This window comes from Rhincodon typus, chromosome 17 (genome assembly GCF_021869965.1).
Source record: "Rhincodon typus isolate 14 chromosome 17, sRhiTyp1.1, whole genome shotgun sequence".
Taxonomy (NCBI): domain Eukaryota; kingdom Metazoa; phylum Chordata; class Chondrichthyes; order Orectolobiformes; family Rhincodontidae; genus Rhincodon; species Rhincodon typus.
The window spans coordinates 20,483,287-20,535,794 of NC_063348.1; the positions used below are offsets into that span (position 1 = coordinate 20,483,287).

The 52,508-nt window shown below is 40.1% G+C and overlaps 1 long non-coding RNA gene across 1 annotated transcript; it reads left to right on the top strand.

Annotated features, from left to right (window-relative positions):
• Nucleotides 1-3,354: 3,354 nt before the first annotated feature.
• Nucleotides 3,355-45,423, top strand: LOC125485240. Its single transcript, XR_007263978.1, has 5 exons — nucleotides 3,355-3,449; nucleotides 20,058-20,175; nucleotides 24,119-25,467; nucleotides 42,981-43,092; nucleotides 45,262-45,423. It is a non-coding gene; the product is annotated as an uncharacterized LOC125485240 (long non-coding RNA).
• The last annotated feature ends 7,085 nt before the right edge of the window (nucleotides 45,424-52,508 follow it).

Genomic DNA, 52,508 nt, shown 5'->3' on the forward strand with positions numbered 1-52,508 from the left:
GCAGGCCAGGCAGCATCAGAGGAGCAGGAAAGCAGACGTTTCAGGTCGGGTTTTGAAGTAGGGTCCCGACGTGAAACATCAGCTTTCCTGCTCCTCGGATGCTGCCTGGCCTGCTGTGTTCCTCCAGCTCCACACTGAGTAATCTCGTAGCCTTTATTGCAAATCCCAGTTAAGAGTCAGCCACATTGCTGGATGGTCTGGAGTTACATGTAGGTCAGAGAGGGTAAAGAGAGCAGATTTCTTTCCCTAAAGGCCATTGAACCAGATCTCTGTCTGACAATTGACAGTGGTTACATGTGTTAAACTAACTTTTTAATTCTAGATTTTTATTTAATTCAAATTTCACTATTTGATATATTGGGATTCACACCCATGTCCCTAGAACATTAACCTGGGGTTCTGGATTACTAGTCCAGTGACATTATCACGACACCAGCACCTTCCATATGTCGTTTTTTTAATGCCAGCTTTTTGTTTTTAAAACTCCATTGTTTAAAGGCACCATTTAACACATTTGGGACACTTTTGAACGAGAGACTTCCTCTTGAAATATAAGAGCAATACTATAGGCTTTGCTTCCTGTTTTTCCTGTACAACAGCCCTTCGCCCACCATTGGGTTAGTAACAGTGGCTGGTCGAATCCCTGAAGTGGACATTAATTGACCACTCAAAATCCTCAATTGACAGCAGGGCAGGAATGCTGCCCCTCCTCCTGCCTACCTCTCCTCCACACACGCACAAATATCTGATTAAAATCTCCCTTGACTTGATGCGGGCTAGATCCAAAATTCTACCCATCATGTTTTAGGGTATACAGTATGACATGCAGGTTACTAGTGAACAACTCACTTTCTGCCATGTCTTACTTAAATAAGCTAAACCTACCATGTCAACATTTTCCCAAAGCCTGAATGAATTGCAAGATCCAAAACATGGGCTGAATCTTAACAGAAAACAGCCGAGTGTCATTTTGGTCAAGTTTCATGGAAGGTTTCTGTCCGTGAGACAGTGACATTTCTTGCATTGTTATCCCAAACACACCTCAGTAACGAGGGATCATGCCTCTATGTTGTCCCTCCTGCCTGATGCTAGCCAATTCTCCCACTCGCTGTAAGCAGAGGTACTTGCTATTGTTGAGACATTCTGGATGTCTGATGCCAGTAGCTTTTGTAAAATGTGGTGCTGGGATGCTGAAGCTGCTCTGAAATGGTTCTTGATACCTGGACGTGGTAGATAAGGGGAATTGGGCATACTGCTTTGTGGACAGGGACTTTGAGTTTCTGGTGAATGGGCTGGTGCAGAAGGTAGTCACCCTCTTTCTCCAGGACCAGCAGACAACATCTCCCAGACTAGACCAAGGTTGCTGTCAGTGGCCAGTGCAGTCTCCGCAGGAATATTCTACAATAGTGCAGGAAGGTTAATGAGCTTCTACACTCTGCTAGGGTAAGAGGTACCTCACACTCATTCAATCTCTGCTGCTGCACTCACCTCCCACTAAGGCCCATGGTCTATGACTGGTGTATTGCATGCAACATCCTCCCTCACACTCTCACCCACCCAATCCCCCCAGACTAATTATTCTGCATAGCATCTGCACCTCCTACTCTCTCACCTGGGAGACCTCACCACCTTTCCTCCACCTATACAAGCACTAACAGCCAACCACTTTCAGCTCACTCAATCGCTCTCTATCTCATTCCAGGAGAAAGCTGCCTACAGTACTCCTGAAAGAGCCAAGATGGGTGCTGGGTACCTGACAGTAGGTTTCAGCTAAGAGGCGAGGTTCCTGTTCATGACCCACAGCCTTGAGCTAATACTGGAGGCTACCTTGACTAATGGTACAGGAACTTCCTGATTGATGGCAGCACACCCCCCTCCCCACGAGTGCTGACTACTCCCCTCTGGCTTTGTGACAATAGCTGTTTTGTTTGTGCACATGCAGTGTCCGCCAAATGGGCTGATGGTGCATGTTATCAGTATGACATTTAGATTGGATGGTGCTATGTTGCAAGCTGACCACTCCATTGACTGAGGACAGCTGACAACCATGATAAACTGCTAGGCTTTCTGTCTGTGCTGAACAGCAAGACAAGTTAGAAATATTGCACTCCTTTAACTTCCGGCTGAAGGGATAAAGCTCAAAAAGCAAGACAAGGCAGGGCATGAATGCTGTCCACCTCCTGGTAGATGCAGTGAGTGGGCACTAATAGAGTGAATGTACAGTCCTGAGATGCTCCCTGGTCTATGGGAGAGCTGGGTTCCTGCTCTTGCACAGTGTCCTTGCAAAAGCATTGCAATGAACAGTATAGGTCAATGTTCCCTCTAAGCTGCGCAGCTAACTGTGAGCCACCCCTCCACTGCGCACAGCAATTGGCATTGGCATGCCAGTCATGGAAGTGACTTCAGGAAGACTCTAGTGTGCACAGACCTCAAAGACCTGGGCAGCCAGAAAGAAAATTCCAGCGACTGCTGGTGCCACTGTGTTCCAAAATGCAGCATATTAAGTGAGGGAGCATACTTAAGTGGATTAGACATGTGCCAAGATGATGTGGTAAGGCTGGTACATATTGGACAGAAACATCTGTGCCTGCTGCCCATGGAGTATGCCCTGAGATGTTGGTGCCAGGGGTCTGAGATGGATATCTGGAGGAGAAAGTGGCAAACTGGAGTTACCAAGTACCCCTTCTGATTTTGATGTTAGGAATTCTCAGCATCTTTCTGGCAGGAGAGAGAATAGGAAACCTACAATATTGATAAGGTGAGATCAGGTAGTATTGAAGCTGATAGAGAGCAATAAACACCGTTAATACAGCTCTCACTGTTCACTAGTAAGAATCTTGTCTTGGAACCTTGGCGCTGATAGGAATCAACAGGTAATACTGATTTCATATCAGGCCCTGCCACCTCTGCAAGCTCCTGATCATTAGATATGCGTACCGGAAGCTCTTTGCCAGGCTAATGTTGGAAATATGTGCACGCACCTCACACCCCATTTCAAACAATAAGTATCTACTTGGACTGAATAAAGGACTGCTCCATGGATCAAATTAGCTTCTTTTCATGTCTGCAGTATATTTGGTAATCCTGTTAGATAATCAAAGAGGTTCTGAATAAACAAATTCTATCAAATTACTTAAAATAGCAGCTACTGAGTTTCTGCTATCTCTGACTAATCTTTTCAATTCTCATCTATTACATTACCCCAAGTTATTATACATCAACTTAAAACATTGCACTTGTGACACACATACAGAGTATTGGACAGCTGAGAGTAGTTTGAAAGCAATTACGTGGACTGGTTCAGGTAATACCGTGAACTGAACAATAGTGCAATTTAAGTAGCTCATTATTGCCAGCCACTCTTCAAATGAGATCTTTGCCTTAAAATCACAGGTGAATGCCTATTGCATAAATGGGGAGATTTCATTCTGGTTTGTTGTGTCTTTGAGGTGAGTGTGACTGAACGGTGGGAGGTGGTCTGTCATAGTGAACTTGCATGTCATCCACCCAATTGTGATCAAAGCACATGATGTTAATTCTGTTTTTCAGCATCCACTTGCTGAGTGCTTCCCAGTGGATTTCATTTCAGATTTTCAGCAACTGCAGTATATGCTTTCGGCCCTATGTGGACCGTGATGAATGTTAACCCCAATATTAACTCGAGGGGTAGGAGAAAGTAGAGTGCTTTTTTTGTGATCAGGAAACCCAGAAGAACAGTTATTTTTGGAGATGTGGCAAATTTAACCACAGGATCTGATGAATATTTTACACCTTTATTTTCCAGTGACGGCCAGCCAGATTGAGAAACTAGTTGGCTGGCTTGCAGAAAGTCCTTTAGCATCACATCACAGCCAGGGAGCAAAGAGGATAAAAATAGGATTTATACTGGCAACTGTGGATTGTTCAGAATTGTACACACTGGTAGAGTCTCCAATGCAAATCAGGGGCCTAGAAAAACATTAGGGAATGGAGATATTGGAGAATCAGAAACACTGGGGAGGTTAAGGGGGCACATTAGCAGTTCGGAAACATTGAGGGGGTGGGTTGAAGATACCAGGAGCTTTGGATCGATGAGAAAGTTTGAGACATCATTGTCAAATGGATGGGGTGTGATGGCTGTTCATTGGTAGGGCAGTGACATGTTTGAGATTGGAAACTCAAATTGTGGGGTGGAGGGTGAATAGAGTTGAGGCCCTCATTTAGTGGTTAGAAAAATTAAATGTCAGAATCAAACTCTTCTGGGGAAGGCCGGAGAGGTCAGAAGGCTGGAAGACAAGTGCATGAGATGTACTGGGGATCAGAAGGTGGAGAGAAATTGAAGGGATGGTCTAGGGGGGTGGGATTGTAGAAATGTGTCAATTAGAATCTGGCAGAGGTCGATTATATAGAATTATTGAGAGGGGAGGATGTAGCTTCACTGGATCCAGTGAATAAAATGAAAGAACACTTAACTCTTGGATCCAGATGACTTTGCCTCTTTAAGCTGCTGTGTTTCCCAGGTCCCAGCGAACCTGGCCAGCCAAGGTGGAAGTTCAAACAGATTAAATCTTAGACATGCAGCCTCATTGTAATATCTAATTAAGCAACCCACCTGCCTGGGCATAAAGCTTCCCACTCTGTCTCACCTCCAATGACATTGGGGTGGGCTGGGGTGGAGTCTGCCTTTGGGATTGGAGATTTTTCACAGCTGTATACCCATCCCAACCAAACCAAGTCCATCTCTTTTAGCGCAGGGGGGACAATTAAATTTTCCACAAGCTTGTTCAGTGAACAATTAAACAATGTGACAAAACCAGAAATACTATAAATGCAAAAAGAGGCCTGTCAGCACATTTTGTAGGGTAAGCCAGTTCTAAGCAAACAAATTTATAACTGCATAGCCAAACAGGGCTGCCACAGAGTGGGTAAAGGAGATGGCAGCTCACTACTTTTAGTGCAGGCAGGACAGCCTGTAAATGGGCAACTAGATTTAACATTGGGTAGAATTACTAAGTGTTGATCACTGGGGTGTGGAGGTGAGATGCAGGCTTCCAATCTGCTGTGACTCAAGAAGCTGTTGATTTCCTCTTGAACAATGCAAACAGGAGTTGTGAACTCATTCACTAAGCCAGCCTAATTGTTTTAATTAGAAAAGCAAATGCAATGCAGCACTTGTGTAGTGGAATGGTTCTGAAGCTGTGAGATTGAGGTCATTACAGTTAGGTGATTAACTGTTTGCATTGCCATGCTGTTGAGATAAATAATAGTTGTTCTCTCTCCTCTTGATAACATAATTTGGGGATTAGAACAATCTAGAGATAAAATGTACCAGATGTTTCAGTTTCAACACAGGAGTCTATTTTGTGTGCACAAGTGTTTTCTCTGCTTAGGAAAGGCAAGGATTATAAAATGTTGGTTAAAGTAGTTTACAAACACACCTACAGTAGTTGTAGATCTTTTTAAATCAACCTGTTCAGATATGTTATGATACAACTCTGGACTTGGCTCAGAGGTAGAAACATGACCACTGCAGCACCAGAGTCCATGTGTTATTTTTAAACAACTTGCTTTGATAGGCTAGATAGGGGAATTGGGGTTTGAACTTGCAGCTTCTGGCCCAGATGTAGGCATACTACCACTAGCTTGTAAGACCACCCTTCCCATGGTTAAATGGGTTTGGGGGAGGAGAGGACAATTGATGGGGCATGGTGGTTATTAGTGTTCAGGTCTGAGGAAGTCAGGCCAGGAAGGAGAGGATGCCTGATCTGGCACAGTCAGATTAGGCCTTGGTTGTGGAATCAGGACGGGTTGGCAGGACAGGGGAAGTTTCTGGTGAAGGGTGCAGCTGTCTGCAATCTGGGGGTGTAAGATATGGTGGATGTATAGTTGAGAGGGTGGGTGTCAGTGTTGAATGGAGGCAGTGGGGAGGTGGGTTAGTTGGATAATAATGTTTTAAAATCCTCTAGCATATTTGGGTTATTAAAAGAATTCAAAGGGTTCAAATTCACTTGAGCTTAATAGACACTTGGAGGATTTCGGAAACAGGGAAAATGCCCCTTTTGAAAGAAAAGTTCTGATCGGTTACCACAGTCAGTTACATCAGGAATTCCTCTTGGTCCCAGTACCCAACTCCAATTTACTCTACTCCAAGGGCACTGGCCATTGGAATATCTCAGCCATCATCTTTTATCAGACACAAGAAAAAATTTTAGATCCTGTGCATATGACTGAGGCCAGGAGAAGCAGATGCCTTGCTTACCATACTTTTCAGAGGAACTCACATCACAAAATAAAATAGAGTAATTAAAAAGAAGTTCAGTCAATGTTTAGCATGTGTTGAAACATACATTTACTAGTCAAGCAACAACTTCACATTCAGTGGCATTATCATCACTGAATTCCCCACTATCAAATACCCAAGGATTACCATTGACCAGAAATTGAACTGTTATAAAGCAGAGGTCAACTCCCCTCTGAATAACTAAAACTGAAACACCTAGAGAAGCTTGCCTCACCTCCTAATCTGTTAAAGGAAGTGTGGAAAGTGGTATAACCTGCCTTTCACAACCCCCACTCTGTTATAAAGGGGAGGTAAAATGAAAAGAACTCCTCACAGTCACTCTATAATCAACAAGTAACAATTTATTTGTGTAACTAACAGTGAACAAATTAGCACAACTACTAACAAACAAAACAATTCCCTCTTAACCACTAACTATTCCCAAATAAAACAAAATTCTAATGGTCCGCTAACAAGATCCATTTATAGAATCAAATTAATAAAAAAAACATGAAACAGTCTCTCAAAATTACAGCCAGGATACATCTTCCAGAACGTTCAGAGCCTTCTTTAATGGTAAAAAGTTGCAGCATGCTGCTATGCAGAGGGACCTGGATGTCCTTGTGCATGAATCACAGAAGGTAGGTCTGCAGGTACAACAAGTAATTAGGAAGGCAAATGGAATTTTGTCCTTCATTGCTGAAGGGATTGAAATAAAAAGCAGAGAGGTTATGTTGCAGCTGTAAAAGCTGCTGGTGAAGCCACACCTGGAGTACTGTGTGCAGTTTTGGTCTCCTTACTTGAGGAAAGGATGTACTGGCACTGGAGGGGGTGTAAAGGAGGTTCACTAGGTTGATTCCGGAGTTGAGGGGGTTGGCTTATGAGGAGAGACTGAGTAGATTGTGATTATATTCATTGGAATTCAGAAGATTGAGGGGGGATCTTATAGAAACATATAAAATTATGAAGGGAATAGATAAGATAGAAGTAGAGAGGATGTTTCCACTGGCAGGTGAAGCTAGGACAAGAGGGCATAGCCTCAAGATTAGAGGGAGCAGATTTAGGACTGAACTGAGAAGGAATTTCTTCACCCAGAGCGTTGTTAATCTGTGGAATTCCTTGCCCAGTGAAGTAGTTGACACTACTTCAGTAAACGCTTTTATAAAAAAGGCAGATTTTTTTTGAACAATAAAGGAATTAAGGGATATGGTGAGAACGCGGGTAAGTGGATCTGAGTCCACGAAAGGATCAGCCATAATCTTATTGAATGGCGGAGCAGGATCAAAGGGCCAGACGGCCTACTCCTGCTCCTAGTTCTTGTGTTCTTGTGTTCTCTGCTGTTCTTCAGTCAGGAACACCTTTCTCCATCAAATTTTTGTTCGTGAATATTAGCTAAGAATGCCTTTTTACTGTTAGTCAGATAATGGTTTCCTTGAGAGCTTAGAGAATTCTGTGAGAGCCAACTTCAATAACATCTTCACAACGATTAGACTAGCCATATAAATACAATGGTTACAAGAGCAGATCAGAGGCTAGGAATACTGCAGTAAGAAACTCACTTCCTGACTCCTCAAAGACTGTTCACCATCTACAAAGCACATGTCAGGAGTTCAATGGAATACTCGCCACTTGCCTGAATGAATGCCTATCCAAAAACAGATAAACTCAGTTGAACACCCCACAAAGCCCTTCGAATAACAAATATGGTCAAGACAGATTCCAAAGATTTCTCAGCTATCCTGGACAACAGTTACACTGTGGACCACCAAATACTATTTAACATTTATCTCCCTTACAAGGATTTCCAATTATTCATTTTTGAAACCTAGTTTTGGATCTCCCTCAAAAGCCATTCCATCACTGGCTGCCTCAATGATTGCTCATATTTTGGTAGTTCTCTTTGTTTTCCTGGGAATGTTGTCCCCTGAATTCTTGAGACTGCACTCTAGCACCAAGCCATGGGTACAATTACAGATTTTCCACAGACTTCACTAAACTTCCACTGTCCTTGAGTTTCACTAACCTCCAATCTTTCTTTTCTGCACCAAGGAATTGTTGCTTGTGTGTTTCCTTCACCTCCACTCTCTTCTTCAGCCACAATTAATTATCAATGACTCCCAGGCTTATATCAAAGCTATCCACTGCTCTGGGTAGTTCCCAGGGATTTTCCTTGATATTTTTCTAATCAGCCTGTTGAGACATGTTATGACACACCTCTGGCACAGGAGGGAGTTGAATCCATGTCTCCCAGCTCAGAAGCAGGGACACCATCTCCAAGCCACAAGAGCCTTTCCCAGGGCTTTTCCTGAGCCGTAATCCTAACAACTTGAGCCCCTAACTTATCATGTGACTGACCTTTTACAGCTGTCTCATGGTCTGGCTGCCATGCCAGTTCTGGGCTGTAGTTTCCATAATCCTGCAGGTGTGATCTTGATGACCCAGATGGCTGGAAAATGGCAGACAGCGCACATGACCTATCATGCTGCTGCTCTTACCATGCACCAAAACTTATGGTCTACCAGGAAAAGGAGTCTGAAACAAGGTAAGTTCAAGTTTTGTAACATACTTTGCAGGCACTGCATCCTCTTCCATCCAACTCTATTAACTGGTTTATAACATATTTACAATATTCATCATATTTTGGATGGATAAAGCAGACAGTTTAGTACTGTTTTACAATACTTTACCACTGTTTTATGTACCTGTTGCATGTTTATATCTGATTCAAATTTAACATGATCCTAAATCCAGAAGTTCTGAAATCCAGAAATGGCTTGATCTAGATTTCTGGGTTTGAGAGGTTATAATATACAACTGAATTCTATATTAAGTGTGAAAGCAACTTGTCCCCAACAAGTACTTGGCCCTTAAAGATTATATCAGTATGATGGAAAAGCTGGCCAAAGTTGATTGAGTAAAAGGTATGATGATAAATGAAGCGGGAAACATTTAAGATCAATAAAAATATTTTCCATCAAACAGTAAAATCTCAGCAAGAAGGATCACTCTATGGCTTAGTGTGCAAGTTAAGGATGGTATTAGATTAAATAAAGAAGCTGATAATGTGGCAATGAATATCAGTAAGTCTGGGAATTGGAAGTGTTTTAGAAATCTGTAAAGAACCATCATAAAGTTGAAAAAAGAGTGGAAAAATTGAATATGAGTGCAAATTGGCCAGGAACATTAAAACAGATTGCAAGGGTTTAGCGAGTACAATTAATGACAGAAAGTAGTTGAAGTAACTGTTTGTTCCTTAGATGCAGAGACAAAATAAATTATCATCAGGAATGAGAAAATGGCACAGAGACTAAACAAATATTTTGCATTGTCTTCACAGTTGAAGACATTAATTACCAGAAGTAAAGAACAATCCAGAAATGAGAAAAGAGTAAGGAACATAAGGTAGTTAATATCAGCAGAGAAAAAGTATTAAATAAATCTAACAATGCCAGGCCCGAATGGTTTACCTCCACAGTTTCCAAAGAGGTAACCGCAGAAGTAGCAGATGTGCTGTTTATGATTTTCCAAAATTACCTAGAATGGTCTTAGTAGCTGGAAAATAACTAAATGTGACTCTGCTAACACTAAACCTATTGCAGGAAACAAGGAACTACAGGCCAATGAGTCAGATATCAGTGTTCATAGTATATCTGAACCCTGTATTAAGGAATGATTAAAAACATATTTATAAAACAAAGAATGATTAGAAAAAGTTAAGTTGACTTTATTAAAAGGAAATCATGTTTGAAAAAAATATTAAAACATTTTGAAGATAAAGGGTACATTAAAGAGATCTAGTAGATGTAGTATACTGAATCATCATTATCTCTGGGAGATAGGGGCATGAACTTACTGTGGATATCAAAACAACCTGGATAACCCACCTATGTAATTCTTCTATGCACTGTGAAGGACCTTGTGGTCAAAGTGGATGATTATTTGAGAAAAAAAAAGTTTGAGGGCCAACCTCGCAAATACATAGATCCACAGTTAGTGAATCAGCAGATTACAAGGAATGAATGTATACTTCGATTAGTAAAAAGTGTTCAATAAGGTGGCAATAAAAATACAAAATGCAAGATAAGCATTAACGGAGTTGGGGTTAATGCATAAGTATGGACTGTGTATTAGACAGAAGGAAAGAGTAGGAGTAAAGAGAGCATTTTGCGGTTGGCAGGGTGTAAGGATCAGTGCTAGAATCTCAACTAGTTACAATCTATAACAATGACTTAGATGAAAATTCCACAAGTAATCCACTTATGTTTGCTGACAATACTAAGCTGGGTGGGAACAAAATTTATGAAGAGGATACAAAGAGGCTACAAAGAGAGAAACTGAGTTAAGACAGTGGGCAACAAGATGGCAGATCATTTGTAATGTGGACAAGTGTGAAGATACTCACTTTGGAACTAAGAATAACAAAGTAGAAAATGTATAAAGACATGAAACTTCTAAGTGTTTATGCATTTGTGGAAGGAACATGGAACGTTCATATGTAGGTACAGAAAGCATTAGGAAGGCAAATGACATGTTGAACTTTATTGCACAGGGAGTAGAGTTCAAGAATTTTCTTGGTGGGCCAAGAGGCCTGTTCCTGTGCTGTACTGCTCTTTGTTTTTTTTTGTTCTTTGTTCCTTGTTCCTTGTTCCTTGTTCTAATATAGAAGCCTTAGTGCAGTTGTATAGGACATTGGTGAGACTTTACCAGGGGTATTCTGCACAGTTTTGAGTCTGTATATTTGAAAATGACACAATTTCAGTTGAGGCAGTACAGTGAAATTTCACTAAATTGGGATGAGACTGTTGTCCTATGATGAGTAATTTGGGACTATACTCATTGAAAGCTGGAAAAATCTGAAGAGACTTGATAGGCACTGAGGGATTCAGAAGGATTTTTGCCTCTAAGGTAGAAAATGCCCCACATCAATGTACCCACCTTGAGAAACAGTGTACTGAATAGTACAATTTTCATTTTGAGAGATGAGGAGCTGATACAAGATGGGGTTAGGCCAGTCACCAGATAAGAGGTGGCCATGGGGATCACCAAATGTCAAAACAGGTTGTTTAAAATACTTTCCTCAGTTCTTTCAAACTTTGTCCAACCTATTTTGTGAAATGTTAGGCCTCTGGACCTCATATCTCATACCATCTCACTCATCCATCTACTCCCCATGTCCCCTCATATCCTCTATGCACACTCAAGCACCCCACTCACCCTTATGGTGTCTTTCCAGTCATCCAGACAAAATTTTCTTAAGAACAAAATTGCTTTCAACAAGATGAAAGCTTTTATGAAAGTCTGGATTGTTAGCCAAGCCTCATAATGCATGCTATGTTGACAATCCATGCTCCTAAAAAGTTTTTCTTTGTTCAAACAGGTACAAAGAAGAGAAAACATTGTATCAATGACAATTTTCGAAATTTAATCTCTTCCTTTAGATCTATTTTGTTATTGGCTGTATGTTTATTTATACAGGTGCATCCAGTCCTTACAGTCTCTGTGCCTAATACTTTAAAGGTCTAGTTGATTGACATGTTTATATGGTTGTAACAACAGTAGTTCTTTATTAAAAACAAAATTTTGATTTTTTAAAAGGAATTTCACAAATTGTATTGTTACTATATGGTCCATTCCATATATACACAGACTATACTAGATCAATATCATGAATATACCATGAGTGAGCAGGGTGGGGGGGTGCATTTGCTGTAAGTGGACATGGGGATGGGTAGGGGAATGATTGAATATTAATTGTCAAGTTTCCTATAGAGGGTAATGGGGGGCTGGTGGTTGGTGGAAAGAATGACTGGACATAGATGGGTGCTGCATTACAAGAGTAAGACACACTCAAATTAATTTTCACCAAGCTTTCAGAATCCAGAAACTGGATCATGACTCCACCAAGGGACCATGAACCATATTGATAAACTAAACTGACTCCATGAAAATTGGAGGGGTGTTGGAGCTAGGAGGTTTCTATCCCAATAATGGAGCTGTCTAAGTCGAGGGTACAGAATGTGGCCCCACCACCCATATCTTTTTCCCACTCCAGTGAAAATTCACTGGGAATGGGGCAGAAAACTTACATTCACTCCTATTCACCATTTTTAAAGGTCTATATATTATTGCATTGTTAGGTTGACATCGTTTCAATATTTCTTGAAACCTGCTAGCTACAAAATACCCTAATCTTATGCTAATTTTTTTCTTTACTCATTCATGGGATGAGGGCATCGCTGGCTAGGCAGCATTTATTGCCCATTCCTAATTGCCTAGAGGGCAGTTAAAAGTCAACCACATTGCTGTGGGTCTGGAGTCACATGTAGGCCAGACCAGGTAAGGATGGCAGTTTCCTTCCTTAAAGGGCATTAGTGAACCAGATGGGTTTTCCCGACAATTGACAATGGATTCGTGGTCATCATTAGATTCTTAATTCCAGATATTTATTGAATTCAAATTCCACCATCTGTCATGGCGGGATTCGAACTCTTGTCCCCAGAACTTTATCTGCGTCTCTGGATTAACAGACCAGCGATAATACCACAAGGCCATTGCCTTCCCAAATTTATTTATGACTGTCAGACTCACTTTTGCATGAGCTTCTGTCCAGGAGTATTCTCATTGATTCTCAGGGACACGAATGTACATGACTTCCTTCCATGACATTACAAACTGTTACAGTTCAGCCTTGGTGGATTTGGTCTCACACACTCCTTAATGCTATAACCTATAGAGTTTCCATGACTTAACTAAATTCTGGGTCATCGTACCACCTAGCTAAGTCATCTAAACATGGGGTATTGTCTCAGGATAAGGTGCCAATAATTTTGGATTGAGATGAAGGGAAATTTCTTCATTTTAAATGGTTGTAAATCAATGGAATTCTCTACCCCAGAGGGTTGTCAATGTTCCATCATCAATCTGGTTAAGGCTGAGCTAGACAGATTGTTAATCAGTAGGGAGTCAAAGGATATGCAGACTTTGTAGGAAAGTTGAGTTTACTAATGATCAGTCATGACCTTATTCTGAGAACTGTTCTTTATCTGCTGTTTTGGACATAATGACGCAATGTCCTCTGGTGATTAGGAGGTCTGATTGCTGTTAATAAATTAAAACAAGACTCTCAAAAACATGTTTTTCAGCTGAGAAAACTATCACATTTCAGAGAGGAAAAGAAAATCATGATTACTTACTGGATATTTTGTGATTTTCTTTCAGCATCTTGGTGCCATTAATGGTAAAAATGTAACTGAAATATGCTCACTCCTTGCTACTTTTCTATATCAGTAAATGAGTTCACTCCATGCGACTGGCTTAATCTGGCTGGTGTCAGTGCTGCTGTGACATCATGTGACAGAAATTGAGCCTTTGCAGAGGTAAAAATGCAGTGCTACTCTAGCCTTACTTCATACCATAGTTGTAATGACTCCTGCAACCTTTGAAATATAAGGCCAAAGAAGATAGGTTGATCAAAATTGAATAATAATGGTAGTCATAATGAATTCTAAGGATCATAGACTGAAGGAAACATGAAATAAGCAGCAGTTATTTACTATATAAAGTCCAAACCTTCTGCAGACATCTTTTCTTTCAGTAACTCGATCCAATCCATTTTGAATATCCTGGAGAAAGGTACCTAACAGTATGACTTTCCCCCTCATCAAAAAGGATTAATTTTCACTGTTCATTATTCTGTCCCATTCTACATCTTCATATGAACATGTGAACAAGGAGCAGGAGTAGGCCATTCTCTCCCTTGTACCTGCTCTGCCATTTAATAAGAGTACTGCTTATCAGATTATAACCTCAAAACCACATTCCTGTCTAACTCTGAGAACATCTAAAATCCTTTCCCACCATGAATCTATCTACCTTTCCCCTAGAATTATTCAAGGACTCTGCTTCCACCATCTTTTCTTGGAAAAGGGTTTCAAAGATTCATGACCCTCTGAGAGTAAGTATTTTGCCTCATTTGAGTTTTAATTAGGTATCCCCTTATTTTTAAACAATGACCAATCATTTTAGATTCTCCCTTAACAGGAAACTTCCTCTTCAAAGCTACCCTATCAAAACCTCGCAAGATGTTTTGTTAAAATCAGGACATCTCTTACACTACTGAACTCCAGCAAATACAAGCCTAGCCTGTCCAGTCTCTCCTCAGAACAACCTATTCAAGGTATTAGCATGGTAAACCTTCTGTGAGCTGCAATGCATTCATAACCTATCTTAACTAAGGTGACCAGCACTATACGCAACATGGCAGATGTATTCGCCCTGTATAACCAAAGCTTAACCTCCCCACTTTTCTAATCAATTCCTCTCACAAACAGTAGAATACAATTAGCTTTCCTAATTATTTGCTTTACCTGCTATTCTAACCTTTTGTGATTCACTCACAAAGACACACAGGTGCTTTTGCGCTTCAAAACTCTACAGTATCTTATTTTTCATTCTTCCTGTCAAATTGGACAAATTTGCATTTTTCCACATTCAAATCCACTTACCACATCTTTGTCCACTAACTTAATCTATCTACATCTTTATATGGTCTATTTAAATTCTCTTCAGAACCTACTTTTCTATCTATCTCTGAGCAAACTTGTAACCATCCTCTATGCTGAGCTATTAAATTCCTGGCACTGATCCTGGTGGAGCAACATTTGTTACATCTTAGAAATAGAAAGAACTGCGAATGCTGGAGTCAGAGACAATACAGTTTGGAGCTGGAGGAACATTGGAGGAACAGACCTGCTGTGTTCCTCTAGCTCCACACTGTATTTATTACATCTTGCCAACCTTGAGGAAGAAAAGTGTTTCTTTGATGTATGAGGAGAGATTGATTAGGTTAGGATTGTTTTTGCTAGAGTTCAGACGATTGAGGGGGATCTCTAGAGACTTATAAAATTCTAACAGGACTAGACATGGTAGATGCAGGAAGGATGTTCCTGATGGTGGGTGTGTCCAGAACCAGGGGTCACAGTCTAAAGATTCGTGTAGACCATTTAGGACGGAGATGAGGAGACATTTCTCCACCCAAAGAGTGGGGAGCCTGTGGAATTCATTATCACAGAAAGTAGTTGATGCCAAAACATTGAATGTATTCAAGAGGTAGCTCGATATAGTACTTGGGGCCAATGGGATCAAAGGTTAAGGGGAGAAAGCAGGATTAGGCTACGGAATTGGATGATCAGCCATGATCATGAAGAAGGGCTGAATGGCCTATCTTGTGCTCCTATCTTCTATGTTTCTATGTTTCTCAGTTTCCTATAAGCCAACTAATCTACACCTTTTATAATGCAAATTGATGCAAATTATCAGTTAATTCATCTGCTATCTCTTTATTTTCTATTACCAGGATTTGGGCAAAAAGTGGTATAGTAGTAATGTCACTAGCTTAGTATGCTAGACCCCCAAGGGCAAAGTTATGTGGACACAGGTCCAAATCTCATCATGGCACATGGTAAGTTTTAAATTCAGTGAAAAGCTGGACTAATGGTGACCATATAACTACAGCCAACTGTCATAAAAAATTTAGTTGACTAATGTATTTTAGGGATGGAAATTTGCTATCTTTCCCTGATCTGGCCTACATGTGACTCCAGACCGACAGCAATGAGGTTGACTTTTAATTCTCTTCAATGATGAATGCATAAAAATGCTACTCCCTATAGAGGCTTTTATTTTTCTGCAATCATCTTTTGTTGTGTCTCAATCAATGCAAGTTACTTTTAATTTGGCTATTTATTAAGAAATCCCACAATCAAATACTGAAACAACTTTTTAGTCTTTATTGCACATAGCAACCAAAATAAGTCCTCTCAAGCAAGTTAAGCCTCACAACTCCAATTAATGGTGGAATTTAGCTACAATTCCAATCAACGGTGCCTTTCTCTGGATGTGACCAAGATTTGATTCTTGTGCAGTGTTGTTCTTTGAAGTTCACTCAAGGGAAAGTTCTCGTATTTGATTCTTTTACAGTTTGTCAAGTTTGTGGTTTGACATTATTGATGATCCTTCAGATTTTTTCATTCCCCAAAATTGATTACACTTCTGGAGTCCTCAAGTCTGTAGTTTATCTTCTTATCAGAAGTAGCTCCGCTGTTCCTCATTACATTCAGTGTTAGCTGTCTGTTTGAAACAAACTGTCCTGCAATTAACCCCTTTACTTCAGAACATTCCTTCTACAGGCAGTGTTAATTGCCCATTTTTCATGAACAATTTATCAAGCAATGTTATCTCCTCTTTCCCAGGAAACAGCTCATTTATGTTGCTTTGATTCCTTCTTCCCAGGGATGGTAAATTAGCATGCTGCTTTCAGTTTCTTTATAACGGTTTCTCCTTGACCCTTTCACCTCAGGAAACAATTTATTCCGGAAAGAGTTATTGCTGATTCCTTCAATCCACGAACAGTTATTAAAGTTCTGAAGTTTACTTTGCCGCACTTTGATGTGGCACTTTATCATGTGCCTGCTAGAAATCTAAATAAAGTATATCCACTAGTTCTCCAATATCCACAGCACATGTTACATCCTCAAAGAACTCTAATAGATTGGTTAAATATGATTTCCCTTTCACAAAACCATGCTGACTCTGTCTTATTATGTTTGAAATCATCTAAATGTCTTGCCATAACTTATTAAATAGTAGCTTTTAATATTGTTAGCCAACTGGCCAGTAGTTTCCTGCTTTTCATATTCCTTCATTTTTGAATATAAGGGTTACATTTGCTATCTTTTGATCTAATTTGTCCACTATTGCATCAACTATCTCGCTTGCCACATCTTTTAAGATCTGGCATGATGTCCGTCAGAACCCAAATACTTGTTAGCCCACAGTTTCAACAACTTCTCTTCTACCACTTCTCTGGCAATTGTAATTTTCCTGAGTTTCTCTCTCCTTTGCATTTACATTTATATTTATATCTGCCTCTGGGATGTTACTTATGCTCTATATAGTTAACATTGATGCAATATACCTGTTCAATTCACTTGCCATCTTTTTATTTTCCATTATAAATTCTCCAGATTCACACTCTATAGGACGAATGCTCACTTTGTTGACTTCTTCTCTTTTTAAATTTTTATGCTAAGTCACACTATCTGTTGTGTATTTTTTGACTAGCTTTCCAAGGTACTCTAATTTTCTCTCCTTATTAATTTATTCATTATTCTTTTATATTCTTTGTATCCTGCCGAAACCTCTGATTTGTTAGCTATCTTTCCACATTATGTGCTGTTCCTCTTTAAGCTGAGTACAATATTTAAGATTTTTAGTTAACTAGGACGGATGACTAATTCCAACCATTGGACTTTTTTGTTAGCCTGGGTTTATCTGTTCTGTCTATTCTGAAATACCTCCTAAAATATCTTCATTATTGACTTACGCCTTTAACCAATTTTGCCAATTCACTTTAGCCTACCCTGCTTTCATGCCCTCATAATTTCCATTATTTAAATTTAGAAAATGTCTTGGAGCCACTCTCTTTCCCTTGAACTGAACATGAAATTCAATCACATTTAATTATTCAACTACCATCTGTATCTTCCTGACCTTCACTGGCCTCCAATCTCCCTCATTTATTACATTTAAATTATTGTGGTTTCTATAAAACCCTGAATGCCCTAACTCTGCTGGACTCCTCCAGCATTGTATTCCTTCCTGAATAGTTTACTCCTCTTGTCCAATTCTCTTTCTGCATTCCTTTTCTTTCCCCAACATCTGGCAGCAAAGCCTTCAGTTGTGGTCCTGATTTTTGGAATCTCATCCAGAGCTCCTGATCTAATGTTCATTACCTACACTTTCAAAACCATCTTAAATCTTCAAAATCTATTTCCTTACCTGTATCCTTCAATGAACTCTTCTAATTTTTTTTTATAGCTTGCCATTTATTTCAATTTCCCAGACTCATCTATGAATTATCTAGGAATATTGCTCATGTAAAAGAAGCAAAACAATTTCTGATTATTATTTTTATAACATTATGACATTTAAGAAGTGAACAATCTCAGAATCTATTCTATAAAAAACTCTTGGAAAGTATTTTTAATATTTTGATATGAATCATGGACATTTAGAAATGTTTATAATTACTGCAGCATGCGTTTCCTTGAACTGACTAGGGTTCATTGACCTGTCCTATGTCTGTAACCTTGTCTGTTAGTTCATAACCTGAGCTTCACTTTAATATAAAATATATTCAATCCACCCACATGCATGATCACAGAGCAGCAATTTGAATAAAACAACGATGTAAGAAAATTTTAATAAACCACTTGAACACACTCCAGAAAGCAGAATTAAAGCATTAATGTTTGTTCCAAGGCATGCAGCATATTTAAGTATTTTACATTTTATGGTTTTTTTTTCACATTTAATTACAAAGGTAATCTATCTCTTGAAAGATTCAAAACTAAATTCTAGCATACATTTACTTCTGTTGTCTTTGGCCTTTAGTCAAGAGGCTTTTGTTCTGAAGCTTTGTAAAGAGAAATCTTACTATAAAGGAAAGAAATGATCATCCATCTGCAGTTATCACTGCTGACAGCCTACCATTAACCCCCCAAGAATTGAAGAATTCCTCCCTGTAATTGGCTATTAAATGTGACAGGATTGTCATTTTTCAGAATTTCTCCCCAGTGATTTGAGCTCATATTTCAACCTAAATTTGTCTATCTGCTGTAATTGACAGCCTCAAAAACAGCTAGATATATTTTAGCATTGTTATTCTTCTATATGTAGATTAATAATAAATTTCAGTTTTAGTGTTTCTTTATGGGGAAGGAAGTGATACGGTCCTCAGTTCCTGATGCTGTAATTTTGACACCAGCAATAATGAGAACCCCTCAAAACGTATTGAGCCTCTGGATTTTTTGGGGTGAGGTCTGGTCACCATTGTATATGCAAATTCCAAATTGGTTTCACTGCCAAAGGGAAAAGTTGCCTGCTCAAATGTTAAAAGTTGTTTGTCACAATTTAAAAGATGTAGCTCCTGAAAAGATAGGCCCCAAAACTACTTTTCAGTTTTCCAACAAGGGTTCTGGATAAAAATCATAGGGCAGAACATTTCAGGCCACTGCTGATGTGTTTGAAGGGGAGGAGTCCCATAAATTACTTTGTACCAACCACCTACCTCTCCCACATCTGTGCTTTAATGGGATGCTAGGGAGGTCTGCCCACTTTCACATCAATTGAAACCCTTTATTGACCAATCAATGGCACCCTAAGGACCATTTTCCACCCTCATCTCAGTATAGGGTAATAGGAGGAGTTCAGGTTTATGTGGAGGAGTAGCTGGTCACCCTGCACATGCCTTGGTCGAAGAGGTTAGGGATAGCCCAACTTTACTGGCCCCATTTCCAGATAATTACCCTCTTCCCACAAGAGGTCTTTCCTCTATCCTGAGGTGCTCTCTCACTGCTTGATTATGTTAGCAATTCTCCCAGCTTCCTTTTCCCCCATCCCTCAGACATTCTCTCCCCACCACGAGACTAAAGACACACCAGGTGCTCTGAGCTCCAGCACTTAGACTGCTTGTAGTCCCAGCAGTGGTCACCAATCCCAGCAGTACTTCAAAGTTAGCCAATAGCTCTCTGAGGTGGGGCTTCCATCTCTGTGAATGGTGAATGTCTCAATTCTAGTCAATTAACACTCAATGGTTCTGATGAAAGATCACCTCACCCTGAAATGTTAAGGTTGTTTCTTTCCACAGATGCTGCCTGACCTGTTGAATATGTTAAGCATTTTTTTGTTTATGTTTCAGATGTCCAGCATCTGTAGCACTTTGCTTTTGTTCCAACAGAGGTCCTTTCTGGAAGACATAGTGGTGGGCAGCAGGAGAAGGCGTGGTTGGATGACAGATGTCGCAGAGTCACACTGAGGACTTGCCACAGTGGATATATGAGGATGGCATAAGACAGGTGAGCTTGGCACACCATGGTAGCAGATCTCCTCGAAGAAGTAGATACAAGCAGCAGTAGCTGCATTAATGCACCATGTAGCTTTAAATGGCTACGGACCTCGCTGTTAAATTCTGTGCATAAAGCGAAAGAACAGCTGTGGGAGTTAAAAGGTTGAAGGATGTCCTAGATATCCTTTCAAGAATTGTGCTCATTAGTGGTCTGGGTATATTTTATTCAGGAGTGCACTCACCAATACTCTTTTTTTTTAAAATTATACAACAGCTATGTGGAGTGCAACAATAAGGGCCTGTTCTTATCTGAATTGAAAATTGTATGTGAGTTTCCTCAACCTTTTCAACAGTGGACTGAACAACACTTGCCAAAACAAGCCAGACATATTCTGGTGAATTGCAAGAGAGCAAGTGAAAGTACAGAATGACTTTCAAAGTAATTGCTGCTTATTTAATCTGAAATAGATTCCAGGGTTCAAGAAGGCAGATCACCATCACCTCAATTGGCAACTAGGTAGGGACAATTAATTATAACCTTGTCAAAGATACTCTCACATCCCAAGAATGAACTTAGAAAGCTCTTACCTCCCAAGAATTAGTCTGGCAAACCTGTTGCACTCCCTCTTTAGGTAAGGGACCAGACTGCATATGATGCTCCATGTGTGGCCCATACAGGTTTTATTCAATGGAAGCAAGATATGTTCCTCTTGTACTCAAATTTTCTTGTAATAAAGACCAACATATCATTTACTTTCTTGCTGGCTAGCTAGAGCTGCATGTTCGTTTTCAGTGACTTCTGAACAAGTACAGCCTGGTTCTTTTGGACACCAACATTTACAAATGTCTCTGCATTTAAGAAATATTGTTCTCTCTGTTCCTCTGACCAAATCGGATAACAGCATATTTATTCACTTTATATTCAATCTGCCATGTTCTTGACCACTTACTGCATCCTCCTCAGAACTCACATTCTAACTTACGTTTGTGTTATGTGCAAACTCAGAAATATTACATTTAGCCCCGACATCTGAATCATTTATACAGATTGTGAATAGATGGGGCCAAAACATTGAACCATGTTGTGTCCTAGAAGCCACAACCTGCCAACCTGAGAATGACCAATTTAATCCTGAACTCTGGTTAACAAAAAAAAAAACAATCTTCGGTTCATGTCAATTACTATCTCCCTATCACATCTTACTCCCTATCCCATATGCTCTGATTTGTTTAGTAACCTCCTGTGAGGGACCTTATCAAAATCTTTCTGATAATCCAAGAACACCAAATTCATTGGCTCCTCCTTATCTACTCTGCTATTAACAACCACAAAAGGCTCCATCAGGTTTGTCAATGTGAAGACCAGATCCCTAAGTTATTAAATTTCCAGATGATATACCTACCTTGTCACCTCCCAGGTGAGAAGAGATGAATTGATCTCTCTTTATTATTCACCTGGCCTTTTGGACGGTCATACTATGATTAAAAATTTATAAAAGATCGCCTCCTTTGTAGAAACCTTTCTCCCAGACTAAATTTGCGTTTCAGAATGAGCCAAATAATCAGGCTTTTCTTGAATAAACAAAAGAGTAGGTTTATTTGTTACTAAATGTAAGAAGGAATAGTGACACAACACACATTCCGAAGGCAGTGAAACCAGTCAACCTCATACTAGGAAGCATGAAAAGATTCTCATCGCCTATCTAATTTGCATCAACATAAGATTCTTCACGTGTTGAAAATAGAATCTTGTCTACAAATGTCAATCCAGGAAAAACAAAAAGAACTCCTGCAGATGGAGAGTAAACAATCAATTTGTACTTCAAGGAGTTCTTTGGAAAATGGCAGGGGCGATTAATGTAGTTTGCAGAAATGAAACAGGCTGAAGAAGATTTTCTTCTCTCTGAATTCTCTCAAGAAGAAGTCAGTTGACAATATTCTTTGAACGAAATATCAAGAAAACAAAAACTTAGAAATTTACTGCAATATTTTCTAATGCTTGTGTGCAAGAAACCAAGTAAACCCATGATCATCTCCAGTTAAACCTGTGCATCTCAAGGACACCCAAAGGACTCTATAGTGTACTTTCTTCTATCTTCCTTTTATACTGGAGACTTGCATCTTGAAAATTTCTTGTCTGTACGTGTGTGAGGACCTAAATGCCTGCACAAAACTGCATACATTACATGTTTATTAATTTTCTTGGGCTTAACAAGTAATAAACTTGTTTTATTTCGACTGAAGAATGCCTTGCACATGGCTCCTTATTGATTATAATGGGAACAGTTAACTGGATTTTAACCAGAGAAAGGTATAGCCATGTGCTAAAACAAACTTCAACATTGTATTGTGACCAGCTGGGGAGATTGAAAAGAGGCCATAGTAACTTTAATAATACTCTGGGTCCTGGGAATTTGTCAACTTTCTGTCCAATTTGTTCATCCAGTACTGTATTTTTACTAATGTTAATTACTTTCAGTTCATCATTCTTACTACTTACGTAGTTTCCCATTATTTCTGGAAGATATCTTGTATTTTCCCCCAATAAGACAGACAGAAAATAATTAATTAGCTTCTCTGCCATTTCCCATTATAAATTCTCCAGTCTTTGCCTGTAATTGGCTCACAGTTGTCTCTATTAATCTCTTCCTTTTTACACACCTATAGATTTTGTTTTGTTTTTTGTTAGTTTACATTTATATTTTAATTTCACTTTATCAATTTCTTGATTCTTTTTTGTCAATTTCTAAAATGCTGCTAATCCTTAGGTTTACAACTTTCTGGGGTGGCTTTATAAGATTCATCCTTTGATTTAAGACAATATTTAACTTCATTCATTAGCCACAGTTGGCTTACTTTCCCTGTTGGGTTGCTGTGTCTTATTGGAATGAATGCATGTTATTAGCTACGCACTAATTCCTTAAATACTTGGTCATTGCCTTTTAGAATGATTTCCCAGTCCTCTACTGCTAATATGTTCCTTACACCTTCATAATTTCCGATATTTAGATTTTTCTAAGATCCTAGCATTGGATTGAACTACAGTGTTTTCAAACTTAATGGAAAATTTCATCAGCTAAAAACAACTTTAAAAAGAAAAATAGAAAAGCCAATCTAAATTCTTAGCTGAAGGCACACCCAGAGGTGAACTAAACAAAATTAAAATGTAACAAAAAGTAGAGAGCGCAATTGTAAAGTTCTGCATAGCTAAAGCACCTAAAAAGAAAAGAAGAACGATAGATACCAAACTCCCAGCATGAACTGGAAGGCTATGGATCTCTAAGTTCAAATCTTTTTTTTAAAAATGTAGTTATGTTTTATGTTTGCAGAACTGCAAAAGTAAGCTGTGAAAATATTGATAGCAATTGGAAATAAGGGTAACCATGAATCAATTCTAATCAACTTCTTATCTAAAGAGGTCCAAAAAGATCCCTAAAAGATACAGAAAAAGTGTCAGAAGATCTTTGAGAATTATTCATCTAGAATTCGTGTTTTGCAGGCAACAAATACAAGAACCATTAAATTAATTTCTCAGTAAATATTGTAACAAGCACAACTAATGGAATTTTTCACAGGCTGAGCTATCAGTGCAAATGGTGAAGTTCATAATTGCCTCAACATCTATCCAAGTGTTCTAAAAAGATCTGTAAGCAAAAAAGTAAGGTTGCAGCATTAATCCACTGCTAGAAGGTGGCAAATATATGAAACCATTGTAGAGAGACTGCACTACTTGCAAGTATGCAATGCGGCCATTGTTTGCACTATCGAAGGACACAAAAAGCAAGTAAGCTGAGTGCCAAGTGTAGTCTATTGCAACCATGCCGAAACTGTTCTGCATTAAAAATTTCTGCAAAGCCTACCTATGTACTTTCACCTTTAGAATATGAGATTTATCTTTAGAAAAGAAGGCATGTTGTATCACTGCTTTAAGATTTTTTTTTCTTTATGTGCAGGTGGGCCAAAAACCAGGATGTCATCAGAGTGACTACAGGCTACAGTACCTCTGCATTGTGGCATTCTACGCCAAGGATGTGTCTAGAGACCATTTTTTACTTTATTAAATTTATCTGTAAATAAACCCACAAGATGCCTTCAAGTAAATGGAATCCATGTACCTCATTAATGCAACCATATAAAAAGCTCAAGGCATCAGTACACTCTGCTTCTTCATATACCTGAGAATGAAGTGACCTGGTTAATACCTGGTTCTGTCACATTCTACTTGTGTTCCTCGTTCACAAATTATGGTCCATTATCCAAACGATTTCCTCTGGGAACAATATATTGAAAAAAAAGCTTTTTTCAGAGCACTAGTCATCACTGCTTCATCTGCAGTTGTATGAAGTTTTGAAATGATGATTCATCTGAAACAAATATCTATCAATACTATATGCACCTTCCCTCTGAAGTCAAATAAATTTGCCGCTCACCTCTGCCGAGGTTTATCTGAAAGTGTTGAAGGAATTAGTGGCTCTATTGGCACCTGACTATTTATGGCACGTTTAAAGCAAGGTGATATAAAATTCTCTAATTCATGATGTTATGAACTTGGCCATTAAGAAGGAACCATCCTCCTCATCTCACTGGAGGAACCATTCCCCTCACTAATATCCAAAGTGTAAAACCAGTTAGTGAGTGAGGTAGACTCAAAGGGCTCTTCCCTTGCTTGTTTAATAGCTGTGAACTATCTACCCGGTGACTATTCCCTCTCTGGCCTGCTGCTGCTAAACTACACAGTGCCTATGTCCTTCAACATGTTATTCATGTGTTTTGCACAGTTCACATATTCAGCTTTGCAGAAGCAGCACAATGACTCCACCTGTCACCCGCATTTCAAAAAACCTGAAGTCCACTTTTTGCAGCTGCTGACATTTTCTACATATGTGTTCACATCACCTATGTGAATCATTCATGACCTGCACATGCCACTTGGCTAAGCTTCCAGGTCATGCCGCAAGTTTACCTTTGTACTATTTATTAATAAATGTTATGGGATTCTGACAGATAACTGAGCAAAGAACTCACTGAGCAATCATTAACATTTTTGCATGTGACATTACTCTGATTATTTAGCTCCTGAAGTCTGCTGGTTAAAGTCATATGGACTCTCTCATTGCTTTACCTCCAGAAGTCCCTCAGCTACTCTGGTGGGTGAAAAGATACAAGCAGTACCCTCTTCTACCTTGTCATTGAATTCTCAGCTTTACCATTCTGTTCCAAGGCACTCTTAAATGATCACTCTCACAGGAGTAGGCCCATGGCATAGTACACGCCAAAAACAGAGAGAAATCAGTTGGCCACAGTAAGTAAAGAAATACAGAAATAAAAGAACTTACAGAAATGGGAAAGAAATTAGCCTTTTGAAAATACACTCAGAACTGAGGGAGTAACTATTTTTACTTCTCACATCACTGTAGACGAAGAATATTGAGCTTTCTTGAGGTCTTGGGCAGTATTCCTCCTTCTGTTCATACCACCAAAAACAGTTCCAATTGTTCATTTGTTGCTGTATGTGGGACCTTGCTATGGTTTTTGCTTTTGTAACCGTACCTATCGTATTCGAGAGTAATTGTGTGCGAAACGTTTTGAGAAATTTCTGAGGTATGAGAAAGATTTGTAAATTTATTTTCTAGCACAATACAGTGATGTTGAAATATCGAACTAATGTGCACCAAATAGAAGAATACATAATTGTGAATAGTTCAGTTGATGGTGCTTAATTCTTTTTAAAAGGTCAAGGCAGTGTTTTGAATTGACAGATTTTCCTTTTTATTCCTGGAACCTGGGCTTGAATTCAACTCAGACTGATAGGCTGAGAATCTCCTGTCTCTGGTGGCTGTCAGCATTGTATTGTAAAACAAGATTGGACAAGCCTGATCCAATTCCTCACTGCTCAATTAAAAAAAAATGACAGTGCGAGAATGGCTGGTGTGGGAAGTGTAAAAGAAATACAGTTCTGATTTAAGAAATGGATTTCTGAGGTCAGGTTTAATAAATAGTATGAAACAGTATGGGATTTATGTATATATATTATCCAATATCTGATTTTATTAACATGGGTATCTGAGTACTACTTATGTAACATTTTGTGCTACAATGCTGTTGTTGTGCTTTGTGAACTGGTTAATGGGTTTAAAATTATAATCTGAACAAACAAATTCACTCCTTTTTTTGTTTTGTTTTGTTTTTGTGTGTATGTGTGTGGACTTGATTTGCATTGCATAGCTTCTTTACAAATTTTCAGCCCCATATGCATTGTAATTTATTTGGCTGTTTGATTGAGCTCTGATTGCTCAGTTTATAGGGAGCATTGATCTGAACGAAAACACAATTGTAATGCGTTTTTGCAGCAGATTCCTCAGAAGTTGTTTCAAAGCTTTTCTTATTCTGCAGATCCCTAAATGCAGAATAAATATTTGTCTATTGAACAAGGAGAAACAATCCTCTTCCAGAGTTGAGATACTTTTCCTGCTTTATTACTAATCCAAAACACAGTTTCTTGGTTCTTTTATTCATAATTGAAACCAATGCTCTGATGTCTTTTATTAAATAAAACAAAAACAAACCAAAAAGGACGGGGATAAAACCACTTTTAACTAAGACAAGGCTGGCACAGCATTAAAAATGATGAGGAAACTTTTTTTTGTGACTGTCTATAGGGGGATAGCGTAAGCCCATCTGGGACGTTCAGAAGGGCAGATGGGCTTAAGCCTTTATTCTGTTTTCCTGTGTCAGGTGAAAGTTATGATATTAAATTCTCAAAAACTTTCAGGCAAGTCAGCCTTCATTGTGGGTACCTGGTTGGGTAGCCATTTTCCTGGAAATACTGGTGGCTGCTCACTTCTTCAGTAGCCTAGGATCTGAACCAAGGTGTTCCCTTGCCTCAGATTTCATAATGCGAGACATGCAGGCTGCTCTGTCAACCTTGCCCATGAGAGATAACATCCATGAGAAGTCTAGCAAGGTGTTGCTGCTGTCCACTATTAACAGTGAAAGGGCTGCAGACTGTGCATCTCACTCAGCCTCCCCAAGTGAGCCAACCACACTAATTGAGACCTGCAAGCCTGATTGAGATGTCAATGTTGGGCTCAACACAAGTGTTACATGTAAAGTTGGCAAAGTATGCTGTGCTTTTTACTGGATTCTAAGGAGTGGAAGAAGACAAATGGGAGACAGAAGCTATTATACATGCTGTTGATGTAATGTAGGGCTGTATCACAAGGTATAAAAAGACCCTAGTGAGCTCTGTACCATATGCATAGAATGCAATATAATGCTTAGATCACAAATTTCTTCCATGTTGTTGAATGAAGAAAAGGGCTAGTAGTCATGGGTCATGCAGGATGAGTCTCACCATATTGAGATGGCTGCATGACAGGCCTTTGCTCAGGGTTGGAGCCATCCGATAGGAAACCAAAGGTTATGATGACTAAGCTAAGTTCACAGAATCAAACCAATCATCTTTTTGCTATTAACTGTGAGAGCTAATACTACAATGATGAAAGTAGTTAGTCTAGTTCATTGAGACATATTCTGTATGCTTGAGGAATCTGATGGAGATATCTGGCACCCAATCTTGTATGTGGCAGTCCTCTGCAGTGGCAAATGTAAAATACTTTATGTCCCTATGACTTTGAGTTATCATTGAGTGGATAGTGACACTAACCCAAGCAGTGTGCAGCTGATCATCCTTTCATGATACTGAAGCCAGATTCTCCTGAGCTGCCCATGGGCAGTGACCTCCATTCAGTCAGGAAAGGCACCTGTACATCTCTCAGGAGCAATACGCCCTTTCTCTGCTGGACGCCCTGCAAGAGAATCTCTAGGGAGGCATTCCTGAATATTGGAGATTCTGTCTGCTCTCAGATATTTCCAGGAGTGAATGGAGTCCAGAAAGTCCCAAATGGTCATTGGAGTTTCTTATCCACTGGGTCATAATGTTTGGCATTTTGCTTGCACATATGCAATGAACTGAAAAGAATGTAAATGCGTCAGACAACCTGACCCACCCTGAGCATAGGTACTTCCCATTTTTAGGTCCGGTACCACATTTAGCCTCCCAAAAAATAAGATTCTGACAGATGTATCTGTTTATATTAAATGCAGTGATGATTTCATGTTACTAGATAAAAAATAAACCTCACATGGAGCATTGAGGACATGTCTTAATTTAAATAATATTAAAGCTGTAGTTGGCATAGCTTTTTTGAGTCAAACACTACTGTCATTATGACATGTTTTGAATACTGCCTTATATTTTAGCTCGTGTATCATGTATCACAAAGACGCCAGCGTCCCCAGGGTTGGTGGCTCAGCAACACATAACTGCTGCTCCTGATTTTCTGTGACCCTTTGATCATTGGTGGTGGAAGGAATGGATTTCTGTGGTGCCAATCATATGGGCTACACCTGGATGGTGTCATGCTTCTTGAGTGTTGTTGGAGCTGCACTCATCATTTCTGGAGCATGCAGTACAATGTGATCTGTTTCATCTGTTTGTAGGCTCAAGGCCTTACCAGGGGCATGTCATTGCAGTTGCAGAATTTGGGTTAGTTCCAACTATTTGGGTTTTATATATTGACTGTACATTAGGGGTAGAATACTAAAGGAGATACAGGAGCAGAGTAACTTCGGTGCGCACACATATATGTGCACAGGGTAGGAAGACAGGTTGAGAGAGCAATTAATAGAGCACACAGTATCCTTGGATTTATTCATAGGGGCATAGAGTACACAAAGAAGACATGTAGTTCAAACTTGTATAAGTCACTGCTTAGACCTGAGCTTAAGCGTTGTGGACAGTTCTAGGTGCTTCATTATAGGAAGGATGGAAATGCATTGGAGAGAGTGCAGAAACAATTTACACGGATGGTTCCAGTGATGAGAAAGTTCATTTCTGAAGATAGATTGAAGAAGTTGGAACTGTTCTCCTTGAAGAGAACGCAGCTGAGTGGAGGTCTGACAGAGGTTATCAAAATCATGAGCGGCCTGGATGCAGTCAATAGGGCGAAGGTCTAAAAGGATCAAGAACCCAATGACACAGAAGTGAAGTGATTTGCACCGAAAGGCAAATATGATGTAAAAAAAAGATTTTTCACAGGAAGAATAATTAGGGTATGGAATGCACTGCCTGGAAGTGTGATGGATGAAATAACTCCACAGAGGCTGGTATTGTGTCATGAAACCATCCTTCACTTACACATGGAAAGTCCTTGACACTGATCCAGCTCCCTCAGAGCCAGCTCTCAGGGTGCTAGTATCTCTGACACTCCTGTTTATTTCTGTCAGCCAGGGGTCCCTGATTGGACCAGGTTAACAGCCCAATCAGGGAACATATATTCTATGAAGTCAACCTGACTGACGTCCTTACAATCACTACAGTGGAGACAGCTTCATTTGAGGAATTCAAGAGAGCTGAATGATTATTTGGATAGAGATAAACCATTTAGGACTGAGATGAGTTGAAATTTTTTCACCCAGAGAGGGTGCACCTGTGGAATTTTCCTCCACAGTAAGCAGTCAAGAACAAAATAGTGTATAATTTCAAGGAGGAGTTAGATTTAGCACTTGGAGCTAAAGGAATCAAAGGATATGGGGGAAAATTGGGAAGAACTATGGAATTGGATGGCCAGCCATGACCATTGTGAATGGTGGAGCAGATCTGTAGGGCCAAATGGCTTACCACTGCTCCTATTTTCTATATTTCAATATAAATAATGTGCAAGGATATGGGGAAAAAATACAGGAGATTGCGTTTGGTAATGATGCTTATTTGAAGAGTCAGTATAGGAACAATGGGCTGAATGCTCTTATTCTATGTCATAAGACTTTTGTGATTCCATGAACAGTTTGAAAATAGAAGATATCACAGTGCCTGAGTAGGATAATTAAAATCTCACCTTACGATAACAGCCTCATGAATTTCCATCGACCAGAACTTTTCTATTAGACCTTGGAATTGGCTGCTAGACTTTCAGAATCACTGCTTTATACCGAGTTTTGAACCTTGGCTTGTACTTAAAGTTCTTCAGGTTCAGAAATCATTCCTGATCAAATACTTAATACTCAAGCACCTGCATTGATTTAAGTATTTAAGAGTCTGCTTTATGGCTTTGCTTCTATCTGAACATGTTCTGAAAAGGCACTCAATCAATACATGTATGACAGGAATCATTGCACCTGTTCTCTGTAATCCCATTTGAGTCAGGTGTAATACTATAGCTTTCAGCAATAAATATTAATTATAGTTGGCAGCACCTTTTGAGACTCTGTGTCAGAAGGTGTTGAGTTCAAGCCCCACTGCCTTGAACGGAAAAGACAAGACAGACACTTCAACTGAGGGAGTACTGCACCTTGGAGTTAGTATCTTTTGAAAGTGAGCTCACAAATGCCCTCTCAGATGGATGCAAAAAATCCTATGACACTATTTTGAAGAAGCATAGGCAATTACACTTTCTGCCTGGCCAACATTTATTGGGAAAACCACAAAGCAGATTATGAATATCACGTTGATGTTTATGAGAGCTTGCTGTGCACAAATTGGCTGCCACATTCACCACATTGTACTACAGTTCAAATGTGCTTAATATTCCAAGTCACTTTATCTTCCTATGCATCTCTGCAGAATTCAGAAATATCTTGACTCCTTATGGCCAACTCCGAGTACATCATAGAATCCCTACAGTGTGGAAGAGGTCATTCGGCCCATTGAGTCTACACTGACTGAGACACATAACCCTGCATTTCCCATGGCTAATTCACCTATCCTGAACATCCCTGGACATATGGACAATTTAGCATGGCCAGTCCACCTAACCTGCACATCTTTGGATTGTGGGAGGAAACCGGAGCACCCGGAGAACACGGGGAGAATGTACAAAACTCCACAATCATCCCAGGGTGGAATTGAACCCAGGTCCCTGGTGCTGTGAGGCAGCAGTGCTAACCACTGAGCCACTGCGCCATCCTCTACTTGAACTTTGTTATTTAAATAATTTAGGAAAATCAATATATTAATATTCATTACAACTGTTATTTAATCCCTCTAATTGCAAACAAAATACTGAGTTTTACTATTCCATACGTGGTCACTCCTATGTCACATAATATCTTAGTGACAGATTTTCATGGTCACAATCAACACCAAATGGAGGTGGGACTGACTGACATAACCATCAAATGTAGCAGCTGGATGTTCTATCAATCAACCCTGCCCTTGGCCATTTTCACAAGGGCATAGGAAGGGAATGTGTCCCAGAAATTTCCTACTCCTGTGAGGGATAAAACCCACAGGATTGTAGGCTGACTGAGAACTCACATCAGGTAAGATTTTAATTTCATGGAGGCTGCTGGAGTTAGCAGCTATCAGGTTTTACACCGACTGCATTGAAGTTTGAACTGTAGATTGGAGGAAGGAAGTATTAAAAAGTCGAGTAAATGGTTTGCCTCCTGATGTTGTATTATTTCACAGAAAGGCATCAGATAGTTAAGACCACTGGGTGACATAAGGACATATTAATGCTCTAGTATAAACTGTTTCCATTTTACTCTACATGCATCCAGCTACTAGTCAGACTGCTAATCAAACAGTCAATTAATCAGCTTGTCCAGTATGTATATAATGTGACAGAAATTTAAGTTTTAAACAAATTGAACAAAGTCATGTAAAGATTATGGTTTTCATTAAATTAATACAGGTCAGGTATCTTTTATTCACAAAACCTCAGGACCAGTTGTTTTTCAAAGTGAAGGATATTTTAGGTTTTCAGATACAATAGATTTGCACAGTTTTAATCATTTGTTCAAACTGAGCAAACAGGGTTAAAATCAAGGTCACAGCGTCTGTTTAAATTCTGGGACCTGTCAAGTTCTGCCAATTGTGTAGGAAATCCTTGTCACCTTGCTTAATGAGTCAGTTAAATAATTCAGAATGGTTAGTACCTCCTGTGAGCGCTGCAACCAGCTATTATCGATCACATTGTGTGCATAACTGTGTATAAATAACTATTGGCAGAGCAGAAGAATCAGGCACAAAACAATCGCCAAAAGACTTACATTTACCAGGATGCGCTATTGTCCACTGTAGGTCCATTCGCGTCCAGTCAGGTCCTTTGCTTAACCCGAAGTGAGCCAAAAAGCAAAGTTTTTCTCCAAAGGGCGTGACATCAGCATCTGAAAGTCCATTTGAGTCCATTTCAATCCACTTTGAAAAAACCTTCGGTTTTTAGGTCTTTTCAGTTAATAACTGAATAAAGGATAAAGGTTACCCGACCTGTAGAAATTATTGCAAAGAGAATGCACTAAATGAACAACCTTGAACAAGGGCCGAGAAACCAATAAAAACAATTGTTGAAGTAACCAGGACTTGTAGGGATATTCAAACACCTGTGACAGAAGTCAGACATGAAGACTATTTGAGCCATAATAATTCATTAAAGTAACAGTATAAGCAAACTGATAAGATTTGTTTTTGTCGATGTGTAATGAATAACAACAGTCTGTTCCATTCTGTCACAGAGACAACTTACTAGGCAACGTACATATATCAAAAAAACACACAGGCAGACCAGCAGTCATTTTAGCACACAAGAAAGAATTATGTTCAAAGAGAATTCCCTTTTTGAAAAGTGGAGACATAGATATCTTAAAGGAACTATACTGGTTTGTGCATATAGAATTATTTATAAGTCAGAATGGGTCCAGTTCACTGTTTCCTGCTTCAGACAAAGTCAAGTCACAGGCAGACAGACTGGTAAAGAAGGCGTTTGGAATGCTTGCCTTCATTGCTCAGATCATTAAGTCTAGGAGTTGGTATTTCATCTTGCAGTTGTTCAGGATGTTGGTGAGGCCACTTTTGAGTACTGCATACAGTTCTGGTCGCCTTGCTATAGGAAGGATATTATTAAATTGGAGAGGATGCAGAAAAGATTTACAAGAATGTAACTGGGATTGGAGGGTCTGAGTTATAAGGAGAGGCTGGATAAGCTTGAACTTTTTTCACTGGAGCACAGAAGATTGAGGATGACCTTATAGATGTTTATAAAATCATGACGGGTATAGGTAAGGTGAATAGTAAAGGTCTTTTCCCTATGGTTGGGGAGTTCAAAACTAGAGGGCATAATTTTAAGATGAGCAGAGAAAGATTTAAAAGGGACCCGAGGGGCAACTTGTCACAAAGAGGATGATTCATAGGTGGAATTAACTGCCAGAGGAAGTAGTGGATGCAGGTAAAGTTACAACATTTAAGAGTTATTTGGATAGGTAAGTGAATAGGAAAGGTTTAGAAGAATATGGGACAGGCAAATGGGGCTAATTTATTTTGGGAAACTTGTCCAGCATGGACGAGTTGGATCAAAGGGTCTGTTTCTGTGCTGTATGACTCTATGACACAATGACATTCATCTTGGACAACAGTCTCGAATATCACAGGGCATGTTCCGTTGTTACCTGCCCACATCTCATTCATGGAGGTTGAAATTGGGCACATAACTTTAGCACATCACCAACCCACTTACATATCCTAGGGTGACTTCATGAATAGAAAAGGATTCTATGCCAGTAATGTACAAGTCATCTGTGATCATCAATACCACAACTTAGAAATCTGCGCCAGGTACTCTTGGAGCTGCCCCAATTTCTATATCCTTCAGAATTCCCAATTTCCTGCTTCATTTCAAAGACTGGATGCTTTACAAGGATGGTTACTGGGAGATGAAGGCTACCTGCTGCAACCGTGGCTGTTGACTTCATTAAGTAGGCCCCAGTCTGAGGCCAAATATAGACTCAATGCAGTCCATTCATGGAGTAGATGACAGGACTGTTGAAGATGAGGTTCTGATGCTTGGCTTGGCCTGGGAGACCTTGCAGTAAAATTCAGTCAGAGTGTACTGCATAATCCTACCATGCTGTATTCTGCACAGAAAAGGAACATTACCTTCAGCATGATAGAATTGCACAGTGTCAAGTTAACAAGCTAGCTAGGACTTAATTAACACCCAGTTCCAATAGATGACAGCTGGATACAGTGAACTTTCATTTACAGTAAATTTGTTGCGACTCAAAAGGGAAGAAATTTCTGTGTGTTCCCAAAATCAAATGCAGCTTTTATTAGTTTCCTTTTTTTGGTTTTGCTGCTTTTGAATAAAAGTGAACATTTTCTTTAGTTTGAAGGCTCTCCAGTATGTGAAGCTCCCACGCTGAGAAATGAGAAGGTATTAGCCGACATTGGGCATTTAGGAGAAAGTAGAGCTTTGTTGGACTGTGTTCTAAGATGGGATGACACCAGGGATGGGTAGCCTGTGTAGCTTGGTTCTTTAATAGCAATATATCTATGAATGTGTACTTGTAGTCGTAATGAAGTGCCAGCCATAAGCATTTCTCTTTGTTCCTTTCCCATGATGTGGACTGTAAAGCGCTGCTGGTGTTGGCAGTGTTTCACCTGGCGCACAGCTGGGCTTTCATAACTGACTTTTAAATGGTCATCCCATACAGATCTCAGCAATGGAGTGTATTCCTCCTCTGGTGAGTGGGATGATAGAATTAGCAGAGTGTCATAGAGTTTTGGTGCACAGCTAATGAGGTGAGTTCCAAAGAATAGCATGAGAAAACTCTGCAATAGTAGTACACTGCATTTGAAGAATATGAAGTGTCCAGTTGTGAGGGATACACATCCTGCCACAAGCAATTTTGACCATTTCATTGGTCGTTACAAATTGATAAGATCATAAGACCTTAAGACATAGGAGCAGAAATTAGGCCTTGCTGTAATAGACATTTCTAGAAGCTGAAGTAATCACAGGTGACCTTAGAAGTGTCACCTGCAGACCACACTCTCAAAGGCTGCAGGAGAGCAGGGAGCTGATTTCTTCTCACCTTCAACTGCAAGTATTTTCCAAGCAGCTTTTATATACAATGCTGCCCTTATTGGGTGATGTGGGGTGTGGAGGCGGCTGTGGAGTGGCAAGGTTTTCAGTAATCCTCCCACATTTACAACCTCCTTCTGCATTTGCGCGGAATGGCTTGTGCTGTGTAAATTAGAACAAAGGCCACTCTTTCAAAGCTCCATACAGAGGGATTCCACAGAATGCCTTGTTGGAGTCCTCCATGTCCCATCCTATGGTGGGCTATGTTAAACTGTGTGTCACCCAACTGCTGACCGCTCACCATTCTACTTCTCATATTCTCATTTCTCATATTCTCACGAGTTCAGTGGAGCCAGGAACAATGGATCCAGCCATGACAATGAAGCCACAGAGAAATGGAAGAGGAACAAATGTGCCAGCAAGCCCAGAACCTGCAGCAACCTCCAGCAGTGGCCAAATAGTCTCCAAATGAAGATGTCAGCCTGAAAATCCCCTCAGGATGTGGACGTGGTACATCAAGGATGATGGTTGCACTACATTTTAATGCCATTGGCTGCTTCCAAGGATCCACAACAGACCTGTGTAGAATTATATAACACTCAACCCACAAATGTATCAAGTCTGCTATCAATGCAATCTCTGAAAGATCACACTATTTGCATTATCATGTTTCTCTGTGACAAGACCAGGGCTGCAGCCCTGGCAGGAGGCTTTGCAAACGTAATTATATTCTCCCAGATACAAAGTGCTATAGACTATGCATATATTGCATTGAAAATATCGCATCATACTATTTTTTTTACTATATATGCCACATCATATTTTACCATAAATCAGCTTAGTATCAATTTTGGCAGGTTTCGTGGAGAAAGATGAAGTATAGAACTTGCAATTATTGCGTAACTATCACATCCTCGGGCTATCACATAAAGAAAATGATTTATTTTTCAATGTGTTGACTGTCGTTATGCAGTCAAATGAGGAAGGGTGTTTAAGAATGCATTAAAGCAATTTAGCCAGTCCCTGTGATTCAAAAGTTGATGAAGATTGCTGGTCTCGTTTATGGTTTTTGTATATTATGTCTTATGTAAACAATGCAATACATAAAATCTCAAACCTAGGATCTTTCTTCTGTTCACCGTTCTGCCAGAGCTACATATGAACTTTACTCATGTTTTCAGATCTGTTTCCAACATGCTGACACTTTCCCTTAAACTGCTACAGGACTTCAAGTTCTATAACAGTGGATCAATTACTCTCCTCTCTAGGGAAATGTGTCAGTTCCTAGTGGATATCAAGTTGTAACTGTTGCACAGCTCCTGATTGATCTATTCCAGAATCATTGTGAGTCTTTCTTGAAGGACAAGACAAATGTTTTAATAGCAATACTTGACCATCTGTTTCAGTGTCGAGTAATGATAGTCAGCTCTAGTTCTTGCAGCCTCGCAAGATGGCTGGAAGCAACAGACGTCAACAAGTATTTGAAGGAAATGCTAACAATAGATAATGAAAATCACCTCAAGCATAAGCTAAATAACAGAAGAGGTCAGTAATACTTTACAATTGGCAATATTTTAGTTTGCAAAAATAAAGTTAGTATTTTGGGCTTATGGTCAATAGCAGTCATTGTTGAGTGTGCGGGCATGCCACTACATATCTCAAAGTCTGCATCATTTGGCATCACAAGAGCAACATTATTGTTCCAAATTAATGGATTGTGCTAATTGCATTTTTCAATATCATTTATCACATCATTTTACAGTGTATGCTTTTCTTCTTTTTGAATTTTTGCACAATGAATCCAGTGCTATCTCCTTCACAAAAGATATGTTTTGTAACTGGATTGTGAGAAAACTGTGCACATATATTTAGTTTGCTGATTCTGGATTTTATATTTTTGAATCTTAACATCAGTTAGTATTCTCTGTGAATGGCGTTACTCAATGTCTGATGATCACAAGAGAAGCAATTACAAATATTTCCTAAAATGCTGCATGCTTTATCTTATATATTACACAAAGTAGGAAAGTTGCACAGGCAAAATTGATACTAAAGATCACACAACTCTGCACGGGCAGACTGTAGGGTTTGGAACATCCAGCAAATAGCATTCTCAGTTTCCACAGTCTTGCTGATCTCTGCATATGTGTACTTAGAGGCTACAGTTCATTGGAAGTTTGCTCCCATAAAGAAAATGTAGTTTTTATATGTGAATTCAATGTGACTATAATTAAAATCATTCCTTTTCTTTGTTCAAGATAAATAGAATTATCAGCACTGTACTCAGGATTAATTCAGGTCCTAAACTGAATGATAAAGCTTTTGTTTGATCAAGTGAAAGCACAAACAGAGCAGCGTAATTCTGCACTGTGCCTACAAATTAACTCCCAGATGTTTGAATCATAGAATACTTAGAGTGTGGAAGCAGGTCATTCAGCTCGTTGACTCCACACCAACCCTCCAAAGAGCATCCCATTCAGAACCAGCCCTACGTTTCCCATGGCTAATTCACCTACCTACACATCTCTGAACATTATGGGCAATTTAGCATGGCCAATCCACCTAACCTGCACATCTTTGGATTGTGGGAGGAAACCAGCACATGTGGAGGAAACCCATGCAGACATGGTGAGAATATGCAAGCTTCACATGGACAGTCACCCGAGGGTGGAATCGAACCTGGGTCCCTGGCAGTGTGAGGCAGCAGTGCTGACCAATGACCCTCCAGGCTGTTTGACGAAATACTCAGCATCTTTATAAAATATCCCAATATCACATACAATAGGATGCTTTGATTTTACGCAAATCTCTTTTTCATTGTAGTATGCTTTCATATTCTTTAACTCTTTCTTTTTTCTTATTCTTCTTCTGGGATTCACTACATTCAGTGGTATAACAACAACAATTATGGTCCTATGCCCTACTTCTCATTGATATGTCCAGAAATCACAGTGAATTGAAAGAAGATATTAAATTGCAGACTTATCTTTCAAATGATGATGGATTCGTTTGCCTATCTTTCTGGAAATGTCTGCTCCAAAATGAATTAAATTTGGCTTGTGCAAAACTGGTGTGATCCATGATTTGGAAAGGCAGTCCTGGCACCTATCAGTCAGCTGAATGGTTATAATCTCAAACCAAACCCTGCATCAGCATTTAATTTGCACAGGTAAAACATATGCCCACATAGATAAACACACCTATCTATATAATTAGTTTTACCCACAACTACATTTCTGTAATGCATCTGTTGGGGTTGGTTTAGCTCAGTTGGCTGACTGGTTGGTTTGCAATGTAGAGTGGTGCCAACAGTATGGATACAATTTCTGCACCAGCCGAGACTGCCATGAAAAGCTCCCCGTACCTGAGCTGTAGCAAACCTCAGGTTAAACCACCACCTCTCTATAATGAAGGACAAGCCCTGTGGTCTGGTAAGATTATGGCAACTCTGCCTTTTATTGCATCTGTTGCAGGTAGGCTCATGCAAAAGAACAACTTAAAGAAGCTGGGACAAAACCTTTGCAAGATCAATTTGTTTTACATTGTACTTCATCAAAAACTGTATAGTCGTACTTCTACAAGGAGTCTTTGTGATACGCTGTCAGCAGTACCATGTGATGTTAGAATTTAGAAGTTAGAGTAGACATTTAAAATTGGCAAGCATTTATCGTATTTGGAAATACCAGCTGTAATAATGCAAATAGTTGCGTATGGATTTTCTCTTTGCCTGAAGTGTAAACAATGAACAAGCAAAATCACAAATTCACTCTTTATAAACAGGCTTATACTTTCGGAGAAATCTTCTCTCACAAACATATAATCTATATATGATAGCACTGTGGTGAAATGACTTGTGTCAATTCAGGCTTCTATTTATCCCTAAACAAAGGATTTCCAGTTACCTTTTGATGTAGCAATGTCTGTTAACAACCTATTGTCACAGAAAAGTATATAAGCCTTCTTCTGAATTTAAGCTAGATAATGATATAACACTACAAAAATCAGAATTAATCTATTAATGAACAGATACAAATATTTCTGTGTGGGATTTCAGATAATGCTGAATATTACAAAATTCAGGATGAGCAGTATATAAATACACAAAACTTCGGATGAACTTAATTTCAAAAATGGATATTTATCCTTTCTCTCTCCCCATCATTAATATTCCTCACCAAAACCAGCACAGAAGTTACACTACCAAAAATTAAATTGTGCAAGAGTTCAACCTGCATAAAATAAACTATCCTGTCAAAACAAAACAGACCAACAGATCATTTTTAGTGAACAAACAATTTTCTTCCTGGATCTTGTGCTTTCAAGGGAAACAAAATATTGGGTGAATTCCAAAACCGGCAAGCAATGGCACCTACCAGTTCACTACCCAAGCAAAGACAGTCAAAATTGCCTCATCAGTGTGGAGAATTACCAGCATGAACTCTATCATGGAGAATACAGGCAATCAGGTACAGTACACTATGTGAAAGTTCCATCTTACTGCACTACTATGCAGTCCAGCATTTTAAAAAAAAAGTAGAATTCAATCCCTACCAATTCATCAACAATTAGAGAGTAAGGGAGTGATTAATTACTGCTGTGTTCACAGATTTGACTCAAGTACAAAAATGGAAAGAATAGCTGGGCATTGAGACATTAAAGCGACTCTTGGATAGGCCCATGGATGATTGTATAATGAAGGGTATGCAGGGTAGTTTGGTCTCAGTAGGATAATAGGCCAGCACAACATCGTGGGCCGAAGGGCCTGTACTGTGCTGTACTGTTCTATGTTCTATTAATGCCTTGTTTATGTGGAAAATGATTTCTCATAATTCAAACTATTGCAGACTTCTTTTCAGAATTAAATAAAATATTCTACTCTAAGGTAAGAAACAAAAGATTTATAAAGATATAAAAGTAAATAGCATCTCTGTGATGCTACGCAAATAACAACAATCTATTGTACTTAGCAATCGAGTGTTGGATTGAAACATGTAATTACACTCTTTGGGATACTCAACAGATAACGTCAATATACCAATACTTAAACAGAAATACCAAGTAAGTTGGCTTGGAGATTTTATGAGAACATTTTTTCTGTCTGACACCCAACTTCCATCTTTGGTTGCCTCCAGCAGTTCTCCAGCTGAAGACATGCTTGAAAATATCATGCAATTTCTGTGGGCATTCTATGACAGAGACCTGATTATGAATACAGCCTGAGAAAACATTTATTTATTAACTTGCTGTATAAAACCTTCAGCATGTTAGACCTTTTAACAGCGTCGAGGTAACATTTCCATAACCACCGATACTACTGTTACACTGAAGTTCAGCCAACGTCAGCAGACATTTAAATACACTGACTCAGTGAATTATGGCATTTAAGGGCCACTTGATTGGTCGTATTGCTGTATTTGACATGCAGCACAGTGTGAATTTTTAGGGACATTTTCTGTTTATTTTTGCAACAGTAAAAAATATTGAGAGAAGATGCAAGGACATTGATGGGCTCAAACCTGTGGACGAAATCAATATAGAAAATGCCTGAATGATTACTTCGTAAAAGCAGTCACAAGGAAAGACATAAGTAACAATACTGAACTCAGAGATAACTTTAGAAGAATTAATGATTTCAATATAACTGAAATGGAAGTTTCAGCTGAACTAAAATAGCTCAAAAGAAATTGAATCCCAAGAGACCGATGCTATTTTCTGCCAGAATGCTAAAAGAAACTTAGGGGAGATTCCTTTGACACTGATGTTGTGGGACAATTGTGGGAGTCAATGGGCATTGAGGAAGTACCAGGAGTTTAGAAACAGGATAATATATTTGCAATCAGAATGGTAAATGGATACAAACAAACATAGAACATTTTGTCTTACTTTAAAGACACCTAAAATAATTAAATTTATTCTTAAGTGTAAACTTGAGCCTTATTGTACAACATTAACTTTGTAAACTCTGCATAATTCCTTAAGCAGATTTTTTTGGCTGATCAACCTCCTTACTATTGTGTGGTTACGAGTATGTGATGGGAATAGGGTCACAGGACATGTCACTTTCAGGGATGGGATGCTATAGTCAGGTGATATGCTTTGTGGTTTTTCTGTATGTTATCCCACATAACATATGCCACAAAGAGTTGGGTTTGTATCCAGTCAGATATCTGCAGGTATGACATATCAGCCTTACACACACAGTCTGAGTTATTTGGTTACTTTGTTAACAGGTTTACCTTTATCACCTTTACACACCCACTTCCAGCAGAGTAAACCTACCCTGTCAAACCTATTGTCAGCTTAAAATCACAATCAAGAAATATTTCAGACAATTAAAGGAGCTTAGTTTTTTTTTATCCGTTATAGACTGTATCCTGCAATGAAATATCTGGGTTGCCCTCAAGGATTTTTCAAGCCAAGAAAATTATCTTAGGATAGAACATATCTACTAGGCTATTATGCAGAAACAACCTTTTTTTAAAGTTTACCGATATGAGAACTAAGAATTCTACATTAAGAATTGTAGCATACTGTTATCTGGATTTGGGATCATGAGGATTTAAAAGTATGAGACTACAACTCTTCTATAACTGTTAATGAAATTGATTGATGAAATGTATTGAACCAATTCTAAATTACACTACAATAATGAATACTACTTCATAAAATATCAAACATAGTTATAGTGGACAATGGGTTGAGTTTTACCATAAATCACGTGCAGATACAATGCTGCTCATTTTTCAACAAGGGCCATGGTAGAGCTAATCATAGGGCTGGCTCCAATACCTGGATTGGTCTAGGGACATTGCAGTAAATGTCCAGACAGGCTATGATGCATAAGACTAGCATGCTGTGCACTGCAATATTGGAACAAGTAAAGACAGAATGTGTTGGACACATTCTGTGAAAGTGACAGCAGTCTGCTAGGGAGGAAGATGAGGACATTAGACATGAGAAACATTACCTGTATAAGAATACAGCAGTGCAGCATCTGGTGCAACAAACCAGACAGGAGTTAGTTGAAACCAGATTCCAACTGATGTAAATTGGGTGAAGTAATCTTACATTGATTACAAATTTGTTGCTGCACAAATAGCAAGCAGCACTTTGTTCCAGAGCAAATGTAGCTCTTTTTGGGTTTTATTTTGGTTTTGCTGTTTTGAAGGCACTATGGTTGGGTAGCCTGTGTAGCTTAGTTCTTGTAACTGACATTACAATGAGAGTTGATCGGATAGGTAACATAAAATTGGAATACATTTATGAATCTGGGATTCCATTTGCAATGAATTGTCATCTGTGCCATCTATGTACCATCAGAATCTTTTACATTTCCCTCTCACTACATTAACTGTGAAGGCCTATTCACGGCTGGCAGCAAACCTGATGCAGAGCATGGGCTTTAAATATAGTGCTGGCAGCATGAATGTTGGAGGGATATGGCAATGGAGAGTGGTTCTCCTGCTGGTGAGTATTCAATAGTACCAGCAAGGTGCCAAAGAGGCATGGTGCATACATAATGAGGTGAGCAGAGTAAAATTGCCTGAGAAAACTCGCTGAGTCTCTCAGAGAGAAGCCCTCTGTGAAACTCCTTGAAATTGATAGTTTGCTGATTTTTGGTAAAATTCAGCTCATGACCCCTTATTTTCATAAAATCTCTGACAAGAAAATTCAGGCAAAATGTTGCAATTTCCTGGCACAAGTGGAAAACAGTGTAGTTGAGATGGAAGGGTAAGAAGTCAGAATTCCAATCTGAAGGCTCACACTGAATGAAGGAAGACTGAAACATGGAGAAGGCCTGCCCTTTGTGTTGTATGAAAGCAGCCATCCTATTTGATAACGTCTTCCCTGCACTAGAAGTAAATCATCCAGATTTTCCCATCGGCAGTAAAGTTGAGAATATCCCCAGTGACTGTGAATGTAATTGCTGGCGTACCTTTTTGCACACTTGCAGATGTGGGTCTTCAAGTTTTGACTGCATCAGATGCTTCTGTGTAGCTGCACAGGAGGGGCATTGGTGAAGAGGAGCAATGGAGGGGACATGCTTCATCAGCTGCTTTGTTGAGGTAAGCTTTTCTAGGGCCTAAGGATTTGAGTGGAGTTAGTGAGGGGGTAGGTGAGTAACAGTGGGTAATTGAGTGAGTGGTTAGCCAGGAGAGACAGTGGTTGGGTATGTGGGTGACTGGATGGACAAGTGAGTGAAAGAGAGTGATGGATGAGTGAGTGGATTGGTCAGGGAGTGATAGTTAAGTGGGTGGATGATCAGGTGATGAATGCATTACTAGGTGGGTGAGTTATTAAGTGGGTTAGAGTCATAGAGTCACAGAGTTCTACAGCACGGAGACAGGCCCTTCTGCCCAAACTTGTCAATGCCGACCATAATGTCCATCCACGCTAACACCACTTACCTGCACTTGGCCCATATCCTTCTAAAACTTTCCTATCCATGCATTTCATAGAATAGAATCCCTGCAGTGTGGAAACAGGCCCAATAAGTCCACACCGACCCTTACACCATCCCACCCAGACCCAACCCACCATAACCTACCTAATCTAACATCCCTGAACACTATGGACAATTTAGCATGGACAATCCACCTAATCTGCACATCCTTGGACTGTGGGAGGAAACCGGAGCATCCGGAGGAAACCCACGCAGACACAGGGAGAATGTGCAAACTCCACACCGACAGTTGCCTGAGGGTGGAATCGAACCTGGGTCCCTGGCGCTGTGAGGCAGAGTGCTAACCACTTAGCCACCGTGCCACCCCTAAAGGCATTTGTCCAAATGCCTTTTAAATGTTGTTAATATACCTGCCTCAACCACTTCTGCTGGCAGCTCATTCCATATGCCTACCACCCTCTGTATAAAAAAGCTGTTGAGATGTGAGTGGTTTGTCCAATTGGGGGATTGGTAAGACATTTGAGGGGGGTATATTTTTCAGGGAGTTGGCAAGGCAGGCTGGGGTTATGGTGAGTAGTCGTGTTAGGAGATTCATTGGACTGTGGGAATGGCTGATTGCAGAATGGGTTTCAGGTCAAGCCTGTGGATTGGGATAAGCTGAGGTGCTATGTGGTGGGTTTGGTGGATTTGGTTGCGACATTACTCACTGTGTAGATTAAGCAGTGTAATGATTCTAGTGTAATGATTTGGGTGACTATAAAGTGTTAGTCTCCAACACTGGGCTCAGTGTAAGAGACATTTATGGAAGGTTTAGGACAGCACAATCAGCCCATTTGAAGTTTAAACTTCACAAGCAATTACTAGGCATGGGCACAAGTCATGAGTTGATCAGGATCATAAAGTGCATCAGTGGTAGACATAGAGTCATACAATGCGGAAACAGACCCTTTTGTCCAACCAGTTAATGCCGAACATAATCCCAAACTGAACTAGTCCCACCTGCCTGTTCCTGGCCCATATCGCAGCAAACCGTTCCTATTCATTTATCCATCCAAATGTCTTTTAAACGTTGTAAATGTACCACAATCCACCACTTCATCAGGAAGTTCATTTCACACGCAAACCATCTTCTGTGTAAAAAATTGCTTCCTATTGTGTCTTTTTAAAATCTCTCTCCTCTCGCCTTAAAAGTGTACCCCCTCGTCTTGAAATTCCCCATCTTAGGGAAAAGACAACTACCATCAACTCAATCTATACCTCTCATTATTTTATAAACTTATACCAGGTCACCTCTTAACTTCCTATGCTCCAATGAAAAAAGCCCCAGTCTATCCAGCCTTTCATCATAAGTCAAACCCAGCAACTTCCTGGTAAATCTCTCCTGAACCCCCTCCAGCTTGATAATATTCTTCCTATAACTGGGCGACCTGAACTGGACACAGTATTCCACGTCTCAACATTCTCGCTTTTTCTGGCAGAAGTTGCAGTCTACAGTGTTTGCTATTTGCACGGATAATCCTCTGGCATGTAGGGAAGATAATATAAAATAGTTAACGTCAAACTGGAAATTTTAAAGCAAAAAAAAACATTAATTGTGCAAAACAGAAGCTAAATTTAAAAGGCATTTTCATAAATGGGAAAAGAGGAAACAGAAATTTTATGGATATTTTGAATACGAGAAAATAAAATATGACATGGAAAGTAGCAAATTGCAGAAGTTATAAAGAGTATGGTTGTGACTGAGGAGAGAAAATCTATTGGATTTGAAGAGTGGAGGAGAGTTAACATTGATTCTATTGTGTAACATTGCACTTGTCAATTGTTTTTATAGGTGTGGAATGTTTGACCCTGCACTGACCAGTTCCACTTGCAGGTTGCTGTACTCCTGCCACAAATATGACTTTGCAGGCAGCAAGATTACTTACACCCGCCTTGATGTTTTCCACTTTAGTATAAATTAGTCCACAGTGGCTGTATGTAGGGCATAAGTAATATGGTGTGCATTGAAACTAGATAAGCGATTGAAGCTAAACGGCTGTATTTGCTACTTGTAAAATAAATGTTTTCCCACCTTATCCAACAAGTGAAAGAACCATGACCTCTTAACAGTTTGTAAGGTAGGAGCAATAATTGAATGTGACAGCAATTAGCAGACATCTGAATTACTTTAAAATAGTTAAAGAAACTTTGGTTCTAATGACATCAACAGCAAAATATTTCAGATAGATTCATTCCATCCATCAATGTTGCTATCTGGAAAGCTAGTGGGTTACAAATATGGGCCTCAAATTTAACTCGAGTCAGAACGATGTTTTTCAATCCTCAAGTATGTTGCACCACTTATAAAACAATGTCAACCACCTTGTCTCCATCATTGTTTCGGCATGGCATTAAAAAATATAGGCTTTTGAGTGCCAGCTATTTACACAAATGCTGCTGGGCTTGGTTCTCACCAGGAATTTACACATTTGTTCACAGAGGTGGTTATTGATCAGTTGTTACATAAATTGTAGTCCTGTAGTAGCTTAAGGACTAGTGTGTGCAGTTGGAATATTGGAAGAGAGCTGAAAAATCACGACTGACAAAAACCTGCAGAAAGAAATGTCTCTGGCCTTTCAAACACACAGACAGAGTAATAAAGTTTATTGGGGAGCCTGAGAGAAGTGATCAGCCCCTTTAATAACGATGTCATGGTGGAGGGAGTTGCCTAATGGAGTTAATATCACATCCACCTCCTCCTCTCAATCATTTCAGAAATACAAGGCAGGGAATAAATAGTGATTCAATCAGAATAGAAAAGGTAAGTGCACCAGCCTACTGGAGGTTGTATCACCAAACGTGGATATTGTAAAAAAAAATTGGGCTAAATCTTATTTCATTTTGGCCGAGTGCACATTGCATTGAGCTCTTTTGAGGGGCTTTTAGCATGAGGCCTAGTGGGTTCTATTATCGTTTCTTACCAAACTTATATCATTAATCACCTACCCTACTGCTAATGTGTCCCTGAATCTGATTCCAGTTGTATCTTACCACATGCTGCTCTCAGAACAACTCAATGCTGCTAGGATATTCTGGAATTAACCAGCATCCGCTTACACCCACATCATCTTTAAAAGCCTATTGTGCATCTGGACAAGCATTATCAGTCTACGCTGCCATGACTTTTGCCCCAGACATGGCAGAAGGAACACTTTGTGGACAGGGACCGCAAGGTCCTACTGCACAGCCAGGACTTCCTCTTCCCTTAGGCCCAGCAGTTGAGGCCACAACACCGCATAGTGCGAGTATCGTCTGAGGTTGCCATATGGGTTAGAGCAGTCTCAGTCATCTAGAGGAACGCACAACACTGTAGGAAAAAGTCAATGACCTTTTCCACTCTGTGATGTGGAGATGCCGGTGTTGGACTGGGCTGGACAAAGTCAGAAGTGACATGACACCAGGTTATAGTCCAACAGGTTTATTTGGAATCACACAAGCTTTTGGAGCACAGTCCCTTTGTTAGGTCGAGTGGGAGAGCAGGGCACACAGACTCAAGAGTTTATAGACAGAGAGATCAAGGGCAGAGAGATCAAAAGATCATACAGCTGGTGTGAGTGGGGTGTCAGATAATAAGTCTCTGCAGGTGACCAAGGGTGTTAGACGGTGTGGAAAGTGTTTATAAAGTCAGTGTCAGTGCTGTGCTGTAATGACTATCAGGCAGAGCCATAGGAATATACAAAAGGTGACATCTCAGGGCAGATGCTGAATTGTAGGTGTGAGACTTTGTTCAGTATCTGTCTCAGAGTTGAAATCTGGAATCAGGCTGGTTTTATTCCGAAAGATGGAATTTATAAGATGCCACACTGACTGACTGTGACTACACATTGTGTGGTTTTTGAATACAATAGAAAGGATGAAATGATTCACTCCATAGATTTCTGTGTGTGTGTGTGTGTGTGTGTGTGTGTGTGTGTGTGTGAGAGAGAGAGAGATAAGTAATTCAAAACTGTACAAACTAATAAAGGTAGAGAGATCATAACAATTCATCAAGATGATGCTATCAAGGGAGGAAAGTAAGGAAGATATTACAGATACAGAACAGTGTGATGGGGTCACCTGTAGCGCAACATGAACCCAAGATCACGGTTGAGGCCATCGTCATGGGTATGAACTTGGCTGTCAGTCCTGCTTGGCAATTCTGCGTTGTTGTGTATCTTGGAGTCTGCTTAGAGGACACTTACCCGAATATGGGAGACTGAATGTCCTTTACTGCTGACGTGTTCCCTGACAGGGAGGGAACATTCCTGATTGGTGATTATTGCGCAGTGTCCATGCATCTGTTGTCATAGCATCTGCATGATTTAATGTTCATCACCATACCATGCCTCGGGGCATCCTTGCCTGTAGTGTAAGAGATAGACAATGTTGGCCGAGTCACATGAGTGACTGCATGTATGTGGCGGGTGGTGTTCCCATGTGTGATGGTAGTGTCCATGTCGATGATCTGACATGTCTTGTAGAGGTTGCCATGGCAGGATTGTGTGGTGTTGTGGTTGATGTTGTCCTGAAGGTTGGGTAGTTTGCTGCGAACAGTAGTCTGTTTAAGGTTTGGCGGTTGTTTGAAGGCGAGAAGTGGAGGCATAGGGAAGATCTTGGCAAGATGCTTATCGTCATCAATGACATGTTGAAGGTTGCGAAGAACATGGTGTAGTTTCTCCATTCCGGAGATGTACTGGATGACAAAAAGCATTCTATTGGTCTTCCGTGTCTGTCTGCTGAGGAAGTCACTGTAATTTCTCACTGTGGCACGTCGGAACTGGCAATCGATGAGTTGAGCATTGTTTCCCGTTCTTAAGAGGGTGTCTTTCAAAACCTTCAGGTGTCCATGGTGTTCCTTCTCATCTGAGCAGATCCTGTGTATGTGCAGGGCTTGTCCATAGGTGATGGCTTCTTTAATATGTTTAGGGTGGAAGCTAGAGAAGTGCAGCATCGTGAGGTTATCTGTGGGCTTGTGGTGGAGTAAGGTACTGAGGTGTCCATCCTTGATGAGACTGATTCTGAAGAGTAGACTATGGTAAATCTGATGGTGGGATGAACACTTGGTGATATCGCTATGTAGTCGTTTCAGTGATTCCTCGCCATGAGAACAAAGGAAGAAGATATTGTCAATGTATCTGGTGTATAGCATTGGTCAGAAGTCCTGTGCAGCAAAGAAGTCTTGCTTGAACCTGTGCACGAAAATGTTGGCATATTGGGATGCAAATTTGGTTCCCATGGGTGTTCCATGTGTCTGGATGAAGAACTGGTTGTTGAAGGTAAAGACGTTGTGGTCGATGATGAAGCAGATGAGTTGTAGGATGGCATCTGGAAATTGGCAGTTGTTGGTATTGAGTACTGAGGCTGTTGCAGTGATGCTGTCATCATGGGGGATGTTGGTGTAGAGTGCCGAAACATCCATTGTGACGAGGAATGTTCCTGGATCGACTGGTCCGTGGGTGCTGAGTTTCTGTAGGAAATCTGTAGTGTTGTGACAGAAGCTGGAGGTTCTTTGTACAATGGGTTTCAAGATGCCCTCAACATAGCCAGAGAGGTTCTCACACAGGGTCCTGTTACCTGATGCAATGGGATGTCCAGGTGTGTTGGCTTTGTGTATCTTCGGAAGGCAGTAGAAGTCGCCTACGTGAGAAGTATACAGAATGAGTGCGTAGGGTACTCTGAAGGTCTGGATCAAAGGCCTTGATCTCCCTCTCTCTCAAACACACACAAGATGTTTGTTTATTTGCAGATACATTCTATTTTGTTCAAACAACACACAATGTGTAGTCACAGTCAGTTAATGTAGCATCTTATAAATTCCAGCTTTCAGAATAAAACCAGCCTGATTCCAGGTTAAAATTTTGAGACAGATTCTGAATAAAGCCTCACACCACAATTCAGTGGCTGCCCTGAGATGTCGTATTTTGTATATTTCTATGGCTCTGCCTGATTGTCATTACAGCACAGCACTGACATTGACTTTATAAACACTTTCCACACCGTCTAACACCCTTGGTCACTGGCAGAGACTTTTTATCTGACACCCCACTCACACCAGTTGTATGATCTTTTGATCTCTCTGCCTATGAACTCTGAGTCTGTGTGCCCTGCTTTTCCATTTTGTGGAATGTGGGCATCACTAGCTGGGCCAGCATTTATTGCCTATCCCTGGTTGTCCTTGAGCTACCTTCTTGAACTGCTGTAAATTACAGATTTTGACCAGCGACAGTGAAGGAATGGTAATATATTTGCAAGTCAGGATGGGAGTGGCTTGGAGGGGAACTTGAAGGTGGTGATGTTCCCATGCATCTGCTGCCCTTGCATTTCTAGGTGGAAGTGGTTGTGGGTTTCGAAGATGCTGTCTGAGGATCTCTGGTGAAACTGGCTTGAAATATATTGCCCACTGTCAACTCATTGCAATGTTTAACTAAGTAAGATATTAAGAAGTATCTGACATTCCGTGCATAAATGAAGCAACTGAATTGCTCTTTCCAATATCAACTGCCCTGTTGCATATTAGAACTCTACCAACTCCTTCCATCGCCTTAACACCATTTTACAGCGGGCATTCCAATACAATGTGTGCAGTAAGGTAAGCATCAGCAAATTTGTGTGATGGTGTTAATTGGTGCTTAATAAGCCAAAATGACATTAACATTGGATCCTTGCTTTAACATGGATTATTCTAATTACTCCCTGATGGAACTTTAGAAGCATATGCTAGAGCGCACAAATGTTCACTTAATGTAAATGCACAAAACATTTTCCCTTAATTGAGCTTAATGCATTCTTTTTATTCATCCATGGGATCTGGATCACTAGAAAGGCTATCATTTGTTACCCATCATTAACTGAACTTGAGGAGGTAGTGAAGGTGACAAGGTTCTAGTGACAAGGAAGAAACAAGGATATAGTTCTAAGCCAGAATGCGGTGTGGCTTAAAGGGGTACTTGCAAATGGTGATGTCCCTAGGCATATGCTGTCTTTGTCCTTCTCAATAGTAGAGGCTATGGCTTTGGATGGAGCAGTCACAGTCCTCTGGGGAAGAATTCCAAAGGACTGGAAAATGGCTAATGCATCACAACTGTTTAAGAAGGGAGGGAGGCAGAAGACAGGAAATTATAGCCTGGTTAGCCTGACCTCAGTTGGTGGTAAGATTTTGGAGTCCATTACTAAGGATGAGATTGCGGAGTTCTTGGAAGTGCATGGTAAAATGGGGCCGAGTCAGCATGACTTTGTCATGGGGAGCTCATGCCTGACAAATCTGTTAGAATATTCTGAGGAGGTAATGAGCAAGATAGACAAAGAAGAACCAGTGGAGACCTTTGACAGAGTGCCTCACAGGAGGCTGCTAAATGAGAAAGGGGTCTTTTTCAGGATGGTTGCTGGTGTCTAGTGGAGTTCTGCAGGGGCCCGCGTTGGGATTACGGCTATTCATAGTATACACAAACGATCTGGATAGAGGAACTGAGGGCATTGTTGCTAAATTTGCAGATGATACAAAGATAGGGGGAGGGACAAGCAGTTTTGAGGAAGCAGGGAGGCTGCAGAAGGTCTTGAATAGGTTAGGAGAATGGGCTAAGAAGTGGCAGATGGAATGCAACGTGGAAAAGTGTAGGATTTTGCAATTTGGTAGGAACAATAGAGGCATTGATTATTTTGTAAATGGGGAAAGGCTAAAGCATGAAGGGACTTGGGAGTTCTCGTTCAGCGTTCCTTAAGGTTAGCATGAAGGTTCAGTTGGCAGTTAAGAAGGCAAGTCCCAAATAAAGAACAAAGAACGGTACAGCACAGAAACAGGGCCTTTGGCCACCAAGACTGTACTGATACATGATCCCTATCTAAAATAAAAACCTTTTGCCTTTCTGCAATCTATATCCCTCTATTCTCTGCTTTTTGATTTATCTGTCAAGATGCTTCTTAGCAATGTTGGCATTCATTTTAAGATAGCAAGAATACAAGAACAGGGATGTACTGCTTAGGCTGTGTAAGGCTCTGGTCGGACTGGGATAACTGATTGAAACTTACAGAATGCTGAGAGGCCTGGTTAGAGCGGATGTAGAGATGTTTCCACTAATAGGAGAGACTAGGACCTGAGGGCACACCCTCAGAGTGAAGGGGCAACCCTTCAGAACTGTGATGAGGAGGAATTTCTTCAGCCAGAGGTAGTTAATCTGTAAAACTCATTGCCACAGAAGGCTGTCATTGAGTGTATTTAAGATAGAGATTGTTATGTTCTTGACTAGGAAGGGGATCAAGGGTTATGGTAGAAGGCCAGAGAAAGGATTAAGAAACATATTAGCCATGATTGAATGGTGGAGCAAACTCAATAGGCCAAATGGCCTAATTCTGTTCCTGTATCTTATGCTTTTACAGCCTTATTTACAACTCTGACAGTGAAGGAAGTTCTCCTCATCTCAGTCTTCAATAGTCAACCTCTTATCCTGAGACACTACCATATGGTCTTGATCTTCCCATGCTGTCAAATCCCTTAAGAATTTTGAACATGCCAATACGACTGCCAAGATAGTAGGAACTGCAGATGCTGGAGAATCCGAGACAACAAGGTGCAGAGCTGGATGAACACAGCAGGCCAAGCAGCATCATAGGAGCAGAGAGGCTGACGTTTCGGGCCTAGACCCTTCATCAGAAATGGGGGAGGGGAAGGGGGTTCTGAAATAAATAGGGAGAGAGGGGGAGGCAGATAGAAGATGGATAGAGGAGAAGATAGGTGGAGAGGAAACAGACAGGTCAAAGAGGCGGGGATGGAGCCAGTAAAGGTGAGCGTAGGTGGGGAGTTAGGGAGGGGATAGGTCAGTCCAGGGAGGACAGACAGGTCAAGGGGGCAGGATGAGGTTAGTAGGGAGGAGATGGGTGTGCGGCTTGAGGTGGGAGGAGGGGAATAGGTGGGAGGAAGAACAGGTTAGGGAGGCGGGGACGAGCTGGGCTGGTTTTGGGATGCGGTGGTGGGAGGGGAGATTTTGAAGCTTGTGAAATCCACATTGATACCATTGGGCTGCAGGGTTCCCAAGCAGAATATGAGTTGCTGTTCCTGCAACCTTC